This window comes from Lolium rigidum, chromosome 6 (genome assembly GCF_022539505.1).
Source record: "Lolium rigidum isolate FL_2022 chromosome 6, APGP_CSIRO_Lrig_0.1, whole genome shotgun sequence".
NCBI classification, from domain to species: Eukaryota; Viridiplantae; Streptophyta; class Magnoliopsida; order Poales; family Poaceae; genus Lolium; species Lolium rigidum.
Genome location: NC_061513.1, coordinates 251,787,161 through 251,853,750, shown reverse-complemented (window position 1 = coordinate 251,853,750; position 66,590 = coordinate 251,787,161). Strand labels below are relative to the sequence as shown.

At 46.7% G+C, this 66,590-nt stretch overlaps 1 protein-coding gene across 1 annotated transcript; it reads right to left on the bottom strand.

Annotated features, from left to right (window-relative positions):
- Positions 1-23,252: 23,252 nt before the first annotated feature.
- LOC124663945 lies at positions 23,253-26,942 on the bottom strand. Its single transcript, XM_047201572.1, has 4 exons — positions 25,893-26,942; positions 25,770-25,845; positions 24,418-24,518; positions 23,253-23,465 (listed from the first exon to the last, which is right to left on the bottom strand). Exons 1-3 carry the CDS (start codon positions 26,940-26,942, stop codon positions 24,454-24,456), a joined length of 1,191 nt encoding a protein of 396 aa, XP_047057528.1. The 3' UTR covers positions 23,253-23,465; positions 24,418-24,453.
- Positions 26,943-66,590: the final 39,648 nt, after the last annotated feature.

The following is a 66,590-nucleotide window of genomic DNA, read 5'->3' as shown; positions in this document are numbered from 1 at the left end:
TCTCTTGTGTTGCCCGTCGCTGCCAGCCGGTGGGTTTTGGCAGCAACAGTAATGCCATCCGCCACCCTGGACCTAGCACCTCCTGACAGTGTGGCTGACAAGGTTGCCACCTTGTCCAAGCCCACAGCAGAAACACAAGAGCCGATCATCTCTTCATCGGCTGTTCCTCTGGTCTTAGGAGAGGTACACTCCCTTTCCTTAGATCTGCCTTTCTCTTTCGCTGTATACTGACGTTGTTCTTGTTGCTTGTCAGGGCTATGACCTCTCAAGCCTGCTAACCTTCGACCCCGAATCCATCGAGCTAGCTACGTCTAAAGCAAGTGCAGAGTCAGGGCCCAACGCTACACGTGATCAACTCCAGCATCTCAAGGCCCTGCTCTCCTCCTCAATTGAGACGTTGGTTGAAGACCCCGGAGAAGTGAAGAGCATCCTTGAAGACATTCAGCCTCATCTCCCGGTGACGTTGCAGGTGAAACTCTGGCCGGTTGTGACTTTGTCTGCTTATAGGTCAAGGATGAAATTGGCTCGTCAGAGAATTGGCCTACGCCATGCCCAACTCCCGTTGAAAGCCGATATTGCAGACAAATGTCAGCGGCTTAATGAGAAAAAGGCAGCTTTGGACGCCAAAACTGACACCTCTGTCAGTACTGCTGAACTTGAGACCTTGCACAAGGAGTTGGAGGACCTTGAAGAGAGGGTCCGGGCCACCAAACAGCTCATCCAAGATAAGGAAGCTCTTATTGCCCACTCCCACGATGAAGCAGAAGGCCTCAAAGCTGAACTGAAGACTGATCTGGCCGAAATACGTGCCCTGAACAAGCGGCTGGTGACGAGGCCGGGATGAAGATGATGAGGCCGAGATCGCCGAGGTGGATCGTGTTCGAGCTAACGCCCTCCATGCCCTTGAGGCATTCCTTCAGTAGAGCTTCTCTATGTAATCTGACAACTGCTCAATTGAGCTTGTACCCCTGCTTTGTACCTCTTGAGTCGATGGCTGCGCATCGGCTTTTTATTCTAAAGTCGATGTCTGTGCATCGGCTATACTTAAAAATTTTATTTTTTATGGCCGATTGATTTATGCATCGGCCCCCATATTTCAATGTCCATCATCCCACATATTTGGGAAGTGTTTCTTGAGATGCTGGCCATGGACAACCGCTGGGCACCTACTTCGTAGCCTCGTACCTTATCCGTTTAAGTGCCCCCCGAGCCGAATCTTTCAAATAATTGAAGGTATCGGCTCTCCAGTCATCTTACTATGACTACGTGACATGCTCGTGGTGAGATCATCGCTTTTTATTTTTTGGGGCCGATCGCAGAGATCGGCCTTGCCACGTACGCCTACTGACTCTGGTCTTGCTACTCCGTCAGGCCGGTGGATAAGACCAGCCTCACCCCGTTTTTTGAAGCTTCGATGCGCTCACAGCCGTCCAAACTGATTCCAGAGATCGGCTCTTGGTCGTCTGCATCCCAAATATTCATGCCAGCTAGTGAGATCTCGATCGAGTCATCTGCATGAACGACCTCTACTTCATCTCCATCCCACTGTATGATGCATTGGTGCATTGTGGATGGAATGCAACAGTTCGCGTGAATCCAATCCCTCCCTAGCAGGACAGCGTAAGTGCTTTTGCTGTCGACGATGAAGAACGACGTAGGGATGGTTTTTCGGCCCACGGTTAAATCCACGTTCAGAACACCTTGTGCTTCTGATGCTTGGCCGTTGAAATCGCTTAGCGTGACGTTGGTCTTGATCAGATCTTCGTTAGAGCGTCCCAAACGTCGTAGCATGGAGTATGGCATTATATTGACTGCCGCTCCCGTGTCAACCAACATCTTGTTGACAGGCTGCCCATTGATATAACCCTTTAGGTACAGGGCCTTCAAGTGCCTGTAGCTCCTCTCTCGTGGTTTTTCAAAGATAACCGGCCGTGGGCCGCAGTCAAACTGTGCTACTGGCACTTCTTCAGTTCTTGGAGCATAAAACTCCGATGGCAGTATGAACACCATGTTTGTATCAGCCGATGCCTTTGCATCGGCTTTTGTCTGCTTGGGGCGCCATTCTTTCTTTGGCGGGTGCGTTTCCGTCTCCAATGTTTGCTGAATTTTCACGGCCAGATCGGGCCGTGCTTTCCTCAACGTGTACAGGTACTGCGCCTCGGCTTCCTCCAAGTTTCGTAGCCGCTGCACCCTACGCTTCTGGGAATGGCTGAGTCCATCAGGGCACCACCTTGGCCGGTGGTATCTATCTTCTTCTTCATCTTCTGACTCCTCGAAATCTTCATCTCGAGATGACTCAGCTCGGCCGTTCCGAGGTGGGAGAGGCCCTAGACGCTTGAACACTGAAACTTCATTTGTCCCCTTCCTCTGTTGTCTACATTCTGGGCAGTTGTCGATTGTAGGCAATCGGCTCATTCCTGAGTCCCAGCAGTGCTTAAAGAAAGGGCAATCCCAGTGCCTGTCCATGTCTTCCTGCTCTCTTGACCTCCCTTTAGCGCGATGCTCATATTTGTCAAGGAGATGTGCGGAGAGTGGTCGTTGGTACCGCATGCTTCTCACTTCTTTCTCGGTCAGGTACCGTCTGTTATCATCTTGGGGCCGGTCGCGTGGATCGGCCTCCTCTTTATCCTTGCCTCGGGAGTGACTGCTTTCTGCTTTATCCTTGCCATGGCGGTCTACAAGCCCTGCCATGTTGACATCGAACGAGAAACCTGGCTCGCACCTCATGGAGTGATTGAGTTCCACCATGTTGATGCCAGGAAACGGTTGCATGTCCACTTTCATGGCAAACTGACCGAAGATTAATCGGCCTTGTTCTATCGCCATTTGGATCTGCCGACGCAACTCTTTGCAGTCGTTGGTGACATGGGTGAACGTGTGATGCCATTTGCAGTATGGTCTCCCGTTCAATTCTTGCACCGTAGGGAATTTATGGCCTTCGGGTAACTTCAGCTGTTTTTCCTTCAGCAGCAGATCGAAAATCTGCTCAGTTTTGCTTAAATCAAAGTCAAACCCTTTTACAGGCCCTGGTTGTTTCACCCACTTGCAGGACACGGTATCGCCCCCGAGCCCATTCGGCCACGGCGACTTCCCGATCTTCCGCGAGTCTTCAACTTCTTACGCCTCGACCGAGGCCTATCGGGCGCTTGAACTTGTCTTGGTACAATTCCGGGTGGCGCTGCTCATACGATATCGGTTTACGGACCATCCGCGCCGAGTGGTGTACTCCACTTGGAAAGTCGGATCCTTGAGTGGCGCTGCGAGGCCTGCCACTGCCCGGCTCGGCTCGCTTCTTTCTCAGTTAGACGAACCGAATAACATCGGTTCTTGACAGTTCTGAAACGCTGAATGTATTCAGACACCGTCTCTCCCCGCCTTTGCCGCACCTGCATAAGATCGGCAATGCCAGCTTCGGTAGCTTCTGAGTGATATTGTATATGAAACTGCTCCTCCAGTTGCTTCCATGTCCGAACTGAATCTGGTGGCAACGAGGTGTACCACCCAAAAGCTGGACCCGTGAGAGATTGCGCAAAGAACCTTACACGTAGCGGGTCTGATGCTGAAACCATGCCCAACTGTGCCAAATATCGGCTCACATGCTCAATTGAGCTAGACCCTTCTGATCCACTGAATTTTGTGAAGTCAGGAAGCCGATACTTGGGCGGCAGCGGGATCAGGTCATATTCATTGGGATACGGCTTGGAATAGCCGATTGTTCTCCTCTTTGGCAGGATACCGAACTGATCTCTCAAGATTGTACTGATTTGATCCATGGTATGAGCTGCAGGGGCTGAGCTTTCATGACTCGTTCCGGTGGCATATTTAGCTAGCCACGCTTTGTTTCTCGGCGTCCGCCCTGAACTCCCTCCTGCTCCGAGCAATCCCTCCTCGCTGTAATCTGGTTCGTGTGCGCCCGGTTGTTGCGATCCGGCACGTATGTGCACACGTATCCATGTGGGATCTCTTTGGGCGGCTCATACAGGAAATGGTAATCGCCAGGATCACCTCCAACCTTGTAGACGACGTATGCCGGTGAACCTTGTTGCTGTGGAGCTGCAAGCGTGAATGGCAGTTGCGGACGGGTGTAGAACGGTATTTCTCCTTGGTGAGTTCCTAGAACAGGTCCTGACGGAGAATACTGATGCTTCATGATTTCCTGAACCACACGAAGCGCAACACGCTCGAAAGCGTTCACCAGGCTCTCAGAGTGTCGATGTAGAGAATGAGCCACCATATAATTGGTTTCTCGGCGCAGGGCTGCGGTGCGCTCCTCCGAAGGAAGAGACAGATCTACTCCATCGAGCACGCCTTCAGGTGTGAATCCTTTGAACCTAATGCCATGTGAACGGGTTTTTTCGAAAGAGCCGATGAGATCAGCTTCGAAGATGGCCTTAAGCTCATCATACTTCTTCTTGTGCTCTTCAGGCGGATCTTCGTACTTGACTGGTTCGTCCGACATCTCAGCTGCAGATGTTGACGTGGTTGCTGCCGATGTTGACGTGGTTGTTGCAGACTGTCCCACCGGGCGTGCCAGAATGTGTTGCCTGCCAAAACCCACCGGCGAGCAGCGACGAGCAACACGAAGATCCGGGAGACTTCCAAGACGGCTGGTGGGCCCTGGTCCCTCGGTCGACGGCCCGCAATGCTCTGGCACACGTCCTGACGGTCGCAAGGGCGTGCCACCTGACCTATACCTAGTCAGGGAGGTGTTGGATCGCTTCGATTAGTTTCCTGCATGGTAGACACGTAAACATTAAACGAGCCTCGATCGGCTCTCAGGTTATCCTGCTCATCGGCTCAAAGAGCCGATTGACCCATGGTTCATGTTAGATCTTGCAATAACATGGGCGTCCTGCTTCATTAATATTAAGCTAACTCGATCTACGACAGTTTAGGGTTTTCACCGTATAACCGGAACATCCTACACGTAGTTGAGCCTAGTAGATACGAAAGATAATGGAAAACTAACCCTAAAGGAGGCCTAAAAACCAACACGGAGTCGATTCCCGGAACATCCCTTCTAGGATCGGCAAACCATACCTAACGCACTACCGGATCGTTCAACCCGTTTGCAAGGCCTAACCATATGGATATTAAACTAATCCTTGAAGAACAAGGAGCAACTATAATAGATCAAATCTACTAAATAAAGATGAAGCAAGATGTCGCCCTTACACCTAAGATAGGTGTAAGGGCGGCTAGATATCGAGGGGCGGCATAGCTAAACAAGCATATCATAAGAACAACGATGCAAGCCCCAAAACATCTACGATAAGTAGTGTTACTCGCCATCAACAAGGCTTCAGTACGAGTAACACCAGATAACGAATAAACCTATACTGCCTAGATCGCAAGATGCGATCTAGGCAGCATGATGCTTACCCGGGAGAAACCCTCGAAACAAGGGGTGGCGATGCGCCTAGATTGTGTTTGTTGTGAACGTGATTGTCCTCGTTTCTCAATAACCCTAGGTACATATTTATAGTCCGTAGACTTTCTATCTTTGGAAATACACCTAACCGTGTACGGGCTAAACTCTATCTTTTAATTCTAAACTAAGATGCAATCTACTATAATATACAGATACACGGGCAATCTAGCCCAAACTCTCATACAAGGCCGCTTCAGAGACTCTCCACGTGTATATCCTCCAAGCCCATCTCAATTACGGCCCATCTCTTGACCCAGTTAAAATCCGGTGATAACATGATGAACTTGGCAGGAATTTGAGCAGCTTGGCGAAGAGGAAGAAGGGGGGTATAAATACCCCCTCCAAAATCCAGCCGTTGGGTGAATTTGGGGGCCGGATTATCGGGTGTAAGTGAGGGGCGGATTATCCGCCCCCCCCGGAAAATCCGGCTACTTGAAAAATCCGGGCAAATATCCGATCCTGATCCAGTATAGTACTGAGCCGCACGTCGAAAAGTCCTTAGCCGATTTTCAGAGGCCGGATATTTTGCAAATATTCGGCCCGGATTATCCGGCCTGGTGAAATTTTTCCTGCTGCATTTGTCTTGTTTTTTCCACACAAAAACAACCACATACATATATATTGTAACATCCCAAAATTCAATAAAAGAGAGAAGAAGAATTTCAGAGATCCAAAATTTAGAACCAACAAAAACTTTTAAATTGCATATAGTGCCCTGCATAGGACTTGTGCATTTTGAGTGATATGCCATGATGAGTGTTTTATTGTTTATGTGATGAGCTCTAAAACCCTAAAGTGATCAAGTGAAGATCACCAATCAAATAAATCAAAAAGAGAAAGAAATCAAAAATGAATAAAACTGTAAAAACCCTAACATATGGCCTATGCCATTTTTGCAAATTTTGACCCTAGACCCATTTGATCTTCACCATTATTTGCAAAATGATATTAAAGAGTTATTACAACTTTGGGAATCAAAGAAATACCATTTAAACCAAATTCAAAAATCAAAATATGCTCACATAGAATAATGGTCATTTTTGACAATTACAATCTGGTCACCACTTTGAGCCTCTATATTTCAAGATTTTTAAACTAAAAAAATTCCACTCTTTGCATGTCATCCAAGTACACAACAAGATGAACAACTTTTGTAAAGAGCATCACATCAAATTCATCTTGGATCAAGATTTATGATCAAGCAAAGAGAGGACTTTGAAACATTTGAAGATTCCCAATTTTCAAAATTTGATCAAACCAGGCCACCATTTGCTCACCACTTGACCTAGCCATGATCACTTGACCCCACCTTACCTAGCCCATGCGTGGAGACGCCATGGACACGACCAGAACATGGCTGGCCATGGCCATGCCGGCCCCGTTTCACCTCGACGCGCCACCCTCTCTCCCTGCCTCTCCAGCCCTCGCCACCTTGCCAAACGCGTCGCCCACGATCTCCTGGGATCGCCCGTACACGTCGTTGAACGAGAGGACGACGCCACGACCCAGACGGCGCGCACCCAGTACGTTCCAAGTACGCCGCCAACGGCATGGCGATGTCACCCGTGCACGGACGCGCACGACACGGCCACGCGGCGTTCGCCGTACCTCGCCGTACCCCGACCACCTCCGCGCGCCCTGGTACCTGCCTCGCCACGCGGAGCTCGCCGGACACGCTGCCATCACCACCTAGCCCCTACGGTCGCCGGCGAGGACGAGACCGCCCGCCACGGCCGCGATAGTACACGCACGGCCCCGACCATCGTACGCCTCGCTTTAACTCACCGTGGACGCTCGTGGATTCGCCGTACCCTCCCGATCGTCGCTGCATCACCGCCTAGCCCTCTTGCTCGCCGGAGACGCCGCGCCCACGACGACCCGCACCATGCCCCGCAGCACCCCCTCCCTCCTATAAATAGGGCACTCCCCAGAGCAACCCCAGCACACCACCATGACCACCGTTCACCACCGCTTCTCAACGCACCGCTAGCCACCTCAATCATTGCCGGAGCAAGCTCAATCGAGTGATCGGAGCCGCGGAAGCCCCGGTGAAATCGCCGTCGATCTAGGCCGCCCCGAGCTTCGCCACTGCTACAAGCTGCATCGCCGTCGTCCACAACGTCATCGAGCACACTGCCCACCCTAGCTGGAGCCACGGTGAGCTCTCCGACCCCCTACCTGAGCCGCCGGTGAGCTTCTCTCTCGCCGTCGACGACGACGAGCGTGAGCCGTTGATCCGCGTTTTAATCCAACGCACCACACTGCCCCGTACCGCTTCGCCGTTAAATAGAGGCTGACGGGTGGAGCCCCCTGTCAGGAAGCCCGCGCGTGCGTGGACGCGTGGTGGGCTGGCCTTGCGCCGTTTAAATCAATTCGGCCCAGTTAGTTTCCCGCCAGGCCCATTTCATTCAAATTCGAATTTCCCAAATCCTGTTAAATTCAATACTGGACCCAACTTTGAAAATTCATAGAATATGTTTGGCTTGGCCAAATTTAACAAACTTTATATTATTGGAAAGCCACAGAAAAGTTCTACAACATGCCACTGGTCCCACCTCAAGACCTGTTGTAGAAATAAAATGATAAAAAGAAGAAGGCAGGGACTTTTTCATATTCAAATAATTATTAAAAATCAACCAAAATGGATATTTAATTATTTCCAACTCCAATAGCTCACATTTGACTTACACTAATTGTTTCTACAAGAAAATGGTGTGGTCACTTTGCATGATCATGCCCTAGTTTAAATAATGGACAATATGGCTAGTTTATTTAAGTGATATTGTCCAAAACTATTATGCAATTCATATGAAGTATTTTACTTCATTTAAATATTGTCCCAAGTGAATTCATGTGATGTTTGAACCCCTAGTCCAAACACTCTTAGATGAAATACTTGGAGATTTAAATCATTTGTAGAGTTATTAAATAGTATGAGGTAGTCTACCTCATTTAAATCATTTTCTCAAATGATGATAATGAATGGTTGACTTAGGTCAATATGAATTCATGTATGATTATTTGAGAAGTTAAATCTTAAGAAGATTCAATGAGAGGAAATTATTTTCCTCAAGAACTAAATGGAAATTAATAATGACATATGTAATGAGAGGAAATTACTTTTCTTCAATAAAGAAAACCAATGCACCTAATTATGTTATGTGTGTGCTTAGCCTAGTTTGTGTGAAGTAATGATGTGCTTAGTATAGCTCTTGAGCTTGTTGAGTGATTATACCTCGTATTCAAATTTAGACGCTAGCATCGGAGAATACCAAGAGGAGGAAGGATTCTACCAAGAAGAGGAAGAAGAGAACCTTGAGAACTACCAAGGCAAGCTAATACTCTTGCGAAGTGCAAAGCCCTCTTTGGGCAAGGCACCATGATTCTTATCTTTCTTAACACAAGCCTATCCCAATATTTTACCAAACAAGTTTTACTTGTTTATTTCCAAGAGTTATTGGGATTAAGTTAACTTGGTCTAAGTGAGTAAGATTACTAGAGTAGCAAAGTTAGTCTCAAGCTAGCCAAGCATTATAGCACCCCTCATGATTAGTGCTAGTGCTAAAATACTAAAACTTGACTACTCTAGATGGGAACATACGACTTGTTGAATTTGAAACCTTGGAATGATGAATCATTCCATTGAATGATTTGAAGTTGAATGTGAACAAGAGAAGATAGTGATTTTTTTTATATAAACCTGATATTGGTTTGAATGCGATACCTTCCCAATTTTGAGTACCCCCACAATACCTGATTATGGGTAGGGCTTAACTGGAAATTTATACACTTTAGTATGGGTTCCCTCTGAACACACATCATAGGGGTTATGCCGAGGCTGCCTCCGTTGTTGAGAAATGATGTGAATTGAGGTGAATTGTACGGCCAAGCCTCGTGCGGTTCCCGGGTTGACAGTTGGTCTTCACCTGGGAGGCCAAGCTCATGGGGAGAGGTGCTCATACTAGGGTTTGTAAGTGAAAGGTTATGGTTGATGATCCGCGTATCGTGTTACGATGATTCGGGGTAATCCCGACGGATGAAATCAAATGTTGTGGCACAAGTGTGCAACCTCTGCAGAGTGTAAATCTATTCGAATAGCCGTGTCCACGGTTACGGACGGTTGGAAAGGCCATACAGTTTCCGGTGTCAGATTTTAAAAATATTGATGAAATGAATGGTGACTTGGTGACTTGTTGAATTACAACAAATGTTGTGGGAATGACACTAATGTTCCCACTTGAGTTAGTTAGCACATGAACAAGTCTTTCTCAAATAGTTGTGCACTAAAATTTGGCCTTATGCAAATTAAACTAAAGCTTAGCATCCCTTACTAAAAGTTGTTAGCACTTACATTAGTGTTAGTTTGCAAGTACTTAAAGTACTTACGGCTTTGTCCCTGGCTATTCAAATGGCCAGAGTATGAAGATGAACAGAACTACCAAGGAGATGACCAGCAGGACGCCTACGACAACTAGGAGCTTTCTGACGTCAAGCGTTGGCCTGTGGACTAGAGAGTTGTCGCGACCCCGGGAGGTAGTAGGCTAGACAAACCCAGACTACATCTGGCGTAAGCCTAACCCATACCTCGAGGGCCTTGCAGGGTGAGTTTCGGTAACACAACAGTGACTCTACGACTCAAAGAGTAATACAAGCTCATAACTGAGCAAAGAACCAAAGTATTACAAGCAGAGGTCACTGACCTGACATCTCATCAATCAACGGAAGCGAAGTTATGCTATTCTAAATAGCAAGATAGCAAAAGGCCTAAGAGGCCGGGAGCATAACGGCGACGTCCCGGCCCATAGATTCTAGGCCGCCACCGGGAATCCCAAGCTACTCGTCGATGTCGACCTAGAAACCTTCATTTGTTGGAGCGACTTCGTCCGAAACAAAGCATGCAAAGCTGAGTACGGGGACTCAGCAAGACTTAGTACAACCTTTTAGCAAAGCTGGTATGCGAGGCTTTATGTGGAGCTTATTTTGCAAAAAGCCAGTTTTCCTTTGTGAAACAAGAGGGAGCAGATGCTCGTCTATTCAGATCATTTTAAAAGGGGATAAGAGAGCGATATCTCTAGCTCTACTGATCATCATATTGAATCCACCGAATCTTCATCATCAGCTGAACCTATCAACTAGGAGCACCCCCTCGATACCCTGAGGAGGGATCCTTAACACACATTGGTTCCAAGTTTTACGATTAGGTTCATGTTGTCTATGATCACAGAATCCATCACCAAGTCGTCCATAACCGTGGACACGGCTTTTCGAAAAGATTTACCCTGCAGGGGTGTACAACTTTACCCACACGCGCCGACCGACTCTTAACGCCACATGATTAACACACTTCCTTGGTGTGCCGGCAGAGGGTGGTCGACCAAAACCTTTCCCTTGCTTCGCCTATTCCATGAGTCAATCTAACTGGGGATCTCCGTCATCGTAGGTAGCCATTCTCCGAGGCGGTCCCGGTCATTGTGCGCAGGGGATCCAGTTCAATGCCTCCAGCATCCTTCACCCCGGCCACGCCCTGTATGATGCACCTTTGAAAACCTTTTCCACGCCTTCGCCATGCAGAATGCCAAATGGAACTCGCAAACTAATTGACTCATGGGTAAGCTAGGCAAGTTCGGGCCAAGGGGTTCCCATGGGCCCCGTGTGGCCGTACGCTCGGTCTTGGTTCCGAAGGCGAGAACCTCGGGTCCTAGTATCGGTGAGAACGAGTCAAATCACCACATCCCCATGTGGCGGCCCATCCAAGCCTTTAAGCATGTTTAATTATCATCACTGATCTTACCACGTCATCCTGCCATACTAGGTTCATTCGCGGTTCTGATTCATCAACCGGATGGATCAGGATTCGTCAACTAAGCATGGCTAAGCATATCCGATATAACAGCTCTAGCGATGCACACATAGCTCAAACCTAGTCTTGCTGGGAGCAGTGGATCAGGGTATTTAGGCTACAAGGACGGTAAATGCAACATACATAGGATAACTATACCTGCCGATAAAACATATTGGAAACGAATGCAATATGTAGAAACCAGAAGTAAAAGCATTTCGAAACCATAATATGAACCAGGCTAGGGCTTGCCTTTGTCCCTGACAAGCCGATATGGATCTTCGAAGATCTCATGCTTGACTTGTTCGTCGATGGACAAGTATTGATCTTCTGTGTTATCGATCTTCATCGTCTCGGGCACTTGCTCTATCGATCGCGAAGAAGCAAACACCGGAAAGGTAAAAGAACAATCAACACATGGCATTGATGCAATGCGCATACAAGAATGATGACATGACATGTTAATGTTAATTAGGTACTGAACTAACCCTAAGACATCATCAATTTAATTGAGGTTCGACGGAATTAGGGTTAGCGATTCCGGAACCTTAGAGGGGTTGATTTAGTTCTTCTAAAACAACTAGGGTTCAAAGTTGCTTAACAATGCATGATTTTGTAACCAAAATGTAGATCTCATTTTTCTGAATTTTTTTGATATCTTATTTGCATTTTTCTGAATTTATATGAAATAGTTATGATTTTTTACAAGTTCCGACATTTTCTGGAAAAACGGAAAACTGCAGAACCCGAAATTAGTATTTTAAACTCTCTAAAAAGATCTCACGTATGCTGTTAGGAAACACTTAGCTTAGAACTTCAGTAGTGTTAGCTTTTGTACTGAAAACATGGATATAGAAACTAGTTCAAACATCAGGCTAAGCTGATTGTTTCCACCGCTGTAGCTGTGTAGGTATTGAAATAGAATTGACACTCTCAACACTAACATATTTTGCTGGTATTTGAATTTCGAATTGGCATATCCCAGTTTGCAAGAATTGCCACAACAAGAAAGGACTTTTTAGTGGGGATGGACATGACAGTACTGGATGTATTCTCAAGGTATTCGTACTGGTCCTTGACTAGGAGGAAATAAGAGATTTGCTGAAACTCCAGTTCAAAGACATGTACGTACAGGGACTATTGTTAGCACATCTCTCAAGTAGAATATACCTCAGGCCAAATCGATTAAAGGATTCTTGTACCTAACACGTTGACAGACAGCAACGAACAAGACATTCGCTCACGCTTCAAACTGAAACAAAACTTCCTACTGTACTACAGCTCTCTACGGCCAATCACGGACTCCACGACTGAGTGCAGACGGGGACGAGGCCTGGAGCGCGTTGGATGCAGGTGAGCACGGCAAAGCAGATGGAGGCGAAGCCAGCCGCAAATGGTTGCCGGAGGCTTGCCGGCGGCAGGCCCGAGCAGCGGCGGACGGACGTGCACGACGCCGCGACGCTACAGAACGCGAGGGAGACCGTGGATGGGTCCGAGCGAACCAGAAGCTCACCAGGAGTACGCAGGTGGCGACGGCGAGGGCGGGGGAGGTCCGTAGCGCCGGCATCGGGCCGGTTGCCGGTGGCCGGACGCGGAGAAGAAGGGCCTAGCGGCGGCGATTCCGGCCGCCCCTCGTCGATTCCTTCGACTGGGAGGATCCTGGCGGCGAGGCGGAGCTCCAGGGACGCTCAGACGGGCTCGGGGAGGCTCGGAATGGCGGGGCGCGGCGGTTGCTGCCGGCCAGGGTTTCGGCCGAGCTGCGGGAGGAGAAGAGGAGAAGGCCAACGCGCGCGCGAGAGGATATGTACGAGGGAGTGAGGCCGTGGCGGTCTTATCCCGTTGGGGAAAGCGGCGTCGGCGGCGGGCATCCCCTCGCGGGATCGACGGCATCGGCAGGGACACGCACGTGTGTGCCTGGCTGGAGGTAGAAGACAACAGGCGAAATTTGAAAAAGGCCCCCTCGATTTTGGGGTTTTCTGGGCTGTTTTGCAACAACACAAATTTTTGCAAGATTTGGTGATCCAAATTTGTTTAGAACATTACCAAAAATATTCAGGGACCTTCCTATATATTTTAGAACGTTCGCACATTCTTGGTTTTGGAAATTTGAACACTTAGAATCAAAGTATGTAAGGACTTGCACACATTAGAATTTCTAAATATTTCTTTAATGTTATTTTCTTAGGAAAAATACATGATGCAAATGATGCACAAACAACCCTAATCTAGGTTTAGCAAAACATGGATGTTACAAGAGTCCCTTTATCCTTACGCTTCCGCTATGAACTTGTGTTTGTTCGTTGATCGATAGATCAACTATTTGTGTAATATGAATCATGTGATTCAAGTTGTAAGACAATATGGCTTGTAATAAATGATGACTATGATATTCAACTATTATGCCTCGCAACAACATTATCCTGGGATTGCGATGAATGACATAATAGGCATCCGGACTTAAAAACCCGGGTGTTGACATATATATATATTATCTGTACCATCTCATCAAACATTAGTGTATCACATATATTGACATCAAACATTCAAAACTTAAACCGAGAGATGTTCTTTCACCTGACCTTGTCTATACTGCCGACAGGTCGACGACTATGATCTCTCCAACTCTCATTGCCAATTGAGTTAGAACTTCTTTGTTGCGAAAGAGTAGAGGCACCTTGTGGATCTACACCCATGCATGAACACCTCTAGGAATTGCAGTTGGCGTTGATGTCGTCCCATCTAAGGGTTTCTTCATCAGAGCACAATCGTTGTCAATCGTCCATTATTCTTTTACAATCTCCTAAGCACTAAGCTTGAAGAACAAATAGATTTGGCTCCACTTCATGAAAAGTTACCTCAGGCGTAGGACTCCAGGCCACCAACATATCATGTTTTTTCTTTTTTTTGCGGGAAAAGAGCTGGTGATATTTAGCGCAAGGTTCTTACAGAAAGATCCCGAGACAAAAGGAAAATACATCGAAGCTCCTCAGCACCCCGTTGACGAAGACGACGACGAAGACGTACCGCTGGCGCGCCGGCGCTGCTGCTCCACACATGCCTTGGATTTGGAGCAGCCCCTCTGCGGACGGGAAGTGGACGAAGCTTGGCCCGTAGGGCCTCCATCCAGCGCTACCGAAGCCAACGCCCTGCACCGCATCACCAGCTCGATTCAGATATTCGAGACCCCAGATAACTATATGGTTTCCTTATCAAAATCTTACCCGCAGCGAACCAATTAACTTCCAGCCACCGATGGATCTCCCCCTTGGCGAGCATCACCTCGTTGAGTTCTTCTTCATGCAACTTCAGTTCCTCAACAGCTCATCCATGTCAACATCATCCTCAGGCTTCCCCTCCGTGGCTCGAGAACCCTCGGCCATGGCGATCGCGAACTCTGTTGTGTGCGAACAAACCCTAACTGTTGAAACCACACCTCCAAGGCCATATAGCTAGGCCAGCTAGCCCCTTGATCAACCCAAGAGGGTGGAGAGATGGAGGGGGTCATGCGTGAGCGAACAACGAAAGACTTCCGCTGACGAATAGGAGTCGCCGTCGGAATCACCAAACCCTAGGTTAAAACCCTAGGTCTCATGTCAGAAACCGGTCAGAGGTCTCTACTGTTTATGGACTGAAACAGTCCAACCGGTAAGAATCAGTCACATGTTGTGCCTGGACGCCTGGTGATTGTTGGGCCTAATCAGTAAATTCTTCGGTATAAGAGCATCTCCAGCCGCGTCCCCCAAAGCATCCCTCAAACAGCGCCGGATCGAGCATTTGGGGGACGTCGCTCCCCAGCCGCGTCCCACAAACGCCGCCCCCAAACTTTTTTAAACATTAAAATACTCTTTTTTTGCATTTTTATTTCAATAGAGAGAAGAAACATTCCACAGACTAATACATAATTCGGAACATGGTTTACACAAACTAAGACATAGTTTGGAACATTGTTTCAAAAACTAATACATAGTTTGAACCATGGTTGACACAAATTAAAACATTGCAAAATTATTGGATAATTAGGTACAATTTCCATGATTAATTCCAGAATATAAAACATAATGACAACAACTACGAACATGTGAAACTCGAACATACTAGATACATTAATCAACATGAGTAGCAGCAACGCAAACGGTAAAGCATCCATCGCTAAACAGATCGAGATATGTCACACGTACCGATCTGGTAGAGGTGGCGGTGGAGGTGTAGCAGACGATGTCACAGCAGTAACGTTGTTGATGACAACGTTGTTGACGACAAGGACGACTGGTCGAAGTAGATGGCGTTGAAGACGACGGTAGGCAGCACCGCCCGACTTGGACGGAAGACGACCCGTGATGAAGAGCTTGAGCAGTCGCGCAGAGCGCTTCCCAAAAACCAGTGTATTTCTGCGGTACCCGGGCAAGAGATTATATAGGACTCTGTTTATTTTCCTGAGCTGCAAAAAGTAAGGAAAGTGTCGGCTCAAGGCTCAATCCACTCACCACGAGCGCGGCGCGCGCGTCGTGACGTGTCGTGTCGAGACGAGCGAGGAGGAGGAGGAGCGCGCGTGTAGCACTCCTATTCTCACCCACTTACTAGTGGTGGAACAACCCACCTTATAAGGTGGTCTAACTTCCTCCCAACTTTCCATGTGGGACTAAACTTCCCACCTCTTGCCATTCCCTAGTGAGCTGCCACCAACTTGGGCTCAAACTCACAAGGCTACCACTAAGTGGGCTTTGAGATTTATAGGGAAAATCTGAAATCTAGTATGGGCCACCAAATGTGGGCCCAATATTTCAACAATCCCCCACCAGATCTCAAATACCCATTTAGAGATTTACCAATACTCATAGCTTGTTTATATACCAGTGTTTCAGCAGAGACTGTTAAGTTGAACTTCCACCTAGAACCTTAAGCTACATCCATTCACACTTGAACAATGGTCTAAGCCTTGAATTGCAAGTTTTGCGTGAACAGGGTTTCACTCAAAGTCATGACCAGTACATGGCTGCCCAGTAGCCTACCCCGCGGGTGAAGCATATGCGTCATACTTCGTGGTCTCTTCATGAGTTTACTAGAGATCACCCAAATCTCATAGATTGCGACGTTTAACAATCGAACTCATATAGGTGTGTTATTTCAAGAATGCTCTGTAGGACAGCATCTTTGCTAAAATAGCCAACATAAACACATTAAGGCTTGTTGCCAACCAGCCTTACAGTCATTGAGAGTTGTGCATCTTCACATAGAGAGGGTTACATAATACTCTCCTCAATTAAACCACTAGTTTGTTCTTCCCAGGTCCTAATTCACGGGATCTCCGATCACAAAGGTTGGGTTAACACTATGGCATAACATCAACGGGTCTCAAACCCATCTCCCTCGATGCACTTTCTATCACATTACGTTATAGTCCCTTTGTAAAGGGATCTGCCAGGTTTTTGTCTGTTTGAATATATGTAACAGTTATTACTCTGGAGTTTCGCAATTTTCTGACAGACTTCAAACGTCTCTTGACGTGTCTTGATGACTTCGTGTTATCCTTAGAATTGTTCACTTTGACAATTACAGTTTGATTGTCACAATTCAAAAGGATTGTCGGAACAGGTTATTCAACCACAGGCAAGTCCATCAAGCGCTCACACAACCATTCTGATTCAACAGTGGTTGTGTCTAAAGCAGTAAGTTCTGCTTCCATAGTTGACCTCGTCAATATGGTTTGCTTGCAAGATCTCCATGACATCGCGCCACCTCCAAAGGTAAATACATACCCACTTGTGGTGTACGGATCAGCTACATCTGAGATCCAATTCGAATCACTATATCCTTCAAGCACAGCTGGGTGCCCTGAATAGTGAATCCCATAACTCATTGTACCACATAGGTAGCGCATGACCCTATCAAGTGCATGCCAATGATCAGTACCCAGGTTTGACATGAACCTACTCAACTTGCTAACAGCAAAAGAGATGTCAGGTCTAGTCGCGCTCGCTAAGTACATGAGTGAGCCAACAATCTGAGAATATCTCAATTGATCTATGACAATCCTCCGGTTCTTGCGTAGTGTCACACTAGGATCATAAGGTGTTGGAGAGGACTTGCTATCAATATAGCCGAACCGGCTCAAGATCTTCTCAACATAATGGGATTGCGTTAGAGTAATCCCACTCTCGTTCTTAATCAGTTTGATGTTCAGAATCACATCAGCTTCTCCCAGATCTTTCATATCAAAGCTCTTTGACACGAAAGACTTGACCTCGTGTATTACTTTCATGTTTGTACCAAAGATCAGAATATCATCCACATACAAACACAGTATAACACCTTCGCTCCCACCATGGCGATAGTAAACGCACTTGTCAGCCTCATTGACAACAAAGCCTACAGAAGTTAAAGTTCTGTCAAACTTCTCATGCCATTGCTTAGGTGCTTTTTTCAGGCCATATAAAGATTTCAGCAGCTTGCACACCTTTCTTTCTTCACCTTTTACTACAAACCCATCAGGCTGATCCATATAAATTTCCTCTTCCAACTCTCCATTAAGGAAAGCTGTCTTTACGTCCATTTGATGAACGATAAGACCATAGGAGGCAGCCATGGATAGTAGTACTCGAATGGTGGTAAGTCTAGCGATAGGTGAATAGGTGTCGAAGTAATCTTCGCCTTCTCTCTGTGTGTAGCCTTTCGCTACAAGCCGCGCCTTGTACTTTTCAATAGTACCATCAGGTCTTAGCTTCTTCTTGAACACCCATTTGCAGCCTACAGGCTTGGATCCATGGGGTCGTTCTGACAACTCCCAAGTTCTATTAGAAAGAATCGAGTCCATCTCATTATGGACAGCTTCTTTCCAGTCATCTGCATCTGGAGATGCATATGCCTCTGCAATGGACGTGGGAGTATCATCCACAAGGTACACAATGAAATCATCACCAAAGGATTTTTCAATCCTTCGTCTCTTGCTCCGTTTAGGAGCTTCATTGTCATCCTTCTCGGTAACATTCTCATGTGATTGTTCAAAATACTCATTAGATGTACTAGACTCGGGAATTATCTCGGTAGAAATTCTAGCAATGCTATGCATATCTTTCATAGGAAACATATTCTCAAAAAATGTTGCATCACGAGATTCCATAATAGTATCAACATGCATATCAGGTACCTCGGATTGAACTACTAAAAATCTATATCCTACACTCCACGGAGCATAACCTAGAAAGATACAATCCACTGTCTTTGGTCCAAGTTTGCACTTCTTAGTAATTGGAATATTGACTTTCGCCAAACATCCCCATGTGTGCAAATACGAAAGTGATGGTTTTCTCCCAGCCCACTCCTCGTAAGGGGTTTTATCTTTATTCTTGTTAGGAACTCTATTCAGGACATGACATGAAGTCAACAAAGCCTCCCCCACCATGCCTTTGATAAACCAGCAGTGGCTAACATGGAATTCACCAAGTCAGTCAGCGTGCGGTTTTTCCTCTCGGCAACCCCGTTTGATTGGGGTGAATAGGGAGGCGTCCTCTCATGAATAATGCCATGTTCCTCACATAATTCATCAAAGATTTTAGGAAAATATTCGCCACCACGATCCGACCTAAGATGCTTGATCTTTCTCTCTAGTTGATTTTCAACTTTGGCCTTATAAATTTTAAAGTAGTCTAAAGCTTCATCTTTAGTTCGCAACAAATAAACATAGCAAAATCTAGTCGCATCATCAATCAATGTCATGAAATATCTCTTTCCACCTTTTGTCAACACACCATTCATCTCGCATAGATCAGAATGTATGCGTTCTATAGGTACCAAGTTTCTCTCCTCGGCCGCCTTGTGAGGCTTCCGAGGTTGCTTTGATTGCACACAACTATGGCACTTAGAACCTTTGGCAACGGTGAAATTCGGAATTAAACTCAAACTGCCGAGACATTAAACCAAAATTAATGTGACATAAACGAGAATGCCATACACTGGTATCATCACTAACATTGCCACAAATATGGTTCACAGACTTATTACTGAAATCGGAAAGCGAAAAGCGGAACAAGCCTCCGCACTCATAGCCTTTACCAATAATTTGTCCAAACTTGGAAACAACTACTTTATTCGACTCTAAAACAACCTTAAACCCATCTCTGCATAGAAGGGAGCCGCTAACGAGATTCTTATTCATAGTAGGGACATGCCGCACGTTCCTCACCGCACGATCTTCCCCGAAGTGAACTTCAGATCTACCGTGCCAACACCACGAACAGAAGCATGTGACCCATTCCCCATCAAGACGGAAGAATCCCGGGCGACCTGGTAAGAAGTGAACATGGATATGTCAGCACACACATGAACATTAGCACATGTATCAATCCACCAACATGGAGATTGAAATACCGAAAGAACAGTAAAGATATTACCGTACCCATCAGCATTGCTCGCGGTCACCGTGTTGACTTGCCTCGCCTTTTTCTTGCGGTCTGCCCTCTCTGGACAGTCCTTAGAAAAGTGGCCAGTCTCTCCACAGGTAAAGCAGCTCAGATCTACTTTGTTTATCATCTTCTTCTTCTTGAAGGTTGTAGTCTTCATAGGCTTATTGAAGGAGGGCTTGTTATTCCCTTTGTTCTTGCTGTAGGGTTTCTTCCGCACCATGTTGGCGCTAGACCGACCCTCTCCTTTCTCAGTATTATCCTTAGCCCGAGCTTTCTCCTCAACATCAAGAGACGCTATCAGATTTTCAACTGATATCTCATGTCTCTTGTGTTTGAGAGTTGTGGCAAAGTTCCTCCATGAAGGGGGCAACTTAGCGATGATGCATCCAGCCACAAACTTGTCGGGTAAGGCACACTTAAGGAGTTCAAGCTCTTTCGCAATGCATCGTATCTCATGAGCTTGTTCGACTACAGAACGGTTGTTTACCATCCTGATGTCATGGAAACTCTCCATGATGTACAGTTCACTGCCTACATCGGTTGCACCGAATTTAGCATTCAGTGCATCCCAGAGCTCTTTACCATTTGTTATGTGCATGTACACATCACACAGACGATCAACAAGAATACTCAGAACGCATCCGACGAAGAGAGTATTGTTTTCCTTGAACTTGTTCTGATCTTGGTCAGATATAGTTCCTTCAGGTAAACCATCACTAACTTCGAACACTTTCAGATGAGTAAGCCAGAGCGTGGCCTTAACTTGCCACCTCTTAAAGTGCACACCGGTAAACTTATCCGGCCTCAGTGCATCAGCAAAACCAGCCATTGTTAACTCAGGAAATTGCCTACAATTAGGTTTTTGGATTGTTGGATAATTAGGCACAATTTCCATGATTAATTCTAGAATATAAAACATAATGACAGCAACTACGAACATGTGAAACTCAAACATACTAGATGCATTAATCAACATGAGTAGCAGCAATGCAAACGGTAAAGCATCCATCGCTAAACAGATCGAGATATGTCGCACGTACTGATCTGGTAGAGGTGGCGGTGGAGGTGTAGCAGACGATATCGCAGCAGTAACGTTGTTGATAACAACGTTGTTGACGACAGGGACGACGGGTCGAAGTAGATGGCGTTGAAGACGACGGTAGGCAGCACCGCCCGACTTGGACGGAAGACGACCCGTGATGAAGAGCTTGAGCAGTCGCGCAGAGCGCTTCCCAAAAACCTAATTCGCCCTCTCCCGTACAGGATCGCAAGGACGAGCGGTTCCGGAGACCTGCTCTCCCGTTCGCCGATGCATGTCGGCGCGCGGGATGCAGTAGGCTACGATGGCGGCGCAAGCAGAGAGAGGTGGAAACCCTAACTCGTTTTTCAGTGTATTTCTGCGGTAGCCGGGCAAGAGATTATATAGGCTCGGGAAACCCTAGGCAACGTGGATCACGCCCACGTCGCACGAACGTTTCGAGTCGGTGGTTACAGATAGCCCACGATCCGGCTAACCCTCGGCTCGAGGCTCAATCCACTCACCACGAGCGCGGCGCGCGCGTCGTGTCGAGACGAGCGAGGAGGAGGAGGAGCGCGCGTGTAGCACTCCTATTCTCACTCACTTACTAGTGGTGGAACAACCCACCTTATAAGGTGGTCTAACTTCCTCCCAGCTTTCCATGTGGGACTAAACTTCCCACCTCTTGCCACTCCCTAGTGAGCTGCTACCAACTTGGGCTCAAACTCACAAGGCTACCACTAAGTGGGCTTTGAGATTTATAGGGAAAATCTGAAATCTAGTATGGCCACCAAATGTGGGCCCAATATTTCAACAAAAATGACGAAATCTAACTAGTGTTGATATCACAGATTTCGTGTGTTCGCTGCCAAGAAAGAACACTCCCAGGCACTCCCAGTCACCCAAACTGGAAAATCCAGCTGGTGATGATAGCCCTGTTGGTCCTTTCGAGGAAGAACATCCAGAAACCTCTGTGCCTATTTTCGCTGTGAAGAAACAACACTCAATCATCCTCCTCATCGGTGTCGCCGTGGTAGTGCCGGCGGCAGCGCGTCTTGTCGAACACCTTGACGCTCATATCGGCATCGTCAAGGTAGGAGAATGTGAGCACGCAGCCGGCTTCGAGGTCATGGTAGCGCGCGAACATCTCCCAGCTGGTGTGGAGGTACATCTTGCCGCGCCCATCGAAGAGCACGTCCACCGGCCACCGGCAGCAGTCGCAGCCAGCCTCCCGCAGATGCAACGTGGCCTGCTCGTTGCCGGCGACGAAGTTGGCGAACTTGTCCGGCAGCCTCTGGATGTCGAGTGGGTTGCCCTTGAGGACGACAACGAACTCGAACAACACTTGCTGCTCCTCCTCCTGCAGGTGCGACATAAAGACGACAACGAGCGTGTAGCTCTGCCACGGCCACGGCCACGACCATGGCCGCGACCTCGGCCTCGGCCTCTGCCTCTACCAGCCAAGGCATCGACTCTTGAGATGGTGGCGGCTAGGGTTGGGGAGGGAGGCGCTAGGGTTTGTGTGTGAGGGACGATGAGAGAGCGCCCTTTTTATAGGCCGGATGGAAGCGGGGGAGCGGTGACGCTCATTAACGCCGGCACGCAGAGATAGGCGCGACGAGACACTTCGCTGCGGCTCTGCGGAAACTGCACCGTTGCTATGCGCCAATAACTTCCAGGTCGGCGACGGTTAGGTTAAACTTCAATGTGCCGCTGACACGTCGGTCCCGCTACTCCTCACCTCGCTTTTCGTTGTGTCCAGCGTGTCTGAAGCATCCCCTGTGTAGCGGGGACCTGCTCGGAGGCCCGGACACCGTATTGGACCACGCCGGACGGAAAGAAACTTTGGGACGGCTGAGAATGATGTGCTCTAAATCCCTTTGGAGACGCGGCTCTAAATCACTAAATTATTTGGGTTTTGCCTGTGCGGTCATGGGCATCGTAAGTCAGAAGCAAATCGCACGATCCCGCTGTCCACAACTTCCTCATGTTCTAAAATCCTGGAAACGGTCATGAAATCGCGATCGTGCGGAACGGAAGGCGGCACCGGCCACTGGCAGGAGGCAAACGCGCAGCAACAACCAGAACCGCGGACACACGAGACCAGGAGGACGGCTGGGACATGGGGACGAAAAATACCACAAAGTACTGTACATAAATATCCATGCTTCTGTTGCTTTGGCTTTAATTTACCGATGCCTCTTCTGCAAGGAAGCAGCCTTACCACTTCCCATCCCAAACAATGCAAAATAGAATTGGAAGTTGGAACAGCTATTTATGCAGGTGCAATTCAACAAACATGAGCTTCTTTCCAACTCCCTAGCTGTACGGTTCAACATTCATTGCTCATTAGTTGGAAAGAAGCACCATGGAACATAAGCAACGTTTTGATGTTTAAACCTCCCTGCCTAATACAACACGGAAGATAGTCAAACGCACGCACACATGCGCACACACTAAAACACATGCTGGAACCTCCCTCCAGGATCAATTCACAAGGGAGCTTGCCAAATATACCTGCTTGAACCGCGGCAAATCAAACGAACCACAAGTTGAGTAAGAATATTAATCGAAGCAAGTCAATATGCATTCAACCTTACTGCCAGTTGACTAATGTCTGCGCAAATTAGATAATAGACAGAAGTTGTCGAATTAAGGGTCTACAAGCGTACTACAAAGCTGACTGCTGCATGCTACATAAAGTCAATCCCCGGGTCAAAATATTGAAAGAATCCAGTTTTGTATCTCAGCCACTAGAACGTAACTCTGGCCAGATACCTGCAGAACAAGCAAAATCACCAGTCAAACCAAACTGTACTATTCAATCAGGAAAAGCTATTGAAACTATTCTCATTAATTTTGTACGACTCACACTACTGTGCAAATTGTGCCAAACGCACCATAATAAATAAATAATCTTAGCATTTAGACAAAACCAACATTACAAACAGAGAACAGTACATAATTTGTAGGTGTGATGCCATACTATAGCCGCTAATTTTAGCAGTTTTTGGCTACATCTAACCTGTTAGAAGCTAAGAGAACAATGGGAAAATGAGGGATTCATGGCGTCATGGAGTAGGAATATGAAGAGAATTTTTTATCAAACATTTTAAAACCAGAATAATCACCCATAAAACTACAATAACTCCAAGTCCAACAATAAGCAACAGTACAAGGTTTAATGAAGGCATACTTTTCAAGTATTGTGATATTCATTAGTTACCTATCTATTACAATGATCCAAAAATAAGCAGCAATGTGATACCACATACTTATATGTTCGTATAAACAAAATAAAATTTGAAATCAGGTGCTCGGGTATTGATAGTTAACAATTAATTTACTAAATGCAAATGACACTATGACTCGATAGACAAACAGCCAGAAGAAAACAATTCACAGACAATGCCGCAGCGAGTGAAGCAAAACCGGAGATATATCTCCAAATCGAAGTGAAGGGTTAGTGGTTCATTTTCTATAACTTGGAATGACAAGATTCTTATCTCTGGGCAAGCACGAACATATGCAAGAACAGGGGAATCACGAAGAGTCCTAACTAATCCTTCATTGGAGGAGCTAGAGGAAGAAGAGCTCACACTATATACTAGAAAGAATTTGGGGAGTACTACTAAGGAGGTAAACTTAAAGCAATTGGATGCAAAGGAGGGCAAACAAAAGAGCACATCCTGAATAGGGGGGGCAGAACATCAATAGAAGATAAGCTTACCTGCTCAACCAACAGATCAAATAGCATATCCAACAATTAATCATCCTGTGTATTGAGCAAAAGCTTTGCCCCATTGTGTCCACCACCACCAACGCATGTTCCTAGAAGCATAAGAAGTCAAACAATGGGTCATGTGGGTTAGAGTACATGGACACCACAACAAGGCCAAGGTAAGGAGCTCAAGGCTTCTTGCCCTATCCTTATGATGCCTCTGAAGCGTTCATATTCCCTAATCCGCTATAATGAGAGCACTACGCTGAATTTGGCCCAAAATCCTAAGCACAAGACACAATGACATCCCAACAAAACGAGGATACATCAACGAGGTAGTTAGATAAATCCATAGCTGTAACCCAGGAAAAACAACTCAGTTTTGATACAACAAACTCAGTTTTTATACAACGATAGTAACAGATAAACATGCCACATCTACGTCTAATTTACTGAATATCCCCAAACAACATATACTCATCAATACCTTAAAAATGAAAAATAGCATATACTCATACTGTTAGCTGCTCGGAACAGAGAAGTTGTCCAGAGCTATCCTGAAGCTCGTTCCACGCCATATTGGAAAAAACAACATACTAACAAACCATGGCAACATAAGTGATTATTATTTAAGTTATCTTTAAATAGATTTAGCATAGAAAAGTGAAATAGAAATCCAAAATGATAATTTTTTCCTATTAATGGACATGCAACATCAAGAGGAGTCCTAGAAGTGATAAGTGAACAACTATTCTAAATTTAGAACCAATCAGTTATTGTGGATTTAAGCCTATTAATAATATCAACCCATACAAAAAAAAACTAGATGAAAGAAATATAATTAGGACTAATTTAGCTTCCAAATGTACCTATTAAGCCAGGCATTTTAGGTGGTTCATGCTAGTTTTTAATGCAGTCAACCTTAAACTGTTGTGTATTTCATCAGTAAAAATAAATGGGACTGCATCTATGCACAAACGTTACCCTTAGACAATTGTTACATTAAAGGCAAGCCATGATGAAATTTTAGTTCAAATATTCTAGAAAAAATCGACAATCATAATAATCATTGTTATTTTGCCAAACAAAGTAATGATTCCTCTCTTATAATGGATATCCATATAACAGAAACCGCCTAGCTGCAGAATATAAAGTAAATTACACATGCCAGTAACATATTTTTTTTCTAGATCATAGTCAATCAATCATTATATTAAAAGACACCACACAGACATCAGAACAAAACATTGCAGAACATCACCACTATATGCTGAAGAGGTCATATGACACGAGTTGAAACTGTTGGCAGCGAATTAACAAACAAAACTTGGTTATTGTGTATAAGCAAGCCATGTTATTACCTGCAGTGTAGACACTTTCGAACGGATAATAGGAAAGAATGATGTTGGCCTTGAAAAGCTTCCTGAACTTCAATGACTGAAGCTTTCTGAACTTCAATGACTGAAGATGGATCATGAAGAGGCCGGAAGATGGATCATGAAGAGGCCGGTAGTTGTCCTCAGAAACACCACATTATTCTCCTCAGCAATCGCTAGTAAGCCTAGGGACCTTTTCTCATCTGGTTTCAGGGAAAGTAGCTTGTCCAGTTCAATAGTTCTTGCAAGCCCCCAAGAAGCAGCACCATCACAGTCGGTCTTCCTCTTCCACAACTGGGCAGTGCAGTCTGTGTATGACACTACGAGGCAACCCAGCCCACCACCCTCGGCCCGCATAATCTTGAAGCATCTGCCCTGGCCACACATATCCAGTGTCACTGGTATCACAGCGAGGCTCTGCTTCACCAAATCAGATTCTAGAATTCCCTGAAATCTCCCAGCAAGCTTCCAGTAAAGGGAATCTCCAGCTAGCAACGAGACATCAAAATAAACCATGGTGGGAATACGGCTCCCATTAGCCTGGTATGTAAGAGGCGTTGAGATGAGATTTCCCCATATGCCTGTCTTTGACGAGTAGACGCAGGCGAGCGCTTGATGTTTGTGGTCTGCCGCTGTCAAGACGACCTGGAAGTACGGGTCCTCTCCGGCAGGGCGAAGCACGGCCCCACTGACCATGCCGATGGTTTTCTCTGAATCGAACGCCGCGGGAACGGCGATGCGTTGCTCGTCGCGGGTGATGGGGTCCCACAGCAGGACCTGGCGGAGCTTGGTAAGGAAGATGAGGAAGAGACCATGGCGACATCCAAGGGGTATGGAGCGGTCGTAGTCGTCGTCACGCTGCAAGGAGAAGCGCCCGGGAGGGATGCAATTGGGGGCCTCCAGGGTAGAAAGGAAGGGACTACCTCCGTACTTTTCGAAGAAGCCGAGGAGGGGCGGATTGCGGCGGTGCCGGAGGCGGAAGCGGCGGAAGAAGCCGGGGTCGGAGACGAGGCGGCGCCAGCGCTTGCAAACGGCGGAGGCCCGCGGGAGGGATGAAGGCTCCGGGGGGAGGCGGAGGAGGATCTCCCAGAGGAGATCGTCGTCATCCAACGGCCCGGCCGCCGGCGAGCGGGCGTGGCGGCGGCGGCTGCTGCTCATCTTGCCCTAGCTAGAGGCATAGTTTTAAAACCCGGACCAATGATCGAACCGGTGAGGCTGTCGGTTCAGGTTTTTACCGGTCGGACCACTGGTTCACCGGTTCATTGTCTGGTTTTTTAGATACAGATTAGTATATTTTTTACATATAAATGATGCAATAGATAAATAATTATGTATGTAAAAATATTTTAGACTTTAAATTTGATGTAATAGTTCACATCATAACATAACAAATTAATAACTTTGCCGTGTCCAAGACGACCAAGTACCTACACACCATTTTTTTAGAGGTCCTCCGCGGGCCTCCGCCGTTTGCAAGCGCCGGGGAGTACAGTTTACAAAGAGGACCTCTAAGAAATTTGAAGCTACAGACAAGCCCTCTACTTTTACAACCAGGACCCTCAAAGAAAAACCAGAAAAGCAATCAAGTCCCTTGCCACCTTCCTCGCGTCGGAAACTCCGGTTGCGGCCGGCAGGCGCACCGCCAGGGGACGAAACCACTTGGGATGCAACCACCGAAGAGCGCCGCACTTCCGGAGATGAAGGGCTTCCACTTTGGCACGCCGGCCGGGAGGTTGTTGATGAGATGACGCCGGCGAAAGATCCAGAAGATCGGTCGAGAACGCCAGAGCTCGGAGCGGCCGCCATTCGGCCATAGAAGTCGACGGCAGGACGATCGGAGGTCGTCGACGAAGCGCCGCCGAGTATGTGCTCCAAAGAGTAGAAGCAGCCGATCTTCCCCATCGCGCAAATCCAACAACATCCATCGTCCCACCCCTTCTTCCTCCATCTCCATGATGGCAAGAAAAAGGATGTAGAACCATAGATCTGGCCAGATCCGCACGACCCATGGACGTGGGCTTATTGAGAGAGGAGCCCCGGCCAGATCCGTCTCCTTTCTTCATCCACCATGGACGCCGGAGCGAGAGTCGAATCCGCCATGTCCCGGCGCGCACGCCGGCGCTAGGAGCGAGGCTCAAGAACGGCATAAAGCCAAAGCTCCACAAGGGTAAACACGATCTAGATCTAAACCTAAGCCTACTACTACTATATACAGCCCGCACCACGCATCCACCTCGTCGCCGGCCGGCATCGCCGTCGGAGAAGAGAGAGGAGCGGGCCGGGGTCGCCCTACAGGCGACTCTCAACTGGACGGAGGGAACGAGAGAGGGGGAGAGGAGAGGAGAGGGGGGTGGGGGAAAATGAGAACAATCCTGGTGTGATGAACTGGTGGGCTCGAACGAGTGGCCACGGTGGGGAGTGAAGTGAAGTGCGTTGTCGGCCCAAAGGAACACTGAAGACTCAGAAAGAGTACACTACACTTATCACGCGAAATTCACTTTTGAACTGTTCTGTGGACCTAAAGAAATTTCCCCCCTCCCACCGCTCTCACCTCTGAATAGTACTCTTGAGAGTCTCCCCTCTTCCTCCGACTCTCCCCTCTCTCGCCACTGACCACGGCAGATGCTACCGGGGGTAGCACGTCGTTGATGCGGGGGCAAGGAAACATGGCCATACGCGGATCGAGGTGCACAGGACGCAAGGGTTTACCCAGGTTCAGCCCCTCCGGAGAGTAAAGGGCCTACGTCCTGCTAGATCTTTATTGCTCAGTGGAGAATTACAATGGGGGGCTCAGCCGGCGGCTACGCCGAGAGCTTACAAGGGGAGATTGAATCTCAGATGACGTGTCCCTTTAGGGTTTTAGCTCGGGGGTTTATATGGACACCCCCGATCTAGGGTTACATGGAGATAACTCCGAATCACACGAGTTACTACTAATCGGGATTCGCTACCCCTCCTGCACGCAATCCCCTCATCCAGTCGCACGGGCCTCCTCCTTGGATCAGGGGCCCAGTCGCTCCATGGCCCAGTCGCTTAGGTCGACTGGCGGCCCAGCTGGGTCTTCCTTCTTCATAGCGAATAGGGCTGGCGACCCACCCCTATGGGTGTATCCCCATCAGTAGTCCCCGAGCGCGGTGGCGATGAAGCGTGGATTTAAGGCGATCTTCGAAGAAGGGCGGCGATGAACCAGGACAAATCACCATCGGGCTCTCAAAGACGAGGTCGCGGCGTAGTCCCGACCTCCAGTCGCCGGTACCTGACGAGTCAGGAGACATGCATCAATCGGTTTCGGCCGGTCGGCGTGGGCCACTCGGCGCCGGCCAGTCGGTGTGTGACAGTCGGCGCTAGCCAGTCGCCGTTTACCAGTCGGCGTGCATTCACCGTAGGGACACGTGGAAGAGCCAACGGCTAGATTTCACGTTGACCGAGGCGCGAGCCGTTTGCGCGAAGTTGACCATTGGGCTTGACATGACCACTAACGGCTAGTTTTAACGGCTATTCAGCCGGAGCCCGTGGTAATCCCGACCGTTGATTACGGGGCGGCGATTTCGGAACAAATCAACGAGCAGATCTTCTCCTTAACACGGGCGAGTGCGGTGGTATAAAGGACCGCTCCCAGGGTTAGGGCTTATCATTCCGCCGCATTCTTCCCTCATCTTCTCCTCATCTTTTCCTCATTCCAACCTTCCCATACTCCAATGGCGGCGAAAGGATGGGGCAAGTCCAAGGTCACCAAGGAGGCCTTGATCCCGTACGTGGCTGCGGGGATCATTCCCGAGTTCAAGCGGGGACGGTGGAGAGTGCCGGCGGCGAACGAAGTAGAACCGCTCCCGCACCCCGGCGAGTTCGTGCTCTTTCTGAGTTTCCTCGACCGAGGTCTTACTCTCCCTTCCTCCGATTTCTTCCGACAACTCCTCTCCTTCTACAACATCAAGGTCTCCGATCTCGGCCCGCACAGCGTTCAGCAAATCGCGCTGTTCGTGGCACTGTGCGAGTGCTACCTGGGCTGCCCGCCGTACTTCCCTTTGTGGGTGTCCATCTTCCATGGGCGGGCGGGCGAGCCGGGTTAGCAAGAGCGTCTAGTCGCTGATTCCCAACGGCGGGATCACGTTCCAGGTGAAGTCCGGGGAGAACTTCATCGACATGGCACTGCCCAAGAAGGCGCAGTCGCAGTGGCGTAAGTTCTGGTTCTACGCTCTGGAGTACACTCCTCCAGGCGGAGTCCCCATCCCCCAGTATACGCCGGAGCCGAGTGTGCCTCGGCGCCTCAACGTGAGGTCGCTGCCGAAGGACCAGGAGGAGGTGGTGGGGGGGATGCGCCTGGCGATCCAGGCGCTGAAGGATAGCGGTTTGACGGCCGCCAATATGTACAACTGTTGGCTCGGCCGCCGCTTGGTTCCTCTTCGCTGCCGCGCCCACCTCATGTGGGAATACAAGGGGCAGAACGACTGCACCCGGTCGTCAGCGACCGAGTGGGATGAGGCCGAGTACCGGAAGGCACTCGCCAAGGTCACCACCGCCGTCTTCACCTCCTTCGATGATGGGCTGCAGCCCTTCTCCGAAGACAAGCCAGCGCCAAAGGTAACATTTTACCCTTTTTACTCGTTCTTAGGGAAGCCAAGTGATTGTTAACTCGGTCAGTCGCTTGGAATGCAGCGGTGGCAGACGGTCGCCAACCATCTTCCCCCACTTGCAGGGAAGGAGCCTCCGGAAATGACCGAAGGCGAGGACGACGAGGTTGAAGACGAGGGGGACCGCACTGAGTCGGACTCCAAGGCGCGGGACTTCGTCAGGCTTCCTCGAGGAACAAAGCAGGGGGCGGCCTCCTCTTCGCAGAGCGCGCTGGGCGAGAACGCCCAGGAGGACGACGAAGGAGAGGAGTCGACTTCCCCTCCAGAGAGGAAGGAGGCCGCGAAGAAGGAGGGCGAACCGCGCCCCAAGCGACCGCGCCAAACCATCCTCGAGGGTGCCACCGACCTCCATCGCCCCCTCAAGGATGCTTTGGAAGCCGGGGCCCGAGTCGGCCCGGGCGTCAAGGCCATCCCCACCGTGAAGTAGGCGGCTTGTCCCTGCTTGTGTCTTGATTTGTTACTATGGTATTGGAGTCTCATATTCTTCTCTGCAGATCTAAGAGGAAGGTCCTAACAAGGCCCGCCCCGGTGGCAGGGGCAGCGGCCACGAAGGCGGCAGAGGCGAAGAAGGCCGCCGAGCTGAAGAAAGCCGCCGAGGCGAAGAAGGCGTCCGCCGATCCCGCGGACCTGTCCTCCGTGCGGGAGGAGACCGTCGTCGAGAGTCAGGCGGTGGATGCGACCGCGAGCCCCGCCGAGCCAGTCGACGGGAGCTATCCCCTGGCGAGTGTGAGTCGCGCGGAAAGGGCGACGGCGAATGTCACTCCCAACGCGGCTCAGGATCCGATCGTCGTCCCTTCTTCGACCGTGGGGGAGCCGAGCGCAGCCGCGGGGAGCGATTCTCCAGCGCCGATAAAGGAGCGGCGGACCAAGGCCGCCAGGGATCCGGCTCGTCCCAGCGATCCCGCTGCTATCGACTGAGGCGGAGATGCAAGGAGGTGGGACGCACGAGTCTCGCGGACCTCCGCTATCGACCCTGTCCTTCACTGAGCTGCACACGACGCTTAGTGAAGTTCATGTGGTAGGTTTTGTATGTTCGGCGTGGTTCCCTCCCAGTCCCCGAGGGTCGACTCGGGCTGAAGGGGCGAGTCGAGTCTCTTCATATTGGAACCAGGCGATCGTTGTACTGAAGTTTCCTTTTTGTTGTGCAGGCGGAGGTAAAGCGGCTGACGGCCCTCGTGGAAGAGGCGGCGGAGAAAAACCTTCGCCTAATCGCCCTTGGCAGTAAGTATCTGTTCGCACAGTCCTTGGTTTCGCCGGTGTATTTTCTGCTCTTGCCCTCATGATCTTCCACTTCTTTTAGCAGAGGCGCGGGAAAGGGCGCTTGCCGAGGCTCGAGAGGGGTATGTGAAGGAGTCCTACTTCAGGGAGGCTGACTTCCGAGCCCAGCAAGCCGAGGAGGCGAAGAAGAAGGCAAAGGCGGAGGTCGCTGATCTGACCAAGGTCCTGGAGGACAAGGGCAAGGAGCTCGAAGATGTAATCGCTGACTACAAGGTCAGACTTGAGGCCGCGGCGGAGGCGAGGGACGCTGCCAGGGGTGCAGCCGCTTCTCTGCGTGAGGAGCTGGCGGCTCTAAAGCTGCAGCATTCGAAGGAGCTCGCGGCCGAAAAGGAGGCGTCGGAAGGTACTCTTTTGGCTGTTCAAGCTGAGAAGACGAGCTTCGAGGCCTCCGTCCGCGAGATGTCACGGCAATTGCTCGGTGAGTGTTTACTTTCTTTTAATTTTTTCGGTCGCCAACTTGTACTGCGAGCCCGTTACGGGGGTTTGGCCCTTAAGCGTGGCGAGTCCGCTTCGGGGGTCCAGTCCCCGAGCGTGGCGAGTCCGCTTCGGGGGTCCAGTCCCCGAGCGTGGCGAGTCCGCTTCGGGGGTCCAGTCCCCGAGCGTGGCGAGTGCGCTTCGGGGGTCCAGTCCCCGAGCGTGGCGAATCCCTGATAGAGCGAGTTCTGACTTAGAGAATTTTTTTCCTGCTTGTGTTTCCAGGGCAATGCGACTTCGTTAAGTCGGCGACTCCTCGGGAGTGTCTCCAGGAGGCGACGACGCGCATCATTGCTTGTGCAGGGGAGATCTTGGCGGCGCTTCAGTACCTGAGCCCGCGGGAGGTAATTCCTCGGGACGCGCCGTCGGTCTTCAAGGCCGTCTCCGATATTCCGGCGGTGGTTGATTGGCTCCGCCGCTCCTCCTGTCGAGTGGGTGTCACCATGGCGCTTAGCATGGTGCTTGCCCATTATTCTGAGGGCTTCGACGTGGAGGAGGTGACGGCCGGCTTCCCGTCCGAGACTGGAGAATTTGACATCGCCGAGGTGCTGCGTCTGATGGAGGTGGTTCGCCCTTACGCCGACCGGGTGTTGGCGACTGCGGACTTGGAGACACACATCGCCAGCCAGTCGGCCCCCGAAGACGCGGAGAAGGTGCCAGGCCCGCAGGATTTCCCCGCCGAGCGGCTTTTCCATGCCGCGGCTACCAAGGCCCTGTCAACTTACCCCGTCGTCCGGTACACCCCGAAGTTCCGTCACGGGGACGGTGGAGCCGAGCCGGTGGTGGAGGGAAAGTCGAGCTCGCCCAAGTAGGTTGACGTGCTTTGTAGTGAGCGGATGTGTTGTCCCCCGAGCGGTTGACTCGAGGGTGTGTTATTTGTACATGGGATGCTTTTGGTGAATGAATGTTGGTGACTTTTGCTGCTCTTTTCTCTTTGCTTGTTCGAGCGATTGGAGTGATCCTACTCTTCCATGGCCCGAGGGGCTAGTCGCTATGCGACCCCGATGAAGGCTATCGGCATGACTGTTTTCCTGTTCAAGCTGGGCATCCCCAGTCGCAGTACGTAGTCATTTTGCGCGGATAGCAGCCTCATGGGTGGGTGAGTGGATTTATTGCGCTGTCTGTGTAGCGTGCCTCTCGTCGTGGCTCGGTGAGCCAGTCGCTAGGCGACTCCAAAGGGGTTCTTGGTCGGGCGTTTTTCCTTGGCGAACCGCGGGTCCGTTTTGCGGGGTCCCTAGTCGAAGTACTTAGCCTTTCAAGTCACCTGCCTAAGGTAGAGGAGGGCGTGGAGTTGTGCTTTATAGCGCAGCACTGTGCGATTGCTGGGCCCGGAGGGCTGGTCGAGCGAGCGACCCTGCGGCCAGATCCAGTCACCGTGTTCACTTAGCGGCGTAAGAGACACGGGGCAGACCGGTCCTGGTATTGCGACCGGTGGCTCGTTGTGTTCTTGTTAGCCGAGCTACTTGGTCGATCGTGGATTGCTCGGTCAGCAGCAACAATCGAAGGTCTCGCAGTCCCCGAGTCGCGCACGTTGGGCGATTCGACTCGCGGGGATGGGAGATGAGTTAAGGTCGGCGAGCGCTGCAGAATGGTTGGCGAATGCGATTTGGAGAGACAAGTGTTTTTCATTTATATTCTTGAAGTCGCTTACATGTTTATGCTAGGTGTAGAACCGGCGGAGAAGGTTGACGTTCCAGGGGCGCTCGACTTCTCTGGTGAGCGGCTCGCCCTTGTCGTTCTTGCGGACGTCATTGAGGTAGTAGGCATCGTTGCCAAGCACGCGGCTGATGGCGAATGGTCCCTCCTACGGGGGAGAAAGCTTGTGCATGCCCTTTTTGTCTTGTATGAGCCGAAGGACGAGGTCGCCTTCTTGGAAGGAGCGACTGCGCACTCGGCGACTATGGTATCGGCGCAGGTCTTGCTGGTAAATGGCCGTTCTGGAGAGTGCGAGGTCTCGTGCCTCGTCGAGGAGGTCGACGTTGTCTTGCCGAGATTGCTCGTTTTCTTCTTCGACGTAGCTGGCGACTCGTGGTGAATCATAAGCGATGTCTGTTGGCATGACGGCTTCGGTGCCATACACCAGGAAGAAGGGCGTGTAGCCAGTCGACCTATTTGGTGTTGTGCGAATGCCCCAGAGTACCGAAGATAGTTCTTCGGCCCAGCAGCCAGCCGCGCGCTCCAGGGGTACCATCAGCCGTGGTTTGATCCCATGGAGGATGCTCTGGTTTGCTCTTTCTGCTTGTCTGTTCGACTCGGGGTGTGCGACTGCCGCGAGGTCGAGTCGGATGCCCTTTTCTTCGCAGAAGTCAGCCATTTCCCCTTTGGCGAAGTTTGTACCGTTATCCTTTATGATGCTGTGGGGGTAGCCGTAGCGGTAGATCAACTCCCGGAGAAACTTGGTCGCCGTTTTGCCGTCGCATTTTTTGATGGGTTTTGCTTCTATCCATTTGGTGAACTTGTCCACGGCGACGAGGAGATGGGTATATCCGCCGGGCGCCGTTTTGAACTTCCCCACCATATCCATGCCCCAGACGGTGAATGGCCAGGTGAGGGGTATGGTCTTCAGTGCTGAGCCCGGCATGTGCGACTGGCTGGCGTATTTCTGGCAACCGGCGCATGCTCGAACAATAGCCATGGCGTCGTCGTGAGCTGTTGGCCAGTAGAAGCCGTGCTGAAAAGCTTTGGCCACGATCGAGCGGGCGCCTGCATGATGGCCGCAGTCGCCCGCGTGGATGTCTCGGAGGATCTTGCGACCTTCATTGGCGGTGACGCAGCGCTGGAATATCCCGGAGATGCTGCATTTGTAGAGTTCGTTGTTGATGATGGTAAAGGACTTGCAGCGGCGCACGAGGGTGCGTGCCTCTGTTTCATTCGTCGGTAGTATCTGGCGCTCGAGGTAGCTGAGGTACGGCTCAGTCCAGTCCCCAGCATCCGTGGCGAGTGCGACTAGGGCGGAGTCGGGTGCAGGTGGTTCGGCGATGTCGATTTCCCGTGGTATGTGCACCGATGAACGGGCGAGGACGTCGAGGAAGACTCCTGGGGGGGGTATCCGCTTGGACCCAAGCCTGGCCAAGGCGTCTGCTTCTTCGTTCTTGCGCCTGTCGATCCACTCGACGATGTGGCTAGCGAAGCTGGCGCCGGCTTGGTCGACCGCTCGTTTGTAGGCAATCATGTTGGCGTCGGAGGCGTCGCAGGTGCCGGACGTCTGGCTAGCGACGAGGTCGGAGTCGCCGAGGCATCGCAGGCGAGTTGCGCCCATCTCCCTTGCGACGCGCATGCCATGGAGGAGTGCTTCATACTCGGCCATATTGTTGGTGCAGGGTTCGAATCGGAGCTGCAAGACGTACCGCACGACGTCGCCTTTGGGCGAGGTGAGGACGACGCCTGCGCCTGCTCCTTCGAGGTTTTTAGAGCCGTCGAAGTGTAGCATCCAATGCTTGAGGTCGGCCTGGGAGCTCGGCTGCTGTGCTTCTTCCCAGTCGACGAGGAAGTCGGCTAGTGCCTGGGACTTGATGGTATGGCGCGACTCGTACGTGATGTTGTGGACGCCGAGTTCGACTGCCCACTTGGCTATCCGTCCGGTTGCGTCACGGTTCCGGATGATGTCGGCGAGTGGAGTTGAAGCAACCACTTTGATGGGGTGCTCGTGGAAGTAAGGGGCCAGTCGCCGCTGGGCCCTCAGTACTACGTACACCAGTTTTTGGTAGTGCGGGTAGCGCTGCTTCGATTCGATGAGGGCTTCACTGATGTAGTAGACTGGGCGTTGGATCAGCTGCTCTTTCCCTTCTTCTTTGCGTTCAACGACCATGACTGCACTTATCGCGCGATTCGACGTGGCGACGTATAGCAACATCCTTTCTTGAGGGAGTGGGGCCGCGAGGACAGGTGCATTCCTGAGAGCGTGTTGGAGCTCTTCTAGGGCCTTTTGCGCCTCGTCTGTCCACACGAACGATTCTGATTTCTTCAAGAGGCGATAGAGTGGCGTAGCCTTGTCGCCGAGTCGCGGGATGAAGCGACTGAGTGCCGCGACCCGCCCGGTGAGCTTCTGCGCGTCGACTAGGCAGGTTGGTTGCTTGGTGCGCATGACCGCTGCCGTTTTCTCCGGGTTGGGCTCGATGCCGTGCTTGGAGACGACGTAGCCGAGTAGCTGTCCGGATGGGACTCCGAAGGTGCACTTCAGGGGGTTGAGCTTGATGTTGTACCGCCGCAGGTTTGCGAATGTTTCGGCGAGGTCGGCGACCAGGTCGTCCTGGCGAGTCGACTTCACGACCACGTCGTCTATATAGACGTGGACGTTGCGGCCGATCTGGCTTTCTAGGCAGCTGTTCATGCACCGTTGATAGGTGGCGCCAGCGTTCCGGAGGCCGAAGGTCATGGCCATGTAGCAGTAGGCGCCGAGCGGCGTTATGAACGCCGTCTTCTCCTGGTCCTCCTTGGCCATCTTTATTTGGTTGTAGCCGGAATATGCATCGAGGAAGCATAGCGACTCGGAACCAGCGACCGCATCGATAATCTGGTCGATTCGCAGTAGGACGAATGGGTCCTTTGGGCAGGCGCGGTTCAGGCTTGTGTAATCGATACACATGCGCCACATCTTGTTTTTCTTCAGCACCAAAACTGGGTTTGCCAGCCACTTGGGGTGCTTGATTTCTATGATGAAACCGGCGGCGAGTAGCCGGTTCACCTCTTCGGCGATTGCACGCCGGCGCTCTTCTCCCACGGGCCGCATCGCCTGCCTAACGGGGCGTGCGGTGGGGTCGATGTGTAAATTGTGCTCAGCAAGTTCTCTCGGGACACCTGGCATGTCAGACGGTTTCCATGCAAAGATATCTCGATTCTCACGGAGGAACTTGATGAGCGCGCTTTCCTATTGGGCGGACAGACCCGTCCCAATGGTAACCTGCCTACTCAAATCATTTTCTACAAGGTCTACTTGGCGAGTATCGGTAGTAGGCTTGAAGGTCGCTGCAGGCGAGTCGAGATCGGTCGGCTTCTCGAGGATGGTGGGGTCGTTGCTGTCGACCGGGTACTTGGCGAGTTCGGCGTTGTTGTCGAGTTCTTCGGCGATGACGGCATCGGCGAGCTTGGCGCTGTCGTCCTCGCACTCCAGTGCCATTGCCGGGTCGCCGTGGACGGTTATGATACCGCGGGGCCCGGGCATCTTCATCATGTTGTAGGCGTAATGGGGCGCGGCCATGAATCTGGCGAACGCCTGGAGACCGAGGACGCGGTGGTATGGGCTACGGAAGTTGACCACCTCGAATGTTATCCGCTCGGTGCGGTAATTCACAGGCGTGCCGAAGGTGACTGGCAGCGTGACCTTGCCGATTGGAAAGGCTTTCCGCCCTGGGACGATGCCGTGGAACGTGACTTTGGTGTCCTCAAGGCGCGAGTCCGGCAGACCGAGTTGCTGGAAGGTTTCGTAGTACATTATATTAATGGAGCTTCCTCCATCCATCAGAGTCTTCGGGAGCCAGTAGTCGGCCACTTTTGGCCTGACGACTAGCGCCACTCGGCCTGGGTATTCAATGCGTGGGGCGTGGTCCTCACGACTCCACGTGATGCTTTGCTCGGACCAGTTGAGCCAGCGGGGCACGTCGACTGAGACTGCATGCACGGTGACTGCCCTGGTGAGGACTTTCCGATCGCGGCGGTCGCCGACCCCGGTGAAGGTGTGTAGCGAGCCGGCGCTACGGCCGAATCCGTCTTCTTTACTCTGGTCCTGGTCCTTGGCGCGGTCCTTGTGCTGGTTACTGATGTCTACGGGTGCTTCTATTCTTGTAGACAGTGTTGGGCCTCCAAGAGCAGAGGTTTGTAGAACAGCAGCAAGTTTCCCTTAAGTGGATCACCCAAGGTTTATCGAACTCAGGGAGGAAGAGGTCAAAGATATCCCTCTCATGCAACCACTGCAACCACAAAGCAAGAAGTCTCTTGTGTCCCCAACACACCTAATAGGTGCACTAGTTCGACGAAGAGATAGTGAAATACAAGTGGTATGAATGAATATGAGCGGTAGTACGGCGCGAGAAAAGTGCTTGCTGGCGTGCGGTTGATGGTAGTAATATCGCGAGCGGTATAAATGCGGTAAAACGATAAACAAGCAGCGATAGCGATATTTAGGAACAAGGCCTAGGGATCATACTTTCACTAGTGGACACTCTCAACATTGATCACATAACGAGAATAAATAAATAGATGCTAGACTCTACACCCTCTTGTTGGATGATGAACACCACTAAGCTGTGTAGGATTACATGAACCCTCAATGCCGAGTTAACAAGCTCCACAATATTCAATGTTCATATTTAAATAACCTTAGAGTGAACGGATCAACATAACCAAACCAAGTACTAACATAGCATGCACACTTGTCACCTTCACACTACGAAAGGAGGAATAGATCACATCAATACTATCATAGCAATAGTTAACTTCATAATCTACAAGAGATCACAATCATAGCCTACGCCAAGTACTACACGATGCACACACTTGTCACCATTACACCGTGCGGGAGGAATAAACTACTTTAATAACATCACTAGAGTAGCACACGAGATAAATTGTGATACAAAACACATTGCAATCATAAAGAGATATAAATAAGCACTTCACTATGCCATTCATAACGGTGAATAAGTATTACTGTGAAATATAGCCTAAGAGACCCACACGGTGCACACTGCTGTCACCTTTACACACGTGGGACAAGGAGTCTCCGGAGATCACATAAGTAAAATCCACTTGACTAGCATAATGACATCTAGATTACAAGCATCATCATATGAATCTCAATCATGTAAGGCAGCTCATGAGATTATTGTATTGAAGTACATAGGAGAGAGATGAACCACATAGCTACCGGTACAGCCCCGAGCCTCGATGGAGAACTACTCCCTCCTCATGGGAGACGAGCGGTGTTGATGAAGATGGCGGTGGTGTCGATGGAGAAGCCTTCGGGGGCACTTCCCGTCCGGCGGCGTGCCGGAACGGAGACTCCTGTCCCCCGGATCTTGGCTTCGCGATGGCGGCGGCTGCGGAAGGTTTTCTCCGGTTTCATCGAACGTGATAGGGTTTTCACGACGGAGACCTTAAATAGGCGGAAGGGCAGCGTCGGAAGGGGTGCAGGGCCACCGGACACTAGGGCGGCGCGCCCCTCTCGGGCCGCGCCGCCACCATGTGTGGGCCCCCTGTGGCCCCTCTGCGGCGGCTCTCGGGTGTTCGGAAGCTCCCGGGGATTCTAAGATGCTTGGGCGTTGATTTCGTCCAATTCCGAGAATATTTCCTTACTAGGATTTACGAAACCAAAAACAGCGAGAAACGGAGCGGCACTTCGGCATCTCGTCAATAGGTTAGTTCCGGAAAACGCATAAATATGACATATAATGTGTATAAAACATGTAGATATCATCAATAATGTGGCATGGAACATAAGAAATTATCGATACATCGGAGACGTATCAGCATCCCCAAGCTTAGTTCCTGCTCGTCCCGAGCGAGTAACGATAACAAAGATAATTTACGGAGTGACATGCCATCATAACCTTGATCATACTATTGTAAGCATATGTAATGAATGCAGCGACAAAACAATGGTAATGACATGAGTAAACAAATGAATCATAAAGCAAAGACTTTTCATGAATAGTACTTTCAAGACAAGCATCAATAAGTCTTGCATAAGAGTTAACTCATAAAGCAATAAATCGAAGTAAAGGTATTGAAGCAACACAAAGGAAGATTGAGTTTCAGCGGTTGCTTTCAACTTATAACATGTATATCTCATGGATAGTTGTCAACATAGAGTAATATAACAAATGCAATATGCAAGTATGTAGGAATCAATGCACAGTTCACACAAGTGTTTACTTCTTGAGATGGAGAGAAATAGGTGAACTGACTCAACATAAAAGTAAAAGAAAGGCCCTTCGCGAGAGGAAGCATTGATTGCTATATTTGTGCTAGAGCTTTGGTTTTGAAAACATAAAGAGAGCATAAAAGTAAAATTTTGAGAGGTGTTTGTTGTTGTCAACGAATGGTAGTGGGCACTCTAACCACCTTATCAACCAGACTTTCAAGAGCGGCTCCCATGAAGGACGTTATCTCTACCAGCAAGGTAGATCATCCCTCTTCTCTTTTGTTTACACATGTACTTTAGTTTAGTTTTTATTTTTTATTTTTTAGATGACACTCCTCCCAACCTTTGCTTTCTCAAGCCATGGCTAACCGAATCCTCGGGTGCCTTCCAACATTTCACATACCATGGAGGAGTGTCTATTTGCAAAATTAAGTTGCTTACTGATGAATCAGAGCAAAACATGTGAAGAGAATTATTAATGCAAGTTAATTAATTGGGGCTGGGAACCCCATTGCCGGCTCTTTTTGCAAAATTATTGGATAAGCGGATATGCCACTAGTCCATTGGTGAAAGTCTGTCCGAAGTAAATGACAAGATCGAAAGATAAAACACCACATACTTCCTCATGAGCTATAAAACATTGACACAAATCAGAGGTGATAAATTTTGAATTATTTAAAGGTAGCACTCAAGCAATTTACTTTGGAATGGCGGAGAAATACCATGTAGTAGGTAGGTATGGTGGACACAAATGGCATAGTGGTTGGCTCAAGGATTTTGGATGCATGAGAAGTATTCCCTCTCGATACAAGGTTTAGGCTAGCAAGGTAATTTGAAACAAACACAAGGATGAACCGGTGCAGACAAAACTCACATAAAAGACATATTGTAAACATTATAAGACTCTACACCGTCTTCCTTGTTGTTCAAACTCTTTACTAGAAATTATCTAGACCTTAGAGAGACCAATTATGCAAACCAAATTTTAGCAAGCTCTATGTATTTCTTCATTAATAGGTGCAAAGTATATGATGCAAGAGCTTAAACATGAGCACAAAAATTGCCAAGTATCAAGTTATTCAAGACATCATACCAATTACTACATGTAGCATTTCCCGTTTCCAACCATATAACAATTAACGAAGCAGTTTCAACCTTCGCCATGAAAATTAAAAGCTAAGAACACATGTGTTCATATGAACCAGCGGAGCGTGTCTCTCTCCCACACAAGGATGAATTTATTCAAACATAAACAAAAATAAAAACAAACAGACGCTCCAAGTAAAGTACATAAGATGTGACCGAATAAAAATATAGTTTCAAGAGAAGAAACCTGATAAGTTGTCGATGAAGAAGGGGATGCCTTGGGCATCCCCAAGCTTAGATGCTTGGGTTTTCTTGAAATATGTAGGGATGAACCACGGGGGCATCCCCAAGCTTAGACTCTTCACTCTTCTTGATCATAGTATATCATCCTCCTCTCTTGACCCTTGAAAACTTCCTCCACACCAAACTCGAAACAAACTCATTAGAGGGTTAGTGCATAATTAAAAATTCACATGTTCAGAGGTGACACAATCATTCTTAACACTTCGGACATTGCCCAAAGCTACTTGGAAGGTAATGGAACAAAGAAATCCACCCAACACAGCGAAAGAAGCAATGTGAAATAAAAGGCAGAATCTGTCAAAACGAACGATCCGTAAAGACGAATTTTAAAATGGCACCAGACTTGCTCAGATGAAAATGCCCAAATTGAATGAAAGTTGCGTACATATCTGAGGATCACTCACGTAAATTGGCATAATTTTCTGAGTTACCTACGAGAGAATTAGGCCCAGATTCGTGACAGCAAGAAATCTGTTTACTGCGCGATAATCCAAATCTAGTATGAACCTTACTATCAAAGACTTTACTTGGCACAACAATGCAACAAAACTAAGATAAGGAGAGGTTGCTACAGTAGTAACAACTTCCAAGACACAAATGTAAAATATAGGTACTGTAGCAAAATAAACACATGGGTTATCTCCCAAGAAGTTCTTTCTTTATAGCCATTAAGATGGGCTCAGCAGTTTTAATGATGCACTCGCAAGAAATAAGAGTTGAAGCAAAAGAGAGCATCAAGAAGCAAATTCAAAACAAATTTAAGTCTAACATGCTTCCTATGCATAGGAATCTTGTAAATAAATAAGTTCATGAAGAGCAAAGTAACAAGCATAGGAAGATAAAACCAGTGTAACTTCAAAAATTTCAGCATATAGAGAGGTGTTTTAGTAACATGAAAATTTCTACAACCATATTTTCCTCCCTCATAATAATTTTCATAGGCATCATGAACAAACTCAACAATATAAGTATCACATAAAGCATTCTTATTCACATGCATAAAAGTATCATTACTCTCCACATAAGCATAATCAATTTTATTAGTTGTAGTGGGAGCAAATTCAACAAAGTAGCTATCATTATTATTCTCATCATCAAATATAGGAGGCATATTGTAATCATAATCAAATTTATCCTCCATAACAGGCGGTACTAAAAGACTACTATCATCATCATAAATAGGAGGCAAAGTATCATCAAAGTAAATTTTCTCCTCAATGCTTGGGGGACTAAAAATATCATGCTCATCAAAGCCAACTTCCCCAAGCTTAGAATTTTCCATATCATTAGCAACAATGGTGTTCAAAGCGTTCATACTAATATCATTGCTACTAGCATGCAAATAAGATTCCATAGGTTTTTTAATTTTCGCATTAAACCATTCATGTCTTGACTCAGGAAATAGAATAAAAAGCTCACAGATGTTTTCCATTATGCCTTACTAGTGTAAAACAAGAAACAAAAAGATGCAATTGCAGGATCTAAAGGAAATAGCTTTGAGCACACACACAACGGCAACAGAAAAGTACTTTACCTGGGACCGAAGTATGAGAGCCTTTTACCTTTCCTCCCCGGCAACGAGCGCCAGGAAAAGTGCTTGATGTCTACGGGTGCTTCTATTCTTGTAGACGAGTGTTGGGCCTCCAAGAGCAGAGGTTTGTAGAACAGCGGCAAGTTTTCCTTAAGTGGATCACCCAAGGTTTATCGAACTCGGGGAGGAAGAGGTCAAAGATATCCCTCTCATGCAACCTCGCAACCACAAAGCAAGAAGTCTCTTGTGTCCCCAACACACCTAATAGGTGCACTAGTTCGGCGAAGAGATAGTGAAATACAAGTGGTATGAATGAATATGAGCGGTAGTACGGCACCGAGAAAAGTGCTTACTTGGCGTGCGAGTTGATGGTAGTAATATCACGAGCGGTATAAATGCGGTAAAACGAGTAAACAAGCAGCGATAGCGATATTTAGGAACAAGGCCTAGGGATCATACTTTCACTAGTGGACACTCTCAACATTGATCACATAACGAGAATAAATAAATAGATGCTAGACTCTACACCCTCTTGTTGGATGATGAACACCACTAAGCTGTGTAGGATTACACGAACCCTCAATGCCGGAGTTAACAAGCTCCACAATATTCAATGTTCATATTTAAATAACCTTAGAGTGCATAACGAGATCAACATAACCAAACCAAGTACTAACATAGCATGCACACTGTCACCTTCACACTACGAAAGGAGGAATAGATCACATCAATACTATCATAGCAATAATTAACTTCATAATCTACAAGAGATCACAATCATAGCCTACGCCAAGTACTACACGATGCACACACTGTCACCATTACACCGTGCAGGAGGAATAAACTACTTTAATAACATCACTAGAGTAGCACACGAGATAAATTGTGATACAAAACACATTGCAATCATAAAGAGATATAAATAAGCACTTCACTATGCCATTCATAACGGTGAATAAGTATTCTGTGAAATATAGCCTAAGAGACCCACACGGTGCACACACTTGTCACCTTTACACACGTGGGACAAGGAGTCTCCGGAGATCACATAAGTAAAATCCACTTGACTAGCATAATGACATCTAGATTACAAGCATCATCATATGAATCTCAATCATGTGAGGCAGCTCATGAGATTATTGTATTGAAGTACATAGGAGAGAGATGAACCACATAGCTACCGGTACAGCCCCGAGCCTCGATGGAGAACTACTCCCTCCTCATGGGAGACGAGCGGCGTTGATGAAGATGGCGGTGGTGTCGATGGAGAAGCCTTCGGGGGCACTTCCCCGTCCGGCGGCGTGCCGGAACGGAGACTCCTGTCCCCGGATCTTGGCTTCGCGATGGCGGCGGCTCCGGAAGGTTTTCTCCGGTTTCGTCGAACGTGATAGGGTTTTCGCGACGGAGACCTTAAATAGGCGGAAGGGCAGCGTCGGGAAGGGGTGCGGGGCCACCGGACACTAGGGCGGCGCGCCCCTCTCCGGGCCGCGCCGCCACCATGTGTGGGCCCCCTGTGGCCCCTCTCCGGCGGCTCTCGGGTGTTCGGAAGCTCCCGGGGATTCTAAGATGCTTGGGCGTTGATTTCGTCCAATTCCGAGAATATTTCCTTACTAGGATTTCTGAAACCAAAAACAGCGAAAACAGGAGCGGCACTTCGGCATCTCGTCAATAGGTTAGTTCCGAAAAACGCATAAATATGACATATAATGTGTATAAAACATGTAGATATCATCAATAATGTGGCATGGAACATAAGAAATTATCGATACGTCGGAGACGTATCAGTTACCGCCGTTGGCTTCTTTGGCGCGGCGGGCTTTCTCGATCTGCTTCAGGGAATAGCAGTTTCTAGTCGTGTGGTTGGAGGGCTTGCCCTCCCTGTTGTGGTAGATGCATGGGGCATCCAGCAAGCTGCGCGCGTCGAATCGCTTGGGCTGGGGCCGGTCTTCTCTTGGTGCGCGGTTGTCTCGGCGGAACGACTTCGGGTCGCGTTGCTCGTAGTCGGCATTGGCGACGAGTTCCGTGTGGCCACCATCGGCGCGGCGTTTGCCGCCACTGGACCGGCCACTGAACCGGTATTCGCCGCGGCGGTTGTCGGAGTGAGTGGGGCAGCGATTGCGCCGCTGGCCGTACTCGTCGTCCGAGTCGACTGTGGGGTCTTCGTCGGCGTAGCGCAGGGCGATGTCGAAGAGCTCAGCGCTGGAGATGTTATCCCTGCTGACTCGATGGAGCTTCGCGCTGAGTGGCTCATATCGGCAGCACCTTCGGAAGCAGTAGATTGCCGTGTGACTGTTTGCAGAAAAACAGTAGAACAGTATTGCAGTAGATTGTATTTCAGTATAGAGAATTGGACCGGGGTCCACAGTTCACTAGAGGTGTCTCTCCCATAAGATAAACAGCATGTTGGGTGAACAAATTACGGTTGGGCAATTGACAAATAAAGAGGGCATGACCATGCACATACATATTATGATGAGTATAGTGAGATTTAATTGGGCATTACGACAAAGTACATAGACCGCCATCCAGCATGCATCTATGCCTAAAAAGTCCACCTTCGAGGTTATCATCCGAACCCCCTCCGGTATTAAGTTGCTAACAACGAGACAATTGCATTAAGTATTACGCGTAATGTAATCAGTAACTACATCCTTGAACATAGCACCAATGTTTTATCCCTAGTGGCAACAGACACATCCACAACCTTAGAACTTTCACGTCACTCGTCCCGAGATATCAATGGAGGCATGAACCCACTATCGAGCATAAATACTCCCTCTTGGAGTTACAAGCATCTACTTGGCCGGAGCATCTACTAGTAACGGAGAGCATGCAAGATCATAAACAACACATAGACATAACTTTGATAATCAACATAACAAGTATTCTCTATTCATCGGATCCCAACAAACGCAACATATAGAATTACGGATAGATGATCTTGATCATGTTAGGCAGCTCACAAGATCCGACAATGAAGCACAATGGGGAGAAGACAACCATCTAGCTACTGCTATGGACCCATAGTCCAGGGGTAGACTACTCACTCATCACTCCGGAGGCGACCATGGCGGCGTAGAGTCCTCCGGAAGATGATTCCCCTCTCCGGCAGGGTGCCGGAGGCGATCTCCTGGATCCCCCGAGATGGGATCGGCGGCGGCGTCTCTGGAAGGTTTTCCGTATCGTGGCTCTCGGTACTGGGGGTTTCGCAACGGAGGCTTTAAGTAGGCGGAAGGGCAGGTCAGGAGGCGGCACGAGGGGCCCACACCACAGGGCCGCGCGGCCAAGGGGGGGCCGCGCCGCCTAGGGTGTGGCCACCTCGTGGCCCCACTTCGTCTCCTCTTCGGTCTTCTGGAAGCTTCGTGGCAAAATAGGACCACGGGCGTTGATTTCGTCCAATTCCGAGAATATTTCGTTACTAGGATTTCCGAAACCAAAAACAGCGGAAAACAGCAATCGGCACTTCGGCATCTTGTTAATAGGTTAGTTCCAGAAAATGCACGAATATGACATAAAGTGTGCATAAAACATGTAGATAACATCAATAATGTGGCATGGAACATAAGAAATTATCGATACGTTGGAGACGTATCAGCATCCCCAAGCTTACAAGTATAGGTTTAGGGAGAAAATAGTCTTGATGACCCACAAGTATAGGGGGTGTATCGTAGTATTTTTGATAAGTAAGAATGTCGATCCCAACGAGGAGCAGAAGGTGTTGACAAGCAGTTTCGATGAAGGATTCACTGTAAATGCTCACGAGACAAGTATTCGGGGGGTTTTGATGTAACGAGTTGAATAAAGTACGAGTAAGTAAAGTGCGAGAGTAACAATTGCAGCGAGTGGCCCAATCCTTTTTAGCACAAAGGACAAGCCGGTTTGTTTACTTATAATGACCAAACGTTCTCGAGGACACACGGGATTTTAGTCTAGTGCTTTCGCTACATACGGCTAAATAATCTTCATTGTTATGATAAGTGTTGTGTGGGTGAACCTATGCTAATGTACCGCCCTTCCTAGGACTAATACATACTTGTGATTATACCCCTTGCAAGCATCCGCAACTACAAGAAAGTAATTAAGAATAAATCTAACCACGGCCTTAAACTGCGAGATCCTGCGATCCCTCCTCGCATCGATATACCAACGGGGGTTTAGGTTTACGTCACTCCGGCAACCCCGCAATTGGCAAACGAATACAAGATGCATTCCCCTAGGCCCATAAATGGTGAAGTGTCATGTAGTCGACGTTCACATGACACCACTAGAAGAATAACACCACAACTTAAATATCATACCATTGAATATTACTCAACCATAGTTCACTACTAACATTTAGACTTCACCCATGTCCTCAAGAACTAAACAAACTACTCACGAGACATCATATGGAACATGATCAGAGGTGATATGATGATGAATAACAATCTGAACATAAACTTGGTTCAATGGTTTCACTCAATAGCATCAACAACAAGTAGAGATCGATACCGGGAGAGTTTCCCCTATCAAACAATCAAGATCAAACCCAAATTGCTACGGCGGTGACGGTGTCCAGCGGTGGAGACGGCGGTGATGATGGTGGAGATGATGATGATGGTGATGGAGATGATGTCCAGCTCGATGACGGTGACGATGGCGTCGATTTCCCCTTCCGGAGGGAATTTCCCCGGCGGATTCCCGCCCGCCGGAGAGCTCTTTCTCTCTCGGTGTTCTCCGCCACGTAGAGGTGGTCAGTAACTCTTCGCGAGGTACCCTCTCGTGGCTTAGGTTTTCGGGACGAAGGATTTCGCGAAGAAAAGGAGGCGAAAGGGGCTGTGGGGCCCCCACACCACATGGTGGCGCGGCCAGGCCATGGGCCGCGCCGCCCTATGGTGTGGGCCCACCCTGGGTCCAGCTGGCTCCTCCTTCTGGCTTCCTTCGTCATCTTGAAAAATAGGATTTTTGGTATAATTTCCTTCCACAGTTGATCTTCCGAAATATTGCGTTCTGACGGTGCTTTTTCCAGCAGAATCCTGGCTCCGGTGCTTGATCCTCCAATAATGATGAAACATGCAAAATAGATGAAATAACATAAGTATTGTGTCCCAATATGAAATATATCAATGAATAACAGCAAATTAAGATATAAAATAGTGATGCAAATTGGACGTATCAACTCCCCCCAAGTTTAGACTTCGCTTGTCCCCAAGCGAAACTGAGCTCGGTAAACAGGACCACATGTTTATGGAGTGAAGAGTCGATAAATAAAATACGGACAAGAAGCATCATATTCATTCACACAAGACATTATAGTGAACAACTTCCTCATATAACTCAACTTGAAACAAGTATAAGGTAATCACAAATAAAGGTGCATAAGAAATCATAGTTGGTAATGGCAAACTTCGTTCTTGGTCAGAGAACAATTAACAGATTATATTTATCTCATTGAGCAGCACTCTCATGTTAAAGTTTATAAGGCACAACTTGCATACTCAATCATAATGGTCTCTTCATGATCATTGATAACTTGCAAAGCTATATTCATTCAGATAAAACTTGTACTAAACAAGGAAGAATAAAAGACATGATGAAGCAAATCACAATATAATGGTTTGATCACAACTACTCAAATGCTTGCTTGAGATGGAGGGAAATAGGTTTACTGACTCAACATAAAGTAAAAGACAGGCCCTTCGCAGAGGGAAACAGGGATTAAATCATATGCTAGAGCTTTTTCAGTTTTGCAATCATATAAAGAGAATAAAAGTAACATTTTGAGAGGTGTTTGTTGTTGTCAACGACTGGTAGCGGGTACTCTAACCCCCTTGCCAGACAACCTCCAAAGAGCGGCTCCCATATTATTTCATTTTATGTGGCACTCCTTCCAACCTTTCTTTCACAAACCATGGCTAACCGAATCCTCGGGTGCCTGCCAACAATCTCATACCATGAAGGAGTGCCTTTTTATTTTAGTTTTATTATGATGATGACACTCCCCCCAACCTTTGCTTACACAAGCCATGGCTAACCGAATCCTTCAGGTGCCGTCCATCAATCACATACCATGGAGGAGTGTCTATTTAGTTTAATTAATTTGGGACTGGGAATCCCATTGCCAGCTCTTTTTGCAAAATTATTGGATAAGCGGATGAAGCCACTAGTCCATTGGTGAAAGTTGCCCAACAAGATTGAAAGATAAAACACCACATACTTCCTCATGAGCTATGAAACATTGACACAAATAAGATATACTAAGTTTTGAATTGTTTAAAGGTAGCACATGAAGTATTTACTTGGAATGGCGGAAAATACCATGTAGTAGGTAGGTATGGTGGACACAAATGACATAGGTTTGGGCTAAGGTTTGGATGCACGAGAAGTATTCCCTCTCGGTACAGGTTTTTGGCTAGCAAGGTTAATTAGCAAGCATAAGAGTTGAGGGAAACAAACAAATATACATGTGATAGAAACAATCATGCATCTTCCTTGTAAGCACAAACAATTTTAACTTCAGAATAATAAGCTATGAGCTAACAAGAAAGAAAGATATGAAACAACTACATGTATTTCTCTTTTCTACTTAAACCTCAAAGTGTTGTTGCTATTGACCAATGCTAAGTTTGCCAAAACCAAATAGATTTATTCAATGCTCCCAAAGTGATACCAATACTAATGACAAGGTAAATCATATAATAGAGATTGCAAACTAAAATAAGATATGCAATATGTAAATGATAAGACTTCTCATTAATATTCCATAATGATAACTCACACCAAGGGATACATAGACAACTAACTAAAGGAGAGATACTTCCAAACTGCAACCCATCTTATATGATAACTTCCCTACTCATGATATGACACTACTTGACAGTAAAAAGTAAAAGATAGTGATGATGTGATACCGCGGCACTCCCCCAAGCTTGGAACAAACCAAGGGGATGCCAATACCGATGATGAATTACTCCTTTGGCGATGGTGGTGATGAATTCCTGACAAGCTTCTCAATAAGCTCCTGAAGCTCATCAATCCTGTATGTGAGATTGCGAATCATCTCCGAATTGTGCTTGACGCGGTTAAGGAGTCTGTCCGATGGCGAGTCCCAACTCTTGGAGTTATTTCCCCACTCTTCAGCCTTAGGCTCCCTCCTTCCTGCAGTGTTAGAGCGATCTATATCCCACTGGCTAGGCAATGCTGCCTTGGGAGTCCCTTCAATTTGATTATTGAAAATTAGATTGTGGAAGGGGTGATGAGTGCCTGATAAGGATGTCTTCGGAGCTAGGTAATGACGTGGAACCGCTCCTCCAGTGCGAATTCTTGCGCTCTTGTTTGCACTAAAAGGGTTGTTGATACGTCTCCAACGTATCTATAATTTCCGATGTTCCATGCTTGTTTTATGACAATACCAACATGTTTTGTTCACACTTTATATCATTTTCATGCATTTTCCGGAACTAACCTATTAACAAGATGCCACGGTGCCGGTTCTCGTTTTCTGCTGTTTTTGGTTCCAGAAAGGCTGTTCGGGCAATATTCTCGGAATTGGACGAAATCAACGCCAAACCTCCTATTTTTCCCGGAAGCGTCCAGAACACCGAAGAAGAGTCGGAGAGGGGCCGGGGGGCCACCACACCACATGGCGGCGCGGGCCGGGCCTAGGCCGCGCCGACCTAGGGTGTGGCGCCCCCGAGTGCCCCCTGCGCCGCCTCTTCGCCTATAAAAGCCCTTTCGACCTAAAAACGCAGTACCAATTGACGAAACTCCGAGAAAGACTCCGGGGCGCCGCCGCCATCGCGAAACTCCAATTCAGGGGACGGAACTCTGTTTCGGCACCACTGCCGGACGGGAATTGCCCCGGAGCCATCTCCACCACCGTCTTCACCGCCATCGCTGCCTCCATGATGAGGAGGGAGTAATCCACCCCCGAGGCTGAGGGCTTCGCCGTAGCTATGTGGTTCATCTCTCTCCCATGTACCTCAATACAATAATCTCATGAGCTGCTTTACATGATTGAGATTCATATGAGTTTGTATCACAATTTATCTATGTGCTACTCTAGCAAAGTTATTAAAGTAGTTCTATTCCTCCTGCACGTGTGTAAAGGTGACAGTGTGTGCACCATGTTAGTACTTGGTTTATGCTATGATCATGATCTCTTGTAGATTGCGAAGTTAACTATTGCTATGATAATATTGATGTGATCTATTCCTCCTACATATGCATGAAGGTGACGGTGTGCATGCTATGTTAGTACTTGGTTTAGTCTTTTGATCTATCTTACACTATAAGGTTACCAAAATATGAACATAATTGTGGAGCTTGTTAACTCCGGCATTGAGGGTTCGTGTAATCCTACGCAATGTGTTCATCATCCAACAAAAGTGTAGAGTATGCATTTATCTATTCTGTTATGTGATCAATGTTGAGAGTGTCCACTAGTGAAAGTGTAATCCCTAGGCCTTGTTCCTAAATACTGCTGAGTTACTACTTGCTTGTTTCTTGTTTTACTTGTGTTACTACTGCTGCAATACTACCACCATCAACTACACGCCAGACAAGCTATTTTACGGCACCGTTGCTACTTGCTCATATATATTCATACCACTCGTATTTCACTATCTCTTCGCCGAACTAGTGCACCTATTAGGTGTGTTGGGGACACAAGAGACTTCTTGCTTTGTGGTTGCGGGGTTGCATGAGAGGGATATCTTTGACCTCTTCCTCCACTGAGTTCGATAAACCTTGGGTGATCCACTTAAGGGAAAACTTGCTGCTCGTTCAACAAACCTCTGCTCTTGGAGGCCCAACACCGTCTACGGGAAAGGAGGGGAACGTAGACATCAAGCACTTTTACGGCGCCGTTGGCGGGGAGGAAAGGTAAAAGGTACTCACACTCCGGACCTCGGCTACCAAGCTATTTTCCGCCATTGTAAGTACTCGAAGCTATTTCCTTTAGATCCTGCAATTGCAACTTTTTGTTTCTTGTTTACACTAGTTAGGCATAATGGAAAACAACAAAAAAATTGGTGAGCTTTTTAGTCTTTTTCCTGATTTAGAATTGTTTGATGCAAAAATTAAAAAACCTATGGAACCTTATTTGCATGCTAGTAGTGATGTTATTAGTATGAATGCAATTACTGCTAATGCTATGGAGAAGTCTAAGCTTGGGGAAGCTAGTTTTTGTGATCTTTTTAGCTTCCCATCTTTAGAGGAGAAAATTTGTTCTGATAATGCTTTATCTCCCATATGCGATAACTCTAATGATGCTTCTGATATTTTGAATCCACCTGCTGAAAGTATTCAGTATAAAATACCTATGAAAATTATTGAACGTGTTATGGACAACCACTATAAAGGGGATGGAACTGTCCATCCTAGAGATCATTCTATTGTTTTTGCACGAATTATGTGGGTTATTCAAGTGTGCGGGTATCTCTATGGATGAAGTGAGGAAGAAGCTATTCTCGTTTATTTGTCCGGTAAAGCGGCGCATTGGTATAAATTGTTGGAGAATAGACATTCTCTTGGTTGGGAGGAAATTGCATCTCTCTTTTATTCTAAATTTTATCCTCCTCATGAAGTGCATATTGATAGGAATTATATTTATAACTTTTATCCTCGTGATGGAGAGAGTATTTCTCAAGCGTGGGGGAGACTGAAGTCACTAATGCTCAAATGTCCCATTCATGAGCTCCCCAGTAATGTTATTGTTAACAATTTTTATGCGAGGCTTTCGGGACAACACAAGGACTATACGGACGCGTGTTCGGAGGGATCTTTCACAAGCAAGGAGGTTGAAGCTAGGTGGGATCTTCTTGATCGGATTGAGGACAACGTGAAGGATGGGAGAACGACAAAGGTAAAGAGTCGGTATAAATTATGATTATGAATGCATTGAAGCTTTTATGGATACTGATAAATTTCGAAATATGAGTGCTACTTATGGTCTTGACTCTCAAGTTGCTGCAAATCTTTATAAATCCTTTGCTTCTCATTTTGAATTGCCTAAGAAGAATTTTGATAAGTATCATGAACCTTTTAAAGAGGCTTGCATGAAGAATGAAATTGTTGTTAATTATTGCAATAAGCATGCTCAAACTCCTAAGAATGCTATTTCCTATAAGCATGTTAATTTTTGTGGAATGCATAGACCTTGTGGAATTAATCAAATCGAAGATGAATATTGTATCCATCATACTAATGAAAAAACTAGAAAGTGGTTTAGGGCTCTAAATGATCTTGGTAAAAAAGTTTGTGCCCTCTATCCTTTTATTTGTGAAGTTTGCCATGAAGTGGGTCATTTTAATTTTCAATGCTCCTCCGATGATAATTTGAACCCAATGAGTGCTGCAAATTTGTATTGTGATGATGAAATTACTCCTAATCAGCATGATGAACTTACTTTATTTTTGGGGTGTGAAGAACTGTCGAGAAAAATTTCTTTGTTACATATGAGTGATCTTGATATTGATGATGTCCTGCATGGGTGTTTTTCTTATTGCATTGATAATAGCCATACAAATACTTACATACAAAATATTTTAGAAGATGACACCTTGCCAAAATATGATAGGACCATTGTGTGTTTTCAACTAATTAATGAAAAGGAGGGATCCTCCCAAGTTTCTTCTATTGTTTCTGAAAGTAAATCAGGTTATGCGGACAAGCCACCCTTCAAGCCTCTTCCTCCTGAAGAAGGGAACGAGGAGAAGGAAGAGAAGAAGAAGAAGGGAACGAAGAAGAAGAAGAAGAAGAAGAAGGGGAATAAAAAGAAAGAGGTAACGGCGTATCCCCGCGTGAATGAGATAACGCTAGGTAACCGTAAGTATGTTGCTCCTAATGATTATTGTGATAATGAATCTGAATATGATGATCTTCCTATGCCCTTTACATACATTAGCAATCATGATTTGAATGAGCACACTACTTTTGATATTGCAAATCTCGGGAAATTAATTCTGAAAATGATGATGATAATAATTGCCATAGTGTCGGTGCTATCCATGCTTCCTCCCATAATGATATAGAAAGCTCTAAGCTTGGGGAAGAGGTGTTTGAAAATCCTTTTGCTACTGGTCATTATGTTCTTGATACATCTCCTTCTAATAACAATGATGGTGTGGACACAGATAAACCGATTGTGAAAGATAACTATTCTATTTCTTATGATGACACTGTGCCTCCGATCTTTGATGATTATTATAAAGAATGCTATGATATAGGTTATAATTATCCTTATGAAACTTGTCATAGTCATGATTGGATTACCAAAAACAATTCTTTTAATATGCAACTTGTTTACCATGTTCAAATTCTTGATAATAATCTTGCTCCAATTACTATTAATGAGAATAACTCTTCTTATGCCAAAATTAATGATACTTCTATGCATATGAACCATGATAAGAATGTTTTAAGTGATGGGTATATTGTGGATTTCATCAATGATGCTACTGAAAGTTATTATGAGAGAGGAAAATATGGTTGCAAAAAATTTCATGTTACTAAAACACCTCTCTATGTGCTGAAATTTTTCAAGCTACACTTGTTTTATCTTCCTATGCTTGTTACTTTGCTCTTCATGAACTTGTTTATTTACAAGATTCCTATGCATAGGAAGCATGTTAGACTTAAATGTGTTTTGGATTTGCCTCTTGATGCTCTCTTTTGCTTCAAATACAATTTCTTGCGAGTGCATCATTAAAGCTGCTTGAGCCCATCTTAATGGCTATAAAGAAAGAACTTCTTGGGAGATAACCCATGTGTTATTTTGCTACAGTACTTTGTTTTATATTTGTGTCTTGGAAGTTGTTTACTACTGTAGCAACCTCTCCTTATCTTAGTTTTGTGTTTTGTTGTGCCAAGTAAAGCCGTTGATAGAAAAGTAAGTACTAGATTTGGATTACTGCACAGTTCCAGATTTCTTTGCTGTCACGAATCTGGGTCCACCTCCCTGTAGGTAGCTCAGAAAATTAAGCCAATTTACGTGCATGATCCTCAGATATGTACGCAACTTTCATTCAATTTGAGCATTTTCATTTGAGCAAGTCTGGTGCCATTTTAAAATTCGTCAATACGAACTGTTCTGTTTTGACAGATTCTGCCTTTTATTTCGCATTGCCTCTTTTGCTATGTTGGATGAATTTCTTTGATCCACTAATGTCCAGTAGCATTATGCAATGTCCAGAAGTGTTAAGAATGATTGTGTCACCTCTGAATATGTTAATTTTTATTGTGCACTAACCCTCTAATGAGTTGTTTCGAGTTTGGTGTGGAGGAAGTTTTCAAGGGTCAAGAAAGGAGGATGATATACTATGATCAAGAAGAGTGAAAGCTCTAAGCTTGGGGATGCCCCGGTGGTTCATCCCTGCATATTTCAAGAAGACTCAAGCGTCTAAGCTTGGGGATGCCCAAGGCATCCCCTTCTTCATCGACAAATTATCAGGTTCCTTCTCTTGAAACTATATTTTTATTCGGTCACATCTTATGTGCTTTACTTGGAGCGTCTGTGTGTTTTTGTTTTTTGTTTTTTGTTTGAATAAATGCTTTTGTGGGAGAGAGACACGCTCCGCTGGTTCATATGAACACATGTGTTCTTAGCTTTTAGTATTCATGGCGAAGTTTCTTCTTCGTTAAATTGTTATATGGTTGGAATTGGAAAATGATACATGTAGTAATTGCTATTAATGTCTTGGGTAATGTGATACTTGGCAATTGTTGTGCTCATGTTTAAGCTCTTGCATCATATGCTTTGCACCCATTAATGAAGAAATACATAGAGCATGCTAAAATTTAGTTTGCATATTTGGTTTCTCTAAGGTCTAGATAATTTCTAGTATTGAGTTTGAACAACAAGGAAGACGGTGTAGAGTCTTATAATGTTTTCAATATGTCTTTTATGTGAGTTTTGCTGCACCGGTTCATCCTTGTGTTTGCTTCAAACAACCTTGCTAGCCTAAACCTTGTATCGAGAGGGAATACTTCTCATGCATCCAAAATCCTTGAGCCAAACAACACTATGCCATTTGTGTCCACCATACCTACCTACTACATGGTATTTTCCGCCATTCCAAAGTAAATTGCTTGAGTGCTACCTTTAAAATTCCATCATTCACCTTTGCAATATATAGCTCATGGGACGAATAGCTTAAAAACTATTGTGGTATTGAATATGTAATTATGCACTTTATCTCTTATTAAGTTGCTTGTTGTGCGATAACCATGTTCATTGGGGACGCCATCAACTATTCATTGTTGAATTTCATGTGAGTTGCTATGCATGTCCGTCTTGTCCGAAGTAAGAGAGATCTACCACCCTATGGTTAAGCATGCATATTGTTAGAGAAGAACATTGGGCCGCTAACTAAAGCCATGATCCATGGTGGAAGTTTCGAGTTTTGGACATATATCCTCAATCTCATATGAGAAAATTATTAATTGTTGTTACATGCTTATGCATAAAAGAGGAGTCCATTATCTGTTGTCTATGTTGTCCCGGTATGGATGTCTAAGTTGAGAATAATCAATAGCGAGAAATCCAATGCGAGCTTTCTCCTTAGACCTTTGTACAGAGCGGCATAGAGGTACCCCTTTGTGACACTTGGTTAAAACATGTGCATTGTGATGATCCGGTAGTCCAAGCTAATTAGGACAAGGTGCGGGCACTATTAGTATACTATGCATGAGGCTTGCGACTTGTAAGATATAATTTACATGATACATATGCTTTATTACCACCGTTGACAAAATTGTTTCATGTTTTCAAAATCAAAGCTCTAGCACAAATATAGCAATCGATGCTTTCCTCTTTGAAGGACCATTCTTTTACTTTTATTGTTGAGTCAGTTCACCTATCTTTCTCCACCTCAAGAAGCAAACATTTGTGTGAAGCTGTGCATTGATTCTTATATACTTGCTTATTGCATTTGTTATATTGCTTTGCATTGACAACTATCCATGAGATATACATGTTACAAGTTGAAAGCAGCCGCTGAAACTTAATCTTCCATTGTGTTGCTTCAATGTCTCTGCTATGAATTTATTGCTTTATGAGTAACTCTTATGCAAGACTTATTGATGCTTGTCTCAAAAGTACTATTCATGAAAAGTCTTTGCTATATGATTCACTTGTTTACTCATTGCATTTACATTGTTTCGAATCGCTGCATTCATCTCATATGCTTTACAATGGTATGATTAAGATTATGTTGGTAGCATGTCACCTCGGAAATAATCTTTTATCGTTTACCTACTCGAGGACGAGTAGGAACTAAGCTTAGGGATGCTGATACGTCTCCAACGTATCTATAATTTCCGATGTTCCATGCTTGTTTTATGACAATACCAACATGTTTTGTTCACACTTTATATCATTTTCATGCATTTTCCGGAACTAACCTATTAACAAGATGCCACGGTGCAGTTCTGTTTTACTGCTGTTTTTGGTTCCGCGAAAGGCTGTTCGGGCAATATTCTCGGAATTGGACGAAATCAACGCCAAACCTTCTATTTTTCCCGGAAGCGTCCGGAACACCGAAGAAGAGTCGGAGAGGGGCCGGGGGCCACCACACCACATGGCGGCGCGGGCCAGGCCTAGGCCGCGCCGGCCTAGGGTGTGGCGCCCCCGAGTGCCCCCTCGCGCCGCCTCTTCGCCTATAAAAGCCCTTTCGACCTAAAAACGCAGTACCAATTGACGAAACTCCGAGAAAGACTCCAGGGCGCCGCCGCCATCGCGAAACTCCAATTCGGGGGACGAACTCTGTTTCGGCACCTGCCGGGACGAGGAATTGCCCCGGAGCCATCTCCACCGCCGTCTTCACCGCCATCGCTGCCTCCATGATGAGGAGGAGTAATCCACCCCCGAGGCTGAGGGCTTCGCCGTAGCTATGTGGTTCATCTCTCTCCCATGTACCTCAATACAATAATCTCATGAGCTGCTTTACATGATTGAGATTCATATGAGTTTGTATCACAATTTATCTATGTGCTACTCTAGCAAAGTTATTAAAGTAGTTCTATTCCTCCTGCACGTGTGTAAAGGTGACGAGTGTGTGCACCGTGTTAGTACTTGGTTTATGCTATGATCATGATCTCTTGTAGATTGCGAAGTTAACTATTGCTATGATAATATTGATGTGATCTATTCCTCCTACATATGCATGAAGGTGACGAGTGTGCATGCTATGTTAGTACTTGGTTTACTCTTTTGATCTATCTTACACTATAAGGTTACCAAAATATGAACATAATTGTGGAGCTTGTTAACTCCGGCATTGAGGGTTCGTGTAATCCTACGCAATGTGTTCATCATCCAACAAAAGTGTAGAGTATGCATTTATCTATTCTGTTATGTGATCAATGTTGAGAGTGTCCACTAGTGAAAGTGTAATCCCTAGGCCTTGTTCCTAAATACTTCTGAGTTACTACTGCTTGTTCATTGTTTCTTGTGTTACTACTCGCTGCAATACTACCACCATCAACTACACGCCGGCAAGCTATTTTTCGGCACCGTTGCTACTCGCTCATATATATTCATACCACCTGTATTTCACTATCTCTTCGCCGAACTAGTGCACCTATTAGGTGTGTTGGGGACACAAGAGACTTCTTGCTTTGTGGTTGCAGGGTTGCATGAGAGGGATATCTTTGACCTCTTCCTCCCTGAGTTCGATAAACCTTGGGTGATCCACTTAAGGGAAAACTTGCTGCTGTTCAACAAACCTCTGCTCTTGGAGGCCCAACACTGTCTACAGGAAAGGAGGGGGAACGTAGACATCAGTTGTCCACCACCTTGATGCTTGCGATGGTAGCACGTGGGTGTGCGTGCGAATCTTCCTCCATCTCTTCTTCACCCTCTTCCTTGACGTCCTTGTCCTCCTCTTTCCACTCAAGATCTTGATTATCTTCATCCGGAAGCTCCTTACCCTTGTTCTTGGAGACCATGGTGCTTCTAGACCAAAAACAGATCCTGGCAGAAACAGCTCGAAACAAAACACGTCGAGAAAACGATATACGGACCTCCAGGGGTCCAGGGAATTATATAGCAAAAAATTTCACGACAAAAGGAAAGTACCAGATCGAACCAGAGTCGGAAAGGGGCGACGAGGCGGCCAAACCATAGGTCGGCGCGGGCCCAGGTCAGGCCGTGCCGGCCTATGGTGGCACCCCCTCGTGCGTCCTTTCCACTCCGTTTTGAACTCGTAATTTCTCATATTTTCCAAAAACAGCAAAAATATTGTTCGGAAAGTAAATTGCGTACTTTTCATTACCGATACTTGTTACCTATTCAAAGTCGAGTTACGGCGGATCTGTCAATTTGCCCTTTGATGAAAGCCTCCGGTGTTTCCACTTGAATAATATCAACATCAACATTATAGGAATCACCCGAGATATAATGCTTGAGTCTTTGTCCATTCACCACTTGCGTAGCATTGCCTTGGAGAGAGCTAATTTTGATTGCTCCTGAACGATACACCTCCTTGACAACATATGGTCCTTCCCATTTCGAGAGTAATTTCCCTGCAAAGAATCTGAGACGAGACCGATACAATAGGACTTTATCCCCAATATTAAATTCTCTTTTGATAATCCTTCTATCATGTCATTTTTTAACTTTCTCTTTAAAGAGTTTAGCATTTTCATAAGCTTCTCTTCTCCATTCATCTAGAGAACTTAATTGCAACAACCTCTTATCACCGGCAAGTTTAGGATCTTTATTTAATTCTCTAACAGCCCAATAAGCTTTGTGCTCTAGTTCTAAAGGTAAATGACAAGCTTTTCCATAAACCATTTTATAAGGTGACATTCCCATGGGATTTTTATAAGCAGTTCTATAAGCCCATAGTGCATCCTTCAATTTACTAGCCCAATTCTTTCTAGTTTTATTAACGATCTTTCCGAAAATAGATTTAATCTCTCTATTTGATAATTCTACTTGACCACTAGTTTGAGGATGATAAGCGGAAGCAATTCTATGATTAATACCATACTTAGCAAGAGTTTTTCTAAAACCTCCATGAATAAAATGAGAACCTCCATCAGTCATAATATATCTAGGCACTCCAAATCTAGGAAAAATAATGTCTAAAAGCATTCTTAAAGAGGTCTCACCATCAGCACTTTTTGTAGGTATGGCTTCCACCCATTTAGTAACATAATCAACAGCAACAAGTATATGAGTGTTACCTTCCGAAGACGGAAAAGGTCCCATGAAGTCAAATCCCCAACAATCAAACGGTTCAATAACAAGAGTATAATTCATAGGCATTTCATTACGTCTGGAGATATTATCAACCCTTTGGCATTCATCACAAGATAAAATAAACTTTCTCGCATCTTTGAAGAGAGTTGGCCAATAAAAACCTGATTGTAGAACCTTTTGCGCGGTTCTTTCTCCGGCGTGATGTCCTCCATAAGCACTACCATGACATTTACTCAATATCTCTTGTTGTTCATATTCGGGAACACATCTTCGCATAATACCATCCACTCCTTCTTTGTATAAGTGTGGGTCATCCCAGAAATAATGCCTCAAGTCATAAAAGAATTTCCTCCTTTGCTGAGCTGAAAAGGTTGGAGGCAAGTACTTGGAAACAATAAAGTTAGCATAATCAGCATACCAAGGACCTGTCTCGCGAGCTCACCTTTATTACAGCCAATTGTTCATTTGGAAAACTATCATTAACGAGAACAGGATCATAAGCAATATTTTCCAATCTAGACAAATTATCAAGCAACGGGATTATCAAGCACCTTTCCTATCTACAATATGTAAATCGAATTCTTGCAAAAGAAGTACCCATCTAATAAGCCTTGGCTTAGCATCTTTCTTTGTCATAAGGTATCTAATTGCAAGCATGATCAGTATGAATAGTAACTTTTGAATCAACAATATAAGATCTAAATTTATCGCAAGCAAAGACTACAGCTAATAATTCTTTTTCAGTTGTAGCATAATTTCTTTGAGCAGCATCAAGAGTTTTACTAGCATAATGAATAACATTCAGTTTTTTATCTACTCGCTGTCCAAGAACAGCGCCTACAAAGCAAAATCACTAGCATCACACATAATTTCAAATGGTAAGTTCCAATCAGGAGGTTCAACTATAGGAGTAGTTGTTAAGGCTTTCTTTAGAGTTTCAAAAGCTTCCTTACAATCATCATCAAAAACAAATGGTACATCTTTTTGAAGAAGATTAGTAAGAGGTTTTGAAATCTTGGAGAAATCTTTAATAAACCTCCTATAAAACCCAGCATGACCAAGAACACTACGAATAGCTTTAACATCCCTAGGATAGGGCATCTTCTCAATTGCTTCAACTTTAGCTCTATCAACTTCAATACCTCTCTCGAAATTTTATGTCCCAATACAATTCCTTCATTAACCATAAAGTGGCATTTCTCCCAATTAAGAACAAGGTTAGTTTCTTCACATCTCCGCAAAACTTTATCAAGGTTTCGCAAGCAACTATCAAAAGAATTCCCATAGACGGAAAAATCATCCATGAATACCTCTACAATACTTTCACAAAAACCATGAAAAATAGCAGACATGCATCTTTGAAAAGTAGCAGGAGCATTACATAAACCAAAAGGCATGCGCCTATAAGCATAAGTTCCATAGGGACAAGTAAAAGTGGTTTTCTCTTGATCTTTAGCTTTAACAGCAATTTGTGAAAACCCGTAATAACCATCAAGAAAACAAAAATGAGTATTTTTAGACAATCTTTCTAGCATTTGATCAATAAATGGTAAAGGGTAATGATCTTTCTTAGTAACTTTATTAACTTTTCGAAAATCAATGCACATTCTATACCCTACAACTACTCTTTGAGGGATGAGCTCATCATTATCATTAGGCACAACAGTCATTCCTCCTTTCTTGGGAACGCAATGCACAGGACTAACCCATCTACTATCGGCAATAGGATATATAATACCAGCTTCAAGAAGTCTTAATACCTCATTCCTTACCACTTCCTTCATCTTCGGAATTAGACGACGATGATGTTCAACAACAGGCTTTGCATCATCTTCCATATTAATAGCATGTTGGCAAATAGAAGGAGAAATCCCTTTCAAATCATCAAGAGTATAGCCAATAGCTCCTCGGTGTTTCTTCAATATTTCCAATAACCTTTCTTCCTCAATCTCTCGAAAGCTTAGAACTAATAATAACATGATATATTTTCTTATCATCAATATGAGCATATTTAAGATTATCGGGCAAAGGCTTTAATTCAAAAACAGGATCTTCCTTTGGTGGCGGTGTTGTACCCAAATCTTCCACCTAGGTAAATCATGCTTGAGAATAGGTTGGCGAAGAAAAATTTCCTCAAGCTCATCTCTTTCTTTCCTAAAAACTTCACTCTCGCTATCCTCCAAATGTTGCTGCAAAGGATTGTTAGGAACAAGAACAATAGATGCACATTGCTCCATTTTAAAATCATCACTAGGCAAATCAGCTTTATAAGGAGTTTTGGTAAATTTAGAGAAGTTAAACTCGTAAGATTCACCAGGCAAATTTAGTCAAAATTTTCTCTTTCTTGCAATCTATAATAGCTCCACAAGTATTTAGAAAAGGTCTACCAAAAATAATAGGACAATAATCACTAGCAGCAGAACCAAGTACCAAAAAGTCAGTAGGATATTTAATCTTACCGCATAAAACTTCCACATCTCGAACAATACCAATTGGAGAAATAGTTTCTCTATTAGCCAGCTGAATAACCACATCAATATCTTCAAGTTCACAAGAATCAATTTCGTGCATAATCTCCGTGTAAAGCTCATAAGGAATAGCACTAACACTTGCAACAATATCACATAAACCATAATAGCAATGATCACCAATTCTAACGAGATAGCATAGGAACACTAGCTTGTTTGGGTTTATTAGGATGTGAAACAATATTAGAAGCATCTTCACGAGAAAATAATATGACCATCCTCCACATTTTCGGACACAAGATCTTTAACTATTGCAACAACGAGGTTCAACTTTTATTTGTTCTTCAGGTTCTACTGAGTTTCTTTTCACTTTTATGAACCGCACTATTTATAACATAGTACTCCTTCATTTTAGCAGGGAAAGGAGTTTTTTCAATATAAGCTTCAGGAATAACATGATCAGCGGTTTCAACTACAACGCATTTATTAATAGATGAATCAATTTTATCTTTATACGGTTCATGATACTTATCAAAATTCTTCTTTTGCAATTCATAATGAGAGGCAAAAGCTTTATAAAGATTTGCAGCAACTTGAGAATCAAGACCATATGTAGCACTCATATTACGAAATTTATCAGTATCCATAAAAGCTTCAATGCATTTATAATCATAAATTATACCTGATTCTCTATCCTTGTCGTTCTCCCAACCTTCGGTATTTTCTTGGATCCGATCAAGAAGGTCCCTTTTAAACTCTTCTTTGTTGCGTGTAAATGATCCAGTAACAAGAAGTATCCAGCAAGGTCTTGTCTTGAAAAGAAAGTCTTGCATAGAAATTATCAATAATAACATTACCAGGAAGCTCATGAATGGGGCATTTGAGCATTAAAGACTTCAATCTCCCCCAAGCTTGGGCAATACTCTCTCCATCATGAGGCCAAAAATTATATATGCGATTCCGATCCTTGTGAATTTCACTTGGAGGATAGAACTTAGAATAAAACCGGGGCACAATATCATTCCATTCAAGAGAATCCCCATTATCCAGTAATTTATACCAATGCGCCGCTTTACCAGACAGCGATAAAGAGAATAGTTTCTTCCTCACTTCATCCATAGCAATACCAATAGCGCTTCACTCCCCGGCAACGGCGCCAGAAAATAGTCTTGATGACCCACAAGTATAGGGGGTGTATCGTAGTATTTTCGATAAGTAAGAATGTCGATCCCAACGAGGAGCGAGAAGGTGTTGACAAGCGGTTTCGATGAAGGATTCACTGTAAATGCTCACGGACAAGTATTCGGGGGTTTTGATGTAACAGATTGAATAAAGTACGAGTAAGTAAAGTGCGAGAGTAACAATTGCAGCGAGTGGCCCAATCCTTTTTAGCACAAAGGACAAGCCGGTTTGTTTACTTATAATGACCAAACGTTCTCGAGGACACACGGGATTTTAGTCTAGTGCTTTCGCTACATACGGCTAAATAATCTTCATTGTTATGATAAGTGTTGTGTAGGTGAACCTATGCTAATGTACCGCCCTTCCTAGGACTAATACATACTTGTGATTATACCCCTTGCAAGCATCCACAACTACAAGAAAGTAATTAAGAATAAATCTAACCACAGCCTTAAACTCTGAGATCCTGCGATCCCTCCTGCATCGATATACCAACGGGGGTTTAGGTTTCTGTCACTCCGGCAACCCCGCAATTGGCAAACGAATACAAGATGCATTCCCCTAGGCCCATAAATGGTGAAGTGTCATGTAGTCGACGTTCACATGACACCACTAGAAGAATAACACCACAACTTAAATATCATACCATTGAATATTACTCAACCATAGTTCACTACTAACATTTAGACTTCACCCATGTCCTCAAGAACTAAACGAACTACTCACGAGACATCATATGGAACATGATCAGAGGTGATATGATGATGAATAACAATCTGAACATAAACTTGGTTCAATGGTTTCACTCAATAGCATCAACAACAAGTAGAGATCGATACCGGGAGAGTTTCCCCTATCAAACAATCAAGATCAAACCCAAATTGCTACGGCGGTGACGGTGTCCAGCGGTGGAGACGGCGGTGATGATGGTGGAGATGATGATGATGGTGATGGAGATGATGTCCAGCTCGATGACGGTGACGATGGCGTCGATTTCCCCCTCCCGGAGGGAATTTCCCCGGCGGATTCCTGCCCGCCGGAGAGCTCTTTTCTCTCTGGTGTTCTCCGCCCCGCAGAGGCGGCTGTAACTCTTCGCGAGGTACCCTCTGTGGCTTAGGTTTTCGAGACGAAGGATTTCGCGAAGAAAAGGAGGCAAAAGGGCTGTGGGGCCCCCACACCACATGGTGGCGCGGCCAGGCCATGGGCCGCGCCACCCTATGGTGTGGGCCCACCCTGGGTCCAGCTGGCTCCTCCTTCTGGCTTCCTTCGTCATCTTGAAAAATAGGATTTTTGGTATAATTTCCTTCCACAGTTGATCTTCCGAAATATTGCGTTCTGACGGTGCTTTTTCCAGCAGAATCCTGGCCCCGGTGCTTGATCCTCCAATAATGATGAAACATGCAAAATAGATGAAATAACATAAGTATTGTGTCCCAATATGAAATATATCAATGAATAACAGCAAATTAAGATATAAAATAGTGATGCAAATTGGACGTATCACCGTGTCAGTGCTGATGCCGCTGGAGGTCGTCCACATGTCTTGCCAACGTTGTACCCATCGGCGAGTCGATTCGCGTGGGCCTTGAACACAGCGGTCCAAGTCTTCTATGGTTGTTGCGCGCGTGTACGCGCTGGCGAAGTGTTGGATGAAGGCGGCCCTGGCTTCGTCCCATGAATCGATGCTGTTTGGTGTGAGGGTGTTGAACCAATGACGGTTCACTCCGTCCATCATGAGGGGCAGGTAGCGGGCGGCGAGTAGCTCGGAATAACCCAAGATGCCCATCGCCATGGTGTACGAGTCGATCCAGACCGTGGGGTCGATGTGTGTGTCGTACTTTTCAATGTCACGAGGGCCCTTGAACCCAACCGGGTAGGGCTCGCCTCTTATCATGGGGCCGAAACATGCCGGTCCTACCTGGTTAAACACGCTCTGGCGCGGGGCCTCGTCGACGAAGCGGTCATTTGCCCGGTTGCGCGCTCGCCACTCTTGGTCGTTGAGGATGTGAGTGCGTGCATCAATCGCTTGCCCGTTCGCGGCGACCATCGCTCGCACAGGTCGCGGCTCGACTCGATGGTTAGTCGAATGGGCGGCTCGCGGCGCTGGAGGTGGGCAATTGTTGACGTTGACGACTGCGCGGTTCGCCACGGCTGATGACGCAGCTCGGCTCGCCGACGAGCGCGAGTAGAGCCGTCCTTGGGAGTCGGCGGCAGCGTGTTGTTGTTCCAGGGCCTTGGCGACTAAAGCCTTGGCGTGCTGAACGAAGATAGCGCCCTCCCCTGTTTCAGGGAGGTTGGCGAGGGTGGCTTGGGCCGCCGCGACGTTGTCTGCTGGGGACGAATGGAGGCGCAGGCAGTTGGCATCGACCTCTGCCTGGGGAGGCGGGCATCCTCCGGGAGGTGGAGGGGGGGTGGCGGTGCTCCGTGAGCTACTCCTCCGGCGGCGACCCGACTCGATTCTGGGATGTCGGGATTCGTGGGTCGGGCGACTCGAACTTCTCCATCTGGATCGTCGAAGTTGAGGCGCGCGCTGGGGAAGCCTTGTGCCTGGATGCGTTCCATGCGTGCGCGATTTCGCTCGTTGCGGTAGTGGGACACGGCTCTCACCGAATCTTGTTCGAGGATGAACTTCTGCTGCTCCACGAGCTCCCTCTTCCGTTGCTCCTCTAAGGCCGCTCGATGTGCCTCGATCTCGGCCGCGGTCACGGTGGGAGGAAGTGGCGTGGAGAAGGGATCTTGTGGAGGTTGATCTCCTTCACCAGCCGCCATGAAGATGGCAGCGGGGTATTGGTACCGAGCTGCACCGACTG

Excerpts from the sequence above, each read along its gene's own strand:
- LOC124663945 (XM_047201572.1), bottom strand. The coding sequence starts at position 26,942 with ATGAGCAGCAGCCGCCGCCGCCACGCCCGCTCGCCGGCGGCCGGGCCG. Across the intron at positions 25,846-25,892 it reads TCTTCATGATCCATCTTCCG|TCATTGAAGTTCAGGAAGCT; the intron begins GCCTCTTCATGA and ends AGAAAGCTTCAG. Across the intron at positions 24,519-25,769 it reads CGAAAGTGTCTACACTGCAG|GAACATGCGTTGGTGGTGGT; the intron begins GTAATAACATGG and ends TTATGCTTCTAG.